Genomic DNA, 72089 nt, shown 5'->3' with positions numbered 1-72089 from the left:
TTAAGAGGCCGTTGTGCTGTAGTATCTTTTAGATTGCTGTCTAGGTTGCTGACGGATGGCGCATACAGCTGTTAAGGTAGGAATAACCAATGTCTTGTGTATAGCGTCAGTCTTCGACTTACCCATATTATACAAAATTTGGTTTTCAGAAGAACAACAACCATCATGGCGGGTGCATAAGTATGTGCATTATCACCGTCAATTGACTTGTGGAACTGCAGTTGCGGCGAAGGATACACAAGACAAGGCGTTTGTGCATTGCCATGCGTGCACCCGAACGTCACTGCTTGTGGCATGACAGCCGCATCACGTCTTCCGGTGCATGTCTGCTCCATGGGCGCCACCACATAGCCCCTCCCTCTGAAAAGTGATTGGACAAGACGTCCTACAACAAAAGTGACCAAACGAAACAGATGGTTGCGTCACTCGAAGGCAGTGACTGGGAACTTGAAGTGAGGCGTCGTAGGGGTATTCCGGATGTAGGTCAGGCGGAGCAACTATGTGGCCAGGCATAAAGGTCGGGGTCAAAAAGCGCATTTTCAGTGGAACGACCTAAGGTGACCATGCAGCCTAATGAGTTAAAAACCATGCTAAATAGTTCCAGTTAAATGCAGAATGGGAACATTGTGTCATACAGTTGGAGGGAGGCAGAAACTCCCAGTAAATATACACGTCCTGGAGGCGAAGTGATGGGTCATGGCTCCCTCCTTTACTGTAATGGCAATATGCACACAAAGCAAAATACAACTGTACATTAAAGGATTCATAGCTGAGGGACTTACTCAGGTTTCACAGAAGCATTGAGCTGGCTGTGAAATTGCTATCGAGTACACTACACAGTGAGTTTCAGATGTGAAGCACGAATTCCCAGAAAGAGCCAGGGGATATTGTGGAGAGAGCGTCTGTTGATGCAGGCATAGAGGTATGGCAGAGGCCTAAACTTGGGCAAAATCACACACAAAGTCCGTTTTTGAATAGGAAAACTTTATTGTCCCGGGCTACCTCGATATAAAGAAATGCACCACGGGGACAGAAGTACGCAAAGAAACTAAGGAAGCACACGAATAGCCAATGAATGCGATAAAGAATAGCGGCAGTATAAACATACGCGAAAAATATTATGCGAAAACTCTAAAACTCCTGGCAGTCCTGCAGAGAAAGTTCTAGTGCACTATCCGCCGCATCACTACGTGCACGCCATTATGTTCCTATACCACTCTTCGAGTCGCAGTGTAATGTACGGATCGTCAAGGCTGCAGTGGAGCATGGCCACTTGAAGTCGAATCCCGGTGCTCGCATGCAGGAATTGGTGGGGCAAACAGCGCAGAACCGCTAGTGAGTTGTGGAATTTCCAAACATTGAGTTCCTGTGGTGGGTAGCCGCTGGTGCGCTGCCCTCGGTGAGCCACTGCTTCCACATCAACCGATTCTTTCTATTGCCTCGCCAAGTAACCTCGCAATAAACACGTTTACTCTCTCCCCGAGCACTTCCTCGATCCCTATCGGCATCGTCTTCCGCATCACTAAGTGGATGCATTCGCTTCAACACAAGATCACCCACGGAAAATTGTACGTCACGTCGGCGCTTGTCGTAGTGGGATGTCTTGGTGAGTCGGTGATGTCGAGATGCTCGCGTACCTCCCGGACGGAATCTGTCAGCCGCTTGCGGAGGTCAGCCGCGAATGTCGCGGGTGATTTATCAGTGCGATACTGCATGGGTTGGAGCGAACTGTCGAGGGGAAATTGAGGTCTCTCCAAAATTCAGTTGCGCTTCAGTGAAACCGGTAGATCTGTTAATCGTTGTCGGCGTTGCGAACCCCATCTCGGGAAGCTTATTGTCCCAGTCCTTGGGACGGCCAGTGTGAGCAATGCGCATGGATTTAAGGTTTCGGTTGGCCCGTTCCGTACTGTTCGCTTGCGGGTGGTAGGCCGACGTGCGCGTGTGGCGTAATCCCAAGGCGTGGCAAGAATCTCGGAAAACCCTGCTAGTGAAACACGTCGCATTGTCAGTGATTAACTGCGAGGGAAAACCCAACCTCATGAACACTTTTAGGAGGCATTCCCACAACTTTTGAAAGGGTAGCTTTCGCAAAGGAAACAACTCGTCCCACTTTGAAAAGTGGTTTGTAATCACCAACAAGAACTGGTTACACCGTGGACTTCGAGGAAACGGCCCCATCACGTCGCATGCAACGATTTGCCACGGTGAGGTGCTATGGATGGACGTCATTGTGCCAAGCGGCAGGCCTCCGCGTGGTTTGGTTTTCTTGCATATGAGGCACGAGCGAGCGTACTGAAGTACATCTTGTCACATACCTGGCCTCGTTGCTCTGCGGCATAACTTTTCATAGGTTTTTCGCCCAGACGAGTGATCCGCGAGAGCGGAGTCGTGGTAATCGCCGATGAACAACTTAGGTAATTTGCGGGGAACGACAACTCTGAAAGGAGTTTGTGTTGAGTCGTCGTCTGCCTGCAAGGCCAGCAAGGCCGTATTCCCACAGTGCCCCACGTTGGGCGTCACTGTGGGAATTCAGCCTTGTTGACATGCGTCGTACAACAAACACGCAGATAGCCGCAGAAGAAACACAAGAACAAATTTAATGCATCTTACTCGGTAGGGCCGTGAAATACCCCCGGCCCGACAGCTCATACAACTTTTACGCGCGTGGGCGCCAATCATCCCCCCCTAGCTCGCGCCGCTGACATTTATATCCCGCGCACGGGCGAGGGGCTGACGTTGATACCAGTCCCGTCACTGTGCGCGCGCACATTGCTTCTGTGCGCCCACAACTCTTGTCATTGTTTTTGTCGTTTTACTGTCAAACTTTGTTCTCTGCTTTTTGTGTGGTCTTTACAAAAAGCTGAGCCACAAAGGCATCTTCTTTTTTCTTTTTTACCAGTAACCAGTTTCCGCCTGTGCTTTATTTCTGTCATTTTCACTACTTCCATTTGTGTGTGCCCTGTCGCTCGTTTGTTTCTTGCAACATGTTTCTTGTATTTTGTTTTCATGTAACTATCCGTGCGCCAGCACTCATTCCTCTGGCTGTTGCTGGGCACGTAAAGAAAAAAGATGGATTGATTGATTGATTGATTATTAATATTATTATTATTAGGATGGCGCCTAGCACGGACGTGTGTGTACTGTGCTGCTCTGTTTTTTAAGGAAAGCAGAAGTTTTTTCGATGTGCATCATGCCAAAAACGTGCTCACATCAAGTGTATTCAGCTACTGGATGAGGAGCTACAATCTTTGCTGACCGGTGAGCAACCTTTCCAGTGTGGTCTGTGTTCCTTCTCGGCGTTGGATGCCGCGGGTAGGCCTAGCATCGACTCCGGCGAAGAGAGTCAACGATATCCTTCCTCGACACAACCACTCCTTACACAGAAAAGCACCCCCAGTTTGGGTGACCTTGAAGACTCGGCCGCTCTCCAGCGCATGCTTCTCAACGCCCTCGAGGGGATCTCTTTCCTGACGGACGAGGTGGCGAAGCTGTGAAAGGGGAACGAGCGCCTGTGCAGGGACAATGCCCGTGCTTTCGCCCAGCAGGCAGACGTAATTGCTTCGCAGCGAGCGTAGGTTCGCAGCCTGCGCGGAGAGCTGTCGCGACGTGCCGGTTGCTTTCTTCCTGTGCCTTCCCCCCCTTCGACGCCCATGCTCAATGAGACGGCGGCGGCAGCTTCTCTACGGCATGAGCCCTCTTCAACGTTTGCCGGTGCTGTGGCGAATACGAACGGGACGGTGGCGGACACTGTGCCTGACCACCCGATGCCAGGATCGACAAATTCTTCGCCTTCTCCCCTACTAGGTACCCCATCCGGTGCGACTCCTCGTACCGACTCGGTGAAGTCCAACAGAATGAACGGGAGTGCGGCGTGTGTAGGTGCAGCAGACACAACTCTAATCTCCCTTGTGCAGCGACCGAAGCACCCGAGGCGCATCTTCATTTCGAAGCTATCTCCCTGCACCACCTCTGCGCAACTGACCGCGCACTTATCGTGAGTGGACGTCACACCTTTATCGTTCCAGCGGCTGAAGACAAAGTACGACTCCTATTCTTCCTTCTGCGTGACTGTAGACGAGGACTCGTCTCAGCGTCTGGCAGATCCCTCCTTGTGGCCTAAGGATTGTCTTTTTAAACCGTTCCGGGGAAAACTGCTTCCGGAGATGATACTTACTACCGATGTCGCGTAAGGTGACAAAAGGGATAAATAGAATAGATGTGTATTATCAGAATGCTCGCGGTCTTCGCACCAAAGCGTCTGAATTTTTCTCAAACTTAGTTTCTTCAAGTATTCAGGTTATCGTTATTTCCGAAACCTGGCTCTGCGGTGATATTAGCTGTTCGTATTATTTTCCACAAAACTACCAAGATTTCCCAAAGATAGGGATTTTGGTGGGGTTAAGCAAAAAGGAGGGGGGATGTTAGTTGTGGTTGACAGTACTTTTCAATGTGTGCGCCGTCAGGAACTGGAGGGCTACCACGAGTCTGTCTGGCTAGATATGCGACTAAATGGAGGTGAGATGCTTTTACTCGGGGCATTCTATATTCCTTTGGATATTGCTCCTTCATCGTTCAATCAGGTTCCTTCATCTATAGACCAAGTATTCGCATCTCACCAAAATCATCAGCATGTTATTCTGGGTGATTTCAATACACCTGGTGTGCAATGGGATAGCCTTACTCTTCAACACTACAACTATAACGTGCAACAGAAATCCAGAATGCTATTAGACATCGTAGCCTTTACATCCACGATGCAACTTAATAATGTGAAAAAAAAACTGCGACAACATCTAAGACCTCTGCTTTTCAAACATTCAGAATGCACGAGTATCGAGGTCTGGTATTTCTCTTGTTAAACTCGACGAGTTTCATCCTCCGTTTTTAGTTTCTACTCCAATCTCTTTTCAACGCCGTACTGTCCCGTCGATGAATAACAAATGATCTTGCTACTGTTATGCTCGTGGGGACTACATTGGCTTGTATGACTTCTTTTGTACATTTGATTGGTCTGCAATTCAAGATGTTCCTGATTGTGATGCGCAGGTCGAGCGGTTCACTGAGTTTGTCAAAAGCGGTATGGACAAGTTCATCCCCACGTTCAAGCCCATCCGCTCTGATGGTATCAGAGTTGATGGTATTGGTTCTCCGCAGAACTTCGTACCGCGCTTAAATTAAAGGACCGCGCCCACAGAAAGTTAAAGAGCACTGGACTTGCTAAAAAGAAGGAGGAATTTCGCTCTAACCGAAAAATATGTAAAAGTATATATGAGCGTGACAACCGCGCCTATCTAGATTCCGTGGAGAGCAGCATGAATTCCCAGCCTGCAAACTTTTGGAAGTATATCCGGTCTCGTCAAAACAACTCATGTGGTCGCATCAGCTTGGTTAATTCCTCTGGGGAACAGGTGCATGACGTCGCCAACTATTTTGCGCAGCAATTTAGCGCTACATATGGCCTGCGCGATAAGACGGTAATGAACCTTTTGTTAAACCATGTACAAAGCCCAAGCCTTATACTAATTTACGAAAAGCTGGTTCTTGAGAACCTAAAGCGCATGAAACCATTTTTGTCCTCTGGCCCTGACGGAATGCCTCCAGCCAGTGTTAAAAACTATGGCAGTATTTTTGTACCTGTTCTAACTTCTATATTCAATAATTGTCTGAAAACAAACGTCTTCCCCCGCACGTGGAAAATCTCCCCAGTGCGTCCAATTTTAAAGACAGGCCCGACGTCTGACACAACAATTTAAAGGGCTGTTTCTCTCCTTTGTGCCTGCTCCAAGCTGTTTGAGACAGCGCTTTATAGGGTCTTATCAAGTTCTGTACAAAACGTCCTGATACTTAACCAGCGTGGTTTTGTATCGGGAAAGTCGACAACAACAAACCTCGCCGGCTTCATGGAGCAGGCCTCCGCAGCAGTTTCAGAGAGGGGCCAGTTGAACGTTGTATACTGCGACCTGAGCAAGGCATTCGATGTTGTCTGCCACTCGTTCTTACTTAATAAGCTTTTACTGTCTGGCATTGATGCACCACTCGTGGCATTGTTGTGGAGTTATCTACACAATCGGTTTTGTTATGTGAGTGTTCACGGCAGGAAGTCCGCTATGTACAGGACAACAAGTGGTGTGCCGCAAGGCTCTGTGTTGGGCCCTCTGTTGTTTTTATTTTTATAAACGATGTGTCAGCTGCAATGAAGAAGTCTTCGTTCCTAATCTATGCTGACAACATCAAAATATTCAAACGTATTAAGTCTCCTGAGGACTGTGTTTCCTTAAACAAAGATGTGCCCTCGTTCTCTAAATGGTGTTCAGAGAATAGATTAAATCTTAATCCAAAAAAACAAAGGTCCTCTCTTATAGCCGAAAAACAAACATCCTTTACTTTCCCTACACCCTTGACGGCGGCCCCCTGTCTAGAGTGATGGTATCAGAGACCTTGGAGTGCTCTTTGACAGCGCCTTAACTTTCTCGCCCCATTCGTTCAACTTACTCGGCGGGCTCTTCGCTCTCTGGGTGCTGTATGCAGATTTTCACGGGACTTTCGGTTTCCTAATTCATTCCTGAAACTACTCAAAACACTTTGTATTCCTCAACTAAAATATGCCTCTGTCGTGTGGAATGGAACCTGTCATTCTAACAGCAAACGTATAGAGCGTGTTCAGACCAAATTTCTATCAATATACAGGCATCGTTCTTCCTCTGGGCCTCCCGAGACTGCCTTAGCAGTATCTAAATTTCCATTGCCTGTCTCTCTGAGTTGTCGGCGAACCCGCCTAGATCTTCTTTTTCTATATAAAGTGCTTCGTGGTATTATCACATGCCAGGAACTACTTGCACAAGTCAGCCTTCGTGTTTCGCAAAAAACAACAAGGTTTACCCCCCTTTCCATAATGCTGCAGCACTCAACACCCATTCCCCCCTCCAAAGAGTGCAGCGTCTCTATAACTGTCACTCTGGGAAACTTGATATATTTCAACGTCCCCTTCGGGAGTTTTTGACTCGGTTGTTAGCTGTGATACAATAATTGCTCTTCTTTTTGGCACGTTTTTTTTTATGTGTGCAATGTCTTCATAGTTCTTGTTTCTTGTTTGTAAGTCCTATATATTCGTGACTTTGTGGCTGTAACTGCTTCATCGACTTGTCGTATATTACGGTATTCTACTTGCCTTCCATTGCACCCGATTTATTGTGCCGCGAGGAGCCACAGTGATGTGTCTGTTACTTTCCATCTTCTGTTGCTGTAACTTCATAAATCAGTTCCTGTATTTTGTTTCATACATTCATGTTTAATTGAAGCTTTGTGTTTTCGCCTATATCTGCGAATATGTTTTTATTTCTGCTTGTTTCACCCAACTGCTGTGACCATTGTTCCACATACCTTTGCTATTTATTCACCATTAGAGTTTCTTAATCGTCTAATTTTGGTTGGAATACCTTTTTATTATCCTTAGGGTTTTACTGCTCTTTTTTTCTTCGCTCGTTCTTCTCGTTGACTGTTTACATTGTGAGTTTCTGCTGTATATTAGTGCCGCATTTTGTCTTCCTCAGTGCGCAAGAACCAAGGCCTCGGCTGTTCCTGGGCGCTCTAATAAACATTGATTAATTGATTGAATGATTCTTTTTATTATTATTATATTATTATTAATATTATTAATATTATTAGTCAACCTGCTACGGCCTTGAGCACTTTGGTTTCCCCTTCGGTCCACCCTCTGCCCCCGCCTCCTAGATCCGACACTGCGTTTAATGGCCCGCCGACGAACTTGCTGAAGAAAAGGAGCCCTCCCTGCGTGGGTGCGTCGGAAGCTTCTCAGTTGGTTGTGGTACACCGACCACCCAGCTCCAGGGCCATCTTTGTTTCAAAACTGTCGGCTAACACCACATCTGCGCAACTGTTGGCCCACTTGTCAACTGTGCAAGTTACGCCATTGTCGTGCAAACGCCTTAGGACTAAGTACGACTCCTATTCTTCTTTTTGTGTAACTGTTAACGAGGAGTGTTTTAGGCGCCTGAGCGACCCGTCTATGTGGCCAAAAGGCTGCCTTTTCAAGCCGTTCCAAGGCAAGCTCTACCTGGTATGCTGCACAGCTGTAAAAATACCTGAAAATGATCAGTAAGTACGAGAGTCTCGACATATACCATCAAAACACTAGAGGTCTATGAACTAAGTCTTCTAAATTTATTAGAAATATTGTATGCTCTAATATTTCTGGTATTGTCATTAGTGAAACCTGGCTTTCCGATGATATCTCGTCTTCCGACTATTTCCCTTACAACTATCAAATCTTTAGCAGCGACAGAAAATTAACTGTATCTAAACAAAAAGATGGCGGGGTTCTCATTGCCGTTGATCATTCAGCGCAGTGCATCCGGCGTGCTGATCTCGAGACCCTAGACGAATCAGTCTGGCTTGAGGTAGGCCTCACGAGGGGCGAGAACCTACTCATCGGTGCATTCCATATATCGCTGGATGTATTACCTTCTGAATTTAATCGAACACTAACATCTATAGAAATTTTCTCAAATGCACACTCCAACCATAAGCTCATTATACTTGGGGACTTCAACACCCCAGGTATTCGCTGGAACAGTCTTTCCTTTGAGCACAAAAACCATTATGCAGCGCAGAAATGTAGCATGCTATGAGATTTTTAATCGTTCACCTCCATGCAGCAGTTTTGCCGCATAGAAGACTCTTGTGGTAATGTTCTTGATGTGTGCTTCTCAAACATAAAAAAAGTACAAGTGTGTGCCTCTGAAATATCCCTTGTGGACCCCGACAAGTTTCACCCCCTCTTATTGTCTCTGTCTCGGTGGCGATCCAGCATCGCTCGAGCGGTGTTAACAATTGTGCAGTCCCGCGATATGCTTTCAAACGTGGACATTATGCTGGGCTGTATCACGTTTATTCATTTGCTGAATGGTCTAGTGTTTTTGATATTTATGATGTTGATGAACAGGTTCGAAGTTTTACCGAAATCGTCAGACGTGGCATGAAAAAGTATATTTTCTGTTATAAGCCTGTTCCTTCCAAATTTCCCCACTGGTTTTCTAAAAAACTTCGAAGTTCGCTTAAACTTAAAGATAGCGCCCACAAAAAGGCCAAGCGTTCTGGGCTTGACAAGTGGAAAGCGGAGTTTAGTCGGTATCACTCACTTAATAAAATCCTCTACCGGCGTGACCACCAGCTCTATATAGAATCGTTAGAGGCTGCTGCATCTCAGAAACCGGCTGAATTCTGGAGGTGTGTACGCGGCCGTTCTAAGGCGTCTAAAGAACACGTTAGCCTGCTTAATTCTGATGGTGAAGAGGTTGAGGATGTTGCCACCAGTTTTGCTCAGTACTTTCATTCTGTCTTTCAACTGCCAGATGGCAACGACGAACGCCTATCGTTTAAAAACTCTAATTCTAACACACTTAGGTTCGATGAAAAAATTGTCAATGATAGCCTTCAACGGATGAAACCATCATTTTCCTGTGGTGCAGATGGAATTCTAGCAGCCCTCATGAAGGCTTACGGGAACATTTTTGTGCCTGTCTTAACTTCCATTTATAATAACTGCTTACTTTTAGGTAAATTTCCTCGTGCATGAAAGATCGCTCGAATTTTTCCAATATTTAGGTCTGGTGATAACTCAGCCGTTTCTAACTATCGCCCGATCTCACTCCTTTGTGTCGCCTCAAAACTCTTTGAGTCAGCTCTGCACAAAGTTCTTGCTGCCTGCGCCAAGAACGTTGTGATACCAAATCAGCACGACTTTTTCTCGGGTCGATCGACGGTCACAAATCTTGCAAGCTTTATGACACAGGCTTCGGCTGCAGTTTGTGAAAACGGCCAGTTGGACGTTATTTATTTTGACCTCAGTAAGGCGTTTGATGTAGTGAACCATCAGTTATTAATTAACAAGCTTGCTAAGTCCGGTGTAGACGCAAGCCTTGTTGCCTTGTTGGCCAACGATCTTCTTGACCGGTCCTTTTATGTAGATGTTAACTACAAAAAGTCTAGTGTTTACCCTGCAACAAGTGGTGTACCCCAGGGTTCCGTGCTGGGTCCATTATTGTTTTCTGTCTTTATCAATGATGTTTCAACAGTGTTAACAAACTCTTCTTTTCTTCTCTATGCTGATGATGTCAAACTATTTAGGCACATTAGCGGTGTTCAGGACTGCTGTGCCTTGCAGAGGGATGTGTCGGAATTATCGGTCTGGTGCAGGAAAAACTGCCTAATTTTGAACCCAACTAAAACAAAGGTTGTCACCTACAGCCGGAAAACCCACCGTCTGCTGTTTTCCTACAGTATTGAGGGAGCTCCTCTGCAAAGGGTGGAGGAGATTAGGGACCTAGGGGTATTTTCGACAGTACCCTCTCTTTTTCTCCTCATATTAGGCTCATCACCCGGCGAGCACTCCGAAGCCTTGGAAATGTGTGTCGGATTACAAAGGAATTCTCTTCTCCAGATCCATTTCTAATGTATACAATGCAATATGTATACCACAGTTAGAATATGTTTCTGTTGCCTGAAACGGCATCTCCAAATCTAGTAGTGAATCAATAGAACGTGTGCAGAAGAAGTTTTTATCCATATGTAAGCACCGTCATCACAATCACAGTTTTCATCCTGATTCTGACTTATCCATAGTCCCTTCCATCCCTTCCTTGAACTGCAGACGTATGCGTGCAGACCTTACATTTCTTCACAAAATTGTTCATGGTGACCTTTCTTGCGCAGACCTGCTTAACTGTTTAGAGTTTAGTGTACCACAAAGGCCCACCAGGTCGCATCGCCCGTTCTTGACCGCTGCGCGCAACTCCAATCATTCTCCTGTGCGCAGAATACAGAATTGTTACAACCGCTTCTTTGAACGCCTTGACATCTTTCAGAAATCCTTTACAGTTTACTGTACAACGCTGTTGAATACAGTATGTAAACACCTGTGATATGTCTGTCGTTCTTTTTTTTCTGGAATTTGATTTCTCTGCGGTTGTGTCTATCCAACTGATAGTTGCCTATTTTTGAAACTGTTTGCTATCATTTGTTCGTTTTTTTCATTTGTCTCTACACTCTTGTCGTTGTTATTGTTTTATTACTGTCAAACTTTGTTGCTCTGCCTGTCGTGTGGCCTTTACGACGGGCAGAGCAACATAGGCATCTTCTTTTTTTATTTTTTACCTGTACCCAGGCTCCGCTTGTGCTTTATTTCTGTCATTTTCACTACTTCAATTTGTGTGTGTCTTGTCGCTTGTTTGTTTCTTGCTATATGTTTCTTGTATTTTGTTTTCATGTAACTACCCGTGCGCCAGCACTCAGGCCTCTGGCTGTTCCTGGGCACGTAAAAAAACATGATTGATTGATTGATTATTATTTTTTTTATTATTATCAAAATGCCCGGGGTCTACGTACTAAGTCCTCCGAATTTCTTAGAAATGTTGTGTGCTCCAAATTTTCTACTATTGTTATTACTGAAACTTGGCTTTGCGATGATATCTCATCCTCCGACTACTTTCCTCCGACCTATGAAATTTTTAGAAGTGACAGAAAGTTAACTGATCCTAAGCAAAATGGTGACGGTGTTCTCATTGCCATCGATCGCTCAGTGCAATGGGTGCGGCGTGCAGACCTTGAGATAGAGGAATCAGTCTGGCTTGAGGTAGGCCCTAAGAGGGGCCAGAAGCTGCTCTTCGGTGCATTTTACATATCCCCGGATATTTTACCTGCTGAATGCAATCTAAAGCTCACATCTATTGAAAATGTTTCCAATTCACACTACAACCATAAGCTAATTATATTTGGCGACTTCAACACCCCAGGTATTCACTGAAACGGTCTTTCATTTCAGCATAAAAACCATTATGCAGCGCAGATATTGCACCATGTTATTAGATTTTCAATCATTCACCTTCTTGCAGCAGTTTTGCCACATAAAAACTTCTGTGGTAATGTCCTAGTTGTGTGCTTCTCGAAATTCAAAAACGTACTAGTAGTGCCTCCGAAATATCTCTTGTACAGCCCGACAAGTTTCACCCCCCTCTTATTGTCTCTGTTTCTGTCACTGCCCAGGATTGCGATGGTGGTGTTGACAATTGTGCAGTCCCGCGATATGCTTTCAAGCATGGAGATTATGTTGGGTTGTATCACTTTTATTCATGTGCTGAATGGTCTAGTGTTTTTGATGTCAATGATGTCGACGAACAGGTTCGACGTTTTACCGAAATTGTCAGGAGTGCCATGGAAAAGCACATCCCTTGTTATAAGCCTGTTCATTCCAAATTTTTCCACTGGTTCTGTAAAGAACTTAGAAGTTCGCTTAAACTTAAGGACAGCACACACAAAAAGGCCAAGCGTATTTTGCTTGACAAGTGGAAACCGGAGTTTGGTCGGTATTGCTCACTTTGTAAAAGCCTCTACCGGCGTGACCATCAGCTCTATATAGAGTCGTTAGAGGCTTCTGCGTCTCAGAAACCGGCTGACTTCTGCAGGTATGTACGCGGGCGTTCTAAGGCATCTAAAGAACACATTAGCCTGCCTAATTCCGATGGAGAAAAGATTGAGGATGTTGCCACGAGTTTTGCTCAGTACTTTCATTCTGTCTTTCAACTGCCACATGGTAACGACGGAAGCCTATCGTTTAATAGTATGTCTAATTTTAGCACACTTATGTTCGATGAAAAACTTGTAAATAATAGCCTTATTCGGATGAAACCGTCATTTTCCTGTGGTGCAGATGGAATTCCAGCAGCCCTCATGAAGGCTTACGGCAACTTTTTTGTGCCTGTCTTAACTTCCATTTATAATAACTGTTTACTTTTCGGCAAATTGCCTCGTGCTTGGAAGATTGCTCGAATTTTTCCAATATTTAGGTCTGGTGATAAGTCAGCCGTTACTAACTATCACCCAATCTCACTCCTTTGTGTCGCCTCAAAACTCTTTGAGTCAGCTCTGCACAACGTTCTTGCTGCCTGCGTCAAGAACGTTCTGATACCAAATATGCACGGCTTTTTCTCTGGTCGATCAACGGTTACAAATCTTGCAAGCTTTATGACACAGGCTTCGGCTGCAGTTTCCGAGAACGGCCACTTAAATGTTATTTATTTTGACCTCAGGAAAGCGTTTGATGTAGTGAACGATAAATTATTACTTAACAAGCTTACTATATTCGGTGTTCATGCAAGCCTTGTTGCCTTGTTGTCCAACTACCTCCTTGACCGGTCCTTTTACGTAGATGTAAACTTCAAAAGGTCAAGTGTTTACACTGCAACGAGTTGTGTACCTCAGGGTTCTGTGCTGGGTTCACTATTTTTCTCTATCTTTATGAATGATGTGTCAACAGTGTTAACAAAATCTTCATTTCTTCTCTGTGCTGATGATGTCAAACTATTAAGGCACAATAGCAGTTTTCAGGACTGCTGTGCTTGGCAGAGGGATGTGTCAGAATTATCGGTCTGGTGCAGCAAAAACTGTCGAATTTTAAATCCAGCTAAAACAAAGGTTGTCTCGTACAGTCGGAAAACCCATCGTCTACTGTTTTCCTACGTATAGAGGGAGATCCTTTGCAGAGGGTTGAGGCGATTAGGGACCTCGGGGTTCTTTTCGACAGCACCCTCTCTTTTTCTTCTCATATTAGTCTCATCATCCGGCGAGCTCTCCGACGTCTTGGAAATGTGTGTCGGATTACAAAAGATTTCTCTTCTCCAGATCCATTTCTAATCCTATACAATGCAAGATGTATCCCCCAGTTAGAATATGCTTCTGTTGCCTGGAACGGCATCTCCATATCTAGTAGTGAATTATTGGAACGTGTGCAGAAGAAGTTTTCATCCATATTTAAGCACTGTCATAACAATCTCAGTTTTCATCCTGATTCTGACTTACCTCCAGTTCCTTCTATCCCTTCGTTGACCTGCAGACGTATGTTTGCAGACCTTACATTTCTTCACAAAATTTTTCATGGTGACCTTTCTTGCGCGGCTTCCCTAACTGTTTAGAGTTTAGTGTTCCACAAAAGCCCAACAGGTCGGATCGCCCTTTCTTGACCGCTGCGCGCAAATCCAATCATTCTCCAGTCCGCAGAATACAGAATTGCTACAACGCCTTTTATGAACACCTTGACGTCTTTCAAAGCTCCTTTACAAGTTACCGTGCTGCGCTGTTGAACACAGTATGTTAAACATCTATGATATCTCTGTCGTTCGTTTTTGTTTTTCTTTTTTTTATTGCTGAAATTTGGTTTCTCTGCGGTTCTGATTAACCAATATAGTTGCCTATTTTTGATACTGCGCATTTATCATGCTTGTCTTATCATTTGTCTCTATACTCTTGTCATTGTTTTTGTCGTCTTACTGTCAAACTTTGTTCTCTGCTTGTGTATTTATTACAATAAGCTGAGCCACAAAGGCATCTTCTTTTTTCTTTTTTTTCTTGCACCCAGGATCCGCCTGTGCTTTATTTCTGTAATTTTTGCTACTTCAATTTGTGTGTGTCTTGTCGCTTGTTTTTATCTTGCAATATGTGTCTTCTATTTTGTTTTATTGTAACTATCCGCGCGCCAGCACTCAGGCCTCTGGCTGTTCCTGGGCAAGTAAATAAACATGATTGATTGCTTGATTGATTATTATTTTATTACTATTTTTAATATTTTTTTACTGCATGATGGTACAAATTAGGGACAAGTGTCTCCTCTGCTGCCTCGCTTTCTTCAGCAGGCAGAAGTTTTTTTTGATGTTCTGCGTGTAAACGCCGTGCGCACGGAAAGTGCATTGTTCTTTCGGACGAGGAACTCAGTGTCTGATCTCCGGTGAGCAGCCGTTCGTGTGTAATCTCTGTGTGGCTGCGGCGTCACCTGCTAGGCCTAGCAACCGCGGTGAGCAAACCAGCGAAGACGGTCAGCCAGCGAACATCCCGGCCGAACGAGTGGCGTCCCCTTTCGGAGCAAGCTTCGTCCCTTCTGCAGACCTATGCGCAGAGGTCGCTGCCCTGAGAAATCTCCTCTCTGAAGCCAGCGCCAGCCTTTCCTTTCTCGGTGATGTAGTCACCGAGCTGCGCGAGCAGAACCGGCTTCTGCGAAGGGACAATGTGGCTGGCCTTGCCCAGCAGGCTGCAATCGTCGCTTCCCTGAGCGAGGAGGTTCGCTGCCTTCAAGGAAAGCTCGCGCGTCTCCCGGCTTCTCCGCCTGCTTCCCCGAAGCCTGCTAATCCTTTCATGCTGCCGGTGACGTCACCGCGGTCTGGCATCCCTACGAGGTCGTCGTTCGCCGAAGCCGCCGCCGGTGCAGCTGGTGAAGGTGCCCCCTTCCTGTCCTCTACCTCCGCTCCACCGTTCGTTGACCGCCCCAGCAGGGAACCTGCTACGGCCTCGAGCACTTTGGTTTCCCCTTCGGTCTACCCTCTGCCCCCGCCTCCAATGTCCGACACTGCGTTTATTGGCTCGCCGACGAACCTGCAGAAGAAAAGGAGCCCTCCCCACGTGGGTGCGTCGGAAGCTTCTCAGTTGGTTGTGGTACACCGACCACCGAGCTCGAGGGCCATCTTTGTTTCAAAAGAGTCAGCTAACACCACATCTGCTCAACTGTTGGCCCACTTGTCAACTGTGCAAGTAACGCCATTGTCGTGCAAACGCCTTAGGACCAAGTACGACTCCCATTCTTTATTTTGCGTAACTGTTAACCAGGATTGTTTTAGGCGCCTGAGCGACCCGTTTATGTGGCCAAAAGGCTGCCTTTTCAAGCCGTTCCAAGGCAAGCTCCACCTGGTATGCTGCACAGCTGTAAAAATACCTGAAAATGATCAGTAAGTACGAGAGTCTCGACATATACCATCAAAACACTAGAGGTCTACGAACTAAGTCTTCTAAATTTATTAGAAATATTGTATGCTCTAATATTTCTGGTATTGTCATTAGTGAAACCTGGCTTTCCGATGATATCTCGTCTTCCGACTATTTCCCTTACAACTATCAAATCTTTAGCAGCGACAGAAAATTAACTGTATCTAAACAAAAAGATGGCGGGGTTCTCTTTGCCGTTGATCATTCAGCGCAGTGCATCCGGCGTGCTGATCTCGAGACCCTAGACGAATCAGTCTGGCTTGAGGTAGGCCTCACGAGGGGCGAGAACCTACTCATCGGTGCATTCCATATATCGCTGGATGTATTACCTTCTGAATTTAATCGAACACTAACATCTATAGAAATTTTCTCAAATGCACACTCCAACCATAAGCTCATTATACTTGGGGACTTCAACACCCCAGGTATTCGCTGGAACAGTCTTTCCTTTGAGCACAAAAACCATTATGCAGCGCAGAAATGTAGCATGCTATGAGATTTTTAATCGTTCACCTCCATGCAGCAGTTTTGCCGCATAGAAGACTCTTGTGGTAATGTTCTTGATGTGTGCTTCTCAAACATAAAAAAAGTACAAGTGTGTGCCTCTGAAATATCCCTTGTGGACCCCGACAAGTTTCACCCCCTCTTATTGTCTCTGTCTCGGTGGCGATCCAGCATCGCTCGAGCGGTGTTAACAATTGTGCAGTCCCGCGATATGCTTTCAAACGTGGACATTATGCTGGGCTGTATCACGTTTATTCATTTGCTGAATGGTCTAGTGTTTTTGATATTTATGATGTTGATGAACAGGTTCGAAGTTTTACCGAAATCGTCAGACGTGGCATGAAAAAGTACATCCCTTGTTATAAGCCTATTCCCCCCAAATTTCCCCACTGGTTTTCTAAAGAACTTCGAAGTTCGCTTAAACCTAAGGACAGCGCCCACAAAAAGGCCAAGCGTTCTGGGCTTGACAAGTAGAAAGCGGAATTTAGTCGGTATCGCTCACTTTGTAAAATTCTCTACCGGCGTGACCACCAGCATATATATTATCGTTAGAGGCTGCTGCGTCTCAGAAACCGGCTGAATTCTGGAGGTACGTACGCGGCCGTTCTGAGGCGTGGATAGAACACGTTAGCCTGCTTAATTCCGTTAGTGAAGATGTTGAGGATGTGGCCACCAGTTTTGCTCAGTACTTTTATTCTGTCTTTCAACTGCCAGATGGCAACGACGAACGCCGATACTTTATTAACTCTGATTTTAACACACTTATGTCCGATGAAAAAATTGTCAATGATAGCCTTCAACGGATGAAACCATCATATTCCTGTGGTGCCGATGGAATTCCAGCAGCCTTTATGAAGGCTTACGGCAACATTTTTGTGCCTGTCTCAACTTCCATTTAAAATAACTGCTTCCTTTCAGGTAAATTTCCTCGTGCATGGAAGATCGCTCGAATTTTCCCAATATTTAGGTCTGGTGAATTAGTCAGCCGTTTCTAACTATCGCCCGATCTCACTCCTTTGTTGTGCGTGAAAACTCTTTGAGTCAGCTGTGGACAAAGTTCTTGCTGTATGCGTCAAGAACGTTGTGATACCAAATCAGCACGGCTTTGCTCTCGGGTCGATCGACGGTCACAAATCGTGCAAGCTTTATGACACAGGCTTTGGCTGCAGTTTGTAAAAACGGCCAGTTGGAATGTATTAATTTTGACCTCAGTAAGGTGTTTGATGTGGTGAACCATCAGTTAATAATTAACAAGTCTAGCTAAGTCCGATGTAGACGGAAGCCGTGTTGCCTTGTTTGCAAACTATCTCCTTGACCGGTCCTTTTATGTAGATGTTAACTACAAAAAGTCTAGTGTTTACCCTGCAACAAGTGGTGTACCTCATTGTTCCGTGCTGGGTCCATTATTGTTTTCTATCTTTATCAATGATGTGCCAACAGTGTTAACAAACTCTAACTCTTCTTTTCTTCTCTATGCTGATGATGTCAAACTATTTAGGCACATTAGCGGTGTTCAGGACTGCTGTGCCTTGCAGAGGGATGTGTCGGAATTATCTGTCTGGTCCAGGAAAAACTCCCTAATTTTAAACCCCTCTAAAACAAAGGTTGTCACCTGCAGCCGGAAAACCCACCGTCTGCTGTTTTCCTACAGTATTGAGGGAGCTCCTCTGCAAAGGCTTGAGGAGATTAGGGACCTAGGGGTGCTTTTCGACAGTACCCTCTCTTTTTCTCCTCATATTAGGCTCATCACCCAGCGAGCGCTCCGAGGTCTTGGTAATGTGTGTCGAATTACAAAAAAATTCTCTTCTCCCGATCCATTTTTAATGCTATACAATGAAATATGTATACCACAGTTAGAATATGCTTCTGTTGCCTTGAACGGCATCTCAAAATGTAGTAGTGAATGAATAGAACGTGTGCAGAAGTGTTTATCTATATTTAAGCACTGTCACCACAATCACAGTTTTCATCCTGATTCTGACTTACCCATAGTCCCTTCAATCCCTTCCTTGAACTGCAGACGTATGCGCGCAGACCTTACATTTCTTCACAAAATTGTTCATGGTGACGTTTCTTGCGCAGACCTGCTTAACTGTTTAGAGTTCAGTGTACTACAAAGGCCCACCAGGTCGCATCGCCCGTTCTTGACCGCTGCGCGCAACTCCAATCATTCTCCTGTGCGCAGAATACAGAATTGTTACAACCGCTTCTTTGAACGTCTTGATATCTTTCAGAAATCCTTTAAATTTACCGTACAGCGCTGTTGAATACAGTACGCTAAACATCTATAATATGTCTGTCGTTCTCGTTTTTTCTTTTTTTTTCTGGAATTTGGTTTCTCTGTGGTTGTTACTATCCAACTGATAGTTGCCTATTTTAAAAACTGTTTACTGTCATTTGTTCGTCTTATCATTTGTCTCTACACTCTTGCCGTTGTTTTTGTTGTATTACTGTCAAACTCTGTTAGTCTGCCTGTCGTGTGGCCTTTACGACAGGCAGAGCAACATAGGTATCTTCTTTTTTTATTTTTTACCTCTACCCAGGCTCCGCCTGTGCCTTATTTCTGTCATTTGCACTACTTCAATTTGTGTGTGTCTTGTCGCTTGTTTGTTTCTTGCTATGTTTCTTGTATTTTGTTTTCATTTAACTACCCGTGCGCCAGCACTCAGGCCTCTGGCTGTTCCTGGGCACGTAAATAAACATGATTGATTGATTGATTGATTTATTGGTTATTATTATTAATTCTATTAACTGGATGAGAACATCGTGCGAACCAGTATCAAGCGGCTAAAGCCTTCGCTTTCTTGTGGACCAGATGGTATTCCTGCCGCCATTCTAAAAACGTATGCAAACATATTCGTTCCTGTATTAACTTCAATGTTTAATAACTATCTCCGGTCTGGCACGTTCCCTTGCTCATGGAACATCTCTCGCGTATTCCCTGTATTCAAGTCAGGCCCAAAAACTGACGCCATAAACTATAGGCGAGTCTCGCTCCTTTGTTCTGCCTCTAAAATATTCGAGTTATCTCTTCATATGGTCTTGTCTTTCTTACTTAAACACGTCCTCATTCCTACTCAACATGGCTTTATCCGTGGTCGTTCAACTTCCACAAACCTCGCGTGCTTCATGGAGCAGGCCGTCCCAGCAATCATTGGTAGAAGCCAGCTTGATGTGGTCTACTGTGACATGAGCAAGGCCTTTAATGTAGTCAACCACTCGTTATTGCTTGCCAAGCTCATTTTGTTAGATGTCCACGTTTCTTTGGTGGGTCTTATACGTTGCTATCTCCAGCAGCGATATTGCTATGTAAGTGTTCATGGTCAAACTTCATTTAGGTACAAAGCAACCAGTGGTGTACCCCAGGGCTCTGTTCTGGGTCCCCTTCTTTTCTCCATTTTCATTAACGATGTTGCTTCTGTATTTCCAAATTCTTCTTTTTTGTTGTGTGCTGATGATATCAAAATCTTTAGAGAAGTGCGTAATATTCATGACTGCATTTGTCTTCAGTCTGATATTGCGTCATTCCATCGTTGGTGCACCAAAAACGACCTAATTTTGAGCCCCTCAAAAACGAAAGTTGTCTCCTAGAGTAGAAAAACTCAACAGCAGCAATATTCTTATAAACTTGCAAGCACTGCATTGCCGAGGGTGACTGAAACTCGAGACTTGGGAGTCCTATTTGATTCTCATCCGACTTTCTCTTCCCACGTTACACAAATTACCCGTCGCTCTCTTCGATGTCTGTGTGCTGTTTGCAGATATTTGAGAGTTTAAAGGTCCTCTTCCTTTCTTCAAAGTTCCTCTTTATCTTTCAGGACCTCTTCTGTCATGTGGAAGAAGACGCTAACGGCAGTGTGCCTTTTCTGAAAAGCCTTCCCTTCGGTGTCGACGAATATGAGCTGATATTATCTTTCATTAAAAACTTCTTCATGCGGATATTTTGTGTGACGACTTGGTTAAACTTATCAATGTCAACTTGCCGAACAAACTTTTCCAAACATTTGGAACTTTTAAAACTGATGCTTTAAGTAGAAGACGCTCGTCCATCTGCAGAATACAATGCGCTTATAATGAATATTCTGATCGTCTTGATATATTCCAGAGCTCTTTTTTTTGTTCTCAAACGACTTGAAAACTGTTGTAGCTTAAGTGCCTTTATGTCATTGCAAATTTATGTGCCTTATTTATTTTAGGCAAATCATGTTCTTGTTTGTTTGTTTTTCACATTTCCTGGTTTTGCTTTGCTTGAATTTCTGTAGGTTTGAGTGCCAGTGCTTGTAATGCTGAGCTTCTTTCAAAGTTTAAACTTCCAAACATTTTGTTATAAAACCTTCGTTTAATGCGTATAACTTATCTCTGTCATGTTCAGTGAGTATTTCCTGTTTTTCACGTGCCTTGAACATTTCGCTGTCCGAGTGTCATGGCTTGCAACGCTAGGTCTCCTGTTTCTTTTCTTTTCTTATTTTTTTTTTTGCTGTTTTGCTTTCTGAGATTACTGTAACGATCTTTACTTTATTGTTTCTTTCATGCTTATGCTTTTGTGTGTTGTGTTGTCTTGATTTTACTTTGGTTTTTTATGTTTTGTATATGGTGTACCAGTACCAAGACCGTAGGGTTGTTCCTGGGCACCGAAAATAAAGGTTGATTGATTGATTGATAAAGGTTGATTATTATTATTATTATTATGGCGCACATAATGGTGCACAGCACGGACATGTGTGTACTGTGCTGCTCTGTTTTTTCGGAAAGCAGAAGTTTTTTCGATGTGCATCATGCAAAAAACGTGCTCACATCACGTGTATTCAACTACCGGATGAGGAGCTACAATCTTTCTTTACTGGTGAGCAACCTTTCCAGTGTAGTCTCTGTTCGTGTTCGGCATTGGATGCCGCGTGTAGGCCTAGCATTGACTCCGGCGAAGAGAGCCAACGCTTGCCTTCCTTGACAAAACCACTCCTTACACACAGAAAAGCACCCCCGGTTTGGGTCACCTTGAAGACTCGGCTGGTCTCCACCGCATGCTTCTCAACGCCCTCGAGGGGATCTCTTTCCTGACGGACGAGGTGGCGAAGCTGCGAGAGGGGAACGAGCGCCTGTGCAGGCACAACGCCCGTGTTTTCGCCCAGGAGGCAGACGTAATTGCTTCGGTGCGGGCGGAGGTTCGCAGCTTGCGCGGGGAGCTGTCGTGACGCGCCGGTTCCTTTCTTCCCGTGCCTTCCCCCCCTTCGACGCCCATGCTCAATGGGACGGCGGCGGCAGCTTCTCTACGGCGTGAGCCCTCTTCAACGTTTGTCGTTGCTGTGGCGAATACTGCGCCCGACGAGCCGATGCCAGGGTCGACAACTTCTTCGCCTTCTCCCCTACTAGGTCCCCCATCCAGTGCGACTCCTCGCACCGACTCGGTGAAGTCCAACAAAACGAGCGAGAGTGTGGCGTGTGTAGGCGCAGCAGTCACAACTCTAATCTCCGTTGTGCAGCGGCGGAAGCACCCGAGGCGCATCTTCGTTTTGAAGCTACCTCCCTGCACCACCTCTGCGCAACTGACTGCGCGCTTATCGTTCGTGAACGTCACACCTTTATTGTGCCAGCGGCTGAAGACAAAGTACGACTCCTATTCTTCCTTCTGCGTGACTGTAAACGAGGACTCGTTTCAGCGTCTGGCAGATACCTCATTGTGGCCTAAGGATTGTCTTTTTAAACCGTTCCGAGGAAAGCTGCTTCCGGAGAGGGTACTTACTACCGATGTCACGTAAGTTGACAAACGAAATAAAGAGAATAGACGTCTATTATCAGAATACTCGCTTTCTTCGCACCAAGGCATCTGAATTTTTCTGATACTTATTTTCTTCAAGTATTCACGTTATTGTTGTTTCCGAAACCTGGCTCTGCGGTGACATTAGATCTTGGGATTATTTTTCAACAAACTACCAAGTCTTTCGTAAAGATAGGAATTTTGTTGGGGTTAAGCAAAAGGGGTCTAGGCCCACTCGTCACAAGTCCACTCGTCATAGGCCAACTCGTCACAGGTAAACTGGTCAGGAATGCCAACTCGTCACATGGCATTTCGTACGAGGAATTCTCGTATCACTGGAATATTCGTCACACGGAAAACTCGCATTACGAGCTTGTTTCCTAAAGCGATGTTTCCGCCTGCTATATATACGTAACCCATTTAAAAATGATGTAGGCGAGCGAGTATTCTTTCAAAGTTTTTAATGCAGGAAGTTAGGTAAATATGCCGCCATACCGAGGTATATTAAAATGATAATAGCCTGAAAATTTGTATTACATGGCACGCAAAAAAAGTAAACAACTTGTTATAAATGACGCAGTGAACAGGTTGTACATGAAATAAAAAAAATGTTTATTGCACTATCTTTGTACTGCTGTACTATTTGCACTATTGCACTGTTGTCTCGTTGTGCAGGCGTCTGCAACGCTGGGTTGCGACGTTGTTCAGTTCATCAGTACCGGAAGCGGATGTTGCGGGCAATATTCCGAAGCGTATTGACTGTGGCTCAGCCGTCGTGATCAGCCAGGATTCTTGCGATGCGATCGTTGTCATCTTGGTATGTGCGAGCGAGCCGTGGGGGGTGCCGTCCGACGAAGACTACTACCACCACCGTGAAAAAAGACAACGGAACGGGTTAACAAAAGGCCCCACAATATTTTTTGGCTTGGGCTGGCCCGAATATGCATTCAGTGTAGTGAAATAAAGATTATTATTGTTTAAAAACAATTTCCCGCCGCGGTGGCGCAGCTGAATATGACGCTGTGCTGTTGAGCCCAAGGAAGCGCGTTCGGTTCCCGGCCGCGGCGGCCGCTTTTCTGATGGAGGCGAAAAGCAAAAACGTCAGTGTGTACGAGATTTCGACGCGCGCATATTAAACATCCCAGGTGGTCAAAATGATTTCAGAGCCCTCCACTACGGCGCGCCTCGTCACTTGTGTAGCGTCGGCGCGTTTAAACACCACAATCAATCAAATCAACACATAAACAATTTCAAACATAATGCAATGCTGGTGGTGTGTCCTTCAGTGTTTGCATAGAAAGAAATCCTCCAGCTTAGCTATGGTTCGAGCCTTGCGTGAGTTGGTGCAAGCTTCGCCAATTTTTATTTATTTTTTTATTCGAAGACTGAAATGGGGGGGGGGGATGCGGATTGTATGCAAGGGCAGGTTGTACGCGCGAAAATGTGGACGTACACCACCTCAACACCCCTGACGATCAGCACTTCAAGAAGTGCAAATCGCCCTGACCTCTCCCCCCTCCCCAGCAAAAGAAAAAAAAACAGATCTTTATGCACACCTGCTGCTCACACAGACCTCGGCACGCCCTCCTAAACAGCCGTAACGAATTTACCATTGTAGAAACCAGCCTCAGCCCGGCGTTAAACGCCAATTTCCGGTCAGGGCAGGGCTTCTAGGCTTTTGTTCACACCGCCGGGGTGTAACGAAATTCATGTGACGAGAAGGCACTTCGTACGAGAGTTCCTATCTCGAGATGGCACTGTACGAAAAGGCCGGTGTGACGAGTTGGCCTACGACGAGTTTTCCGGTGACGAGTGGGCTTGTGACGAGTGGGCTCGTTCCCAAGCAAAAGGGAGGGGGGTGTTAGTTGCGGTTCACAGTGCTTTTCAATGTGTGCAGCGTCATGAACTCGAGGGCGACCACGAGTCTGTCTGGCTAGATATACGACTAAATGGAGGTGAGATGCTTTTACTGGGGGCATTCTATATTCCTCTGAATATTGCTCCTTTACCATTAATCAGGTTCTTACATCTATAGAACAAGTATTCGCATCTCACCAAAACCATCAGCATTTTATTCTGGGTGATTTCAATACACCTGGTGTGCCTTGGGATCGCCTTACTCTTCAACACTACAAATATTACATGCAACAGAAATCCAGCATGCTATTAGACTTCGGAGCCTTCACATCCATGATGCAACTTAATAATATAAATTAGCTCCGACAACATCTTAGACCTCTGCTTTTCAAACATTCAGAATGCACGAGTATCGAGTTCTGGTATTTCTCTTGTTAAACCCGACAAGTTTCATCCTCCGTTTTTATTTTCTACTCCAATCTCTTTTCAAATCCGTACTGTCTCGTCGAAGAATAACGAATTGTCTTGCTACTGTTATGCTCGTGTGGACTACATTGGCTTGTATGACTTCTTTTGTACTTTTATTGCTCTACAAATCAAGATCTTCCTGATTGTGATGCGCAGGTTGAGCGGTTTACTGATGTTGTCAAAACCGGTATGGACAACTTTATCCCAAAGTTCAAGCCCAGCCGCTCAAACTACACTTATTGATTCTTCACGGAACTTTGTACCGCGATTAAATTAAAGGACCGCGCCCACAGAAAGTCAAAAAGCACTGGACTTGATAAATGGAAGGAGAAATTTTGCTCTACCCGAAAAATATGTAAAAGTCTATATGAGTTGACAGCCACTCCTATCTAGATTCCGTCGAGAGCAGCATGAATTCCCAGCCTGAAAAATTTTGGAAGTATATCCGGTCTCGTCAAAACAACTCGTGTGATCACATCAGCCTGGTTAATTCCTCTGGGGAACAGGTGCATGACGTCGCCAACTTTTTTGCGCACCAATTTAGCGCTACATATGGCCAGCACGATGAGACTGTAATGAACCTTTTGTTAAACCATGTACAAGGCCCAAGCCTTATACTATTAGACGAAAAGCTGGTTCTTTTAAAGGAGTACTGACACCAAATTTTGATACCTAAAAAATGATATAATTGGCTTCAGTAGTTTGTACAGATGCCTCACAAAAATGTTTGCAGCGATCCGAGGCCGGAATCACATCTAAAATTGATTTTGATTGTCCAGGCTGCGAGCTTCCACAAATCGGCAGCACTAGCGCAATCGCTTTCGGCGTGACGAAACATTGGCCTACGTGTCTGGCAGGTTCAGGGTGACGTCATATAGTCGTTTTTAGAACCGGAAACGATATCCTGCGCTGCTGTTGTCGGTGGTATTCGTTTGGGCAGGAGACGTGGGCGTAGCTGTGTGAGCAATGCTTGCAAACGTTGCGTGTTCGACGTCTTTGCTCTTCAGTTCGTAGCCGGCGCATGGTGTTCGACACTGGTGCCGAAAACGGCGTGGTGCGCGATGTCGACGGGCACCGCGGCGACGCGGCGGTGCCCGTCGCCGAGCTCGCCCAAGTTGTGCTATGGCAAGCTCGCGGTATGCGAAGTACTGCTCGTGGAAGCCTGCCCGAGCAAATTGACGACGACGACAAGATGCATTATTTTCCCCGCGACGACATGCAGCGCTAAATGTGGACTTCGTGGAGTTCGTGCACGCCGGCGGCCGCAAGAACTGTCGACCAAGCCCGCGGGCTCGGGGTTGTACGGGTCACCTTGGGTGTTGGGAACTTAGTATCGTGGCGACTATTTGGTCGCTGGTATCTGTACAACTGCGAATGACCATCCCTTACACAACTTTTCACCACACTATCATCCCCTTTTTCGCATATGAAGCTTTATTTTGGCAATAATTTCCGTTTCTGCGATCGGTGACCAAGACATCTGCCGCGGCCTGTTTTGATTCTAGCGCGCAGGTGGCGCCATCTTTCGGCTGCTCGCCGCACCGTGGTGCCGACAGTGCTGGGTCGGAGCGCCGAACCTCCGCTGCTGGTCAGCGTAGGCTTCCCATCGCGACAAATATCTGAACGCCACTTTCAAATTCAGCCCTGATAACAACTCCTAGCACAATTTTCAACACACTAACATCTAGTTTCTCGCATGTAGAGCTTCTTTTTCGTGATCAGATTGATTAGAAGAGTGGCGACAAGCTGTTGCTATCACGGTCTGCGCCGGTTCGAGCCGCAGTGATATTAAAAAACGGACGACGGCAAAGACATCGCCGAATCGCCTGGCCAAATAAAGTTGTTCTGTCTGTCGGGTGGCAGTGACTCATCCGAGTCTGAAGATTCAGACGACATGTCGACTGCGCGGGCGAGTCGCGGACCATGTACAATCGTAGCACACGATGCGGCGAACGCATGGAGGAAAGAAAAACGTCCCTGACGTCACGGGTGAGACCGTGACGTAAGGCTGCCCGCTTGCAGGCTGGCCTTCGAACGGTCATTTTGCCGCGCGGCGACCAAATTTGAAATTGGTTGCAATAAACGTGCTATAATTAATTCTGTGTGTGCGGCTGACGGCTTTCGGTTCGATTTTCGCAATTACTGGGCCAATAGGTGTTCTTTACAGCGTAAAAACTGAAAGCGAGAAATTTCGTGTCAGTACTCCAGTCATTGTTAAAAACTATAGCAGTATTTTTGTACCTGTTCTAACTAATATATCCAATAGTTGTCTAAAAACAAACGTCTTCCTTCGCAGGTGGAAAATCTCACGAGTGCGTCCAATTTTAAAGACAGGCCCGACGTCTGACGCAACAAATTTTAGGGCTGTTTCTCTCCTTTGTGCCTGCTCCAAGATGTTTGAGACAGCGCTTCACAAAGTCTTATCAAGCTCAGTACGAAACGTCCTTATACCTAACCAGCATGGTTTTATATCGAGAAAGTCGACAACAACAAACCTCGCCTTCTTCAAGGAGCAGGCCTCCGCAGCAGTTTCAGAGAGGGGCCAGTTGGACGTTGTATACTGTGACCTGAGCAAGGCATTCAATATTGTCTGTCACTCGTCTTTACTTAATAAGCTTTTACTGTCTGGTATTGATGCACCACTCGTGGCATTGTTGTGGAGTTATCTACACAATCGGTTTTGTTATGTGAGTGTTCACGGCAAGTTCGTTTGGTACAGGACAACAAGTGGTGTGCCCCAAGGCTCTGTGTTTGGCCCTCTGTTGTTTTCTATTTTTATAAACGATGTGTCAGCTGCAATCGAGAAGTCTTCGTTCCTAATCTATGCTAACGACATCCAAATATTCAAACGTATTGAGTCTGCTGAGGACTGTGTTTCCCTAAACAAAGATGTGTCCTCGTTCTCTAAATGGTGTTGAAAGATTAGATTAAATCTTAATGCAAAAAAAAAAAGTTTATCTCTTATAACCGAAAAACAAACATCCTTTACTTTCCTTACGCCATTGACGGCGGCCAACTGTCTGGAGGTGATGCTATCAGAGACCTTAGAGTGCTCTTTGACAGCGCCTTAACTTTTTCGCTCCATGTCAATCAACTTACTCGGCGGGCTCTTCGCTCTCTTAGTGCTGTATGCAGATTTTCACGGGACTTTCGGTCTCCTAAATCATTCCTGAAACTATTCAAAACACTTTGTATTGGTCAACTAGAATATGCCTCTGCCGTGTGGAATGGAACCTGTCATTGTAACAGCAAACGTATAGAGCGTGTTCAGACCAAATTTCTATCAATATACAGCCATCGTTTTTCATCTGGGCCTCCCGAGACTGCCTTAGCAGTATCCAGATTTCCATTACCTGTCTCTCTAAGTTGTCGGCGAACCCGCCTAGATCTTCTTTTTCTATATAAACTGCTTCATGGTATTATCACACACCAGGTACTACTTCCACAAGTCAGCCTTCGTGTTTCGCAAAAAACGAGAAGTTTTATCCCACCTTTCCATAATGCTACAGCACTCAACACCCATTCCCCCTCCAAAGAGTGCAGCGTCTCTAAAACTTTCACTCTGGAAACTTGATGTATTTCAACGTCCCATTCGGGAGTTCTTCACTGGGTTGTTAGCTTTGATACAAGAATTACTGTTCTTATCGGCATAGTTTTTTATGTCGTTTTTATGCGTGCAATGTCTTCATAGTTCTTGTTTCTTGTTTGTAAGTCCTATATATTCGTGATTTTGTGGCCGTAATAGCTTCATTGAATAGTCATATATTACGGTATGGTACTTGCCTTACATCGCACCCTATTTATCGTGCCGCGTGGAGCCACAGTGATGTGTTTGGTACTTTCCATCTTCTGTTGCTGTAATTTCATAAATCAGTTCCTGTATTTTGTTTCGTACATTCATGCCTAAGTGAATCTTTATGTTTTCGCCTATATCTGCGAATATGTTTTTATGTCAGCTTGCTTCACCCAACTGCTGTGACCATTGTTCCGCATACTTTTGCCATTGATCCACCATTAGAGTTTCTTAATCGTCTAATTTTGGTTATAATACCTTTTTATTATCCTTAGGGTTTTATTGCTTTTTTTTCTTCGCTCATTCTTCCCGTTTACTGTTTATATTGTGAGATTCTGCTGTATATTAGTGCCGCATTTTGTCTTCCTCAGTGCGCCAGAACCAAGGCCTCAGCTGTTCCTGGGCACTTTAATAAACATTGATTGATTGATTGATTGATTATTATTATTATTATTATTATTATTATTATTATTATTATTATTATTGGCGCCCAAGATGGCGCCCACCACAGATGTCTGCGTGCTGTGCTCCGCTGTTTTTTACGGCAGACAGGAGAATTTTCGATGCACATCGTGCAAAAAACGTGCGCACTCCAAATGTATTCAGCTGCCCGACATGGAGCTGCAAGCTGTGAAGACTGGTGAGAGGCCCTTCCAGTGTAATCTGTGCCTGTGTTCGGCGTCGGAGGTGGTGAGTAGGCCTAGTGACGATTCCGTACACGAGAGCCTGCCGGCCACGCAGCCACCCGATCCTCAGAACAGCGCTCTTCGACCAGGCGACCTTGGAGGGGACGCGACCGACATCCGCGAAATGCTGCTCCACGCTCTCGAGGGCCTTTCATTCCTGACGGACGAGGTGGCAAAGCTACGAGAGGCCAACGACCGCCTGAGCAGGGAGAACGCGCGTGCTTTCGCCCAGCAGTCAGGCATAATTGCTTCTCTGCGGGCGGAGTTTCGCAGCCTTCGTGGGGAGCGGCTCCCGCGGTTAGCGCGGGCCGGTCCCTCGCCTCCCGAGCTGCTGCCGCCCCCTTCCACACCTGAGCTCAACGTGACGATGGCGACCCCTTCCACGCAGCGAGTGGACCTTTCATCCTTTGCCACTGTTGCGGCGAAGATAAACGCAGCGTCCACGCTTTCACCGAACGAGCAGCTGACCCCAGCCCCTTCCGAGGCTTGCCTTTTGTTAAATGATGCATCCGGCAAGCCACCTTCCAACGACTCGGCCCAGTCAAACAAACGCAGAGGGAGTGCAGTGTGTGTGGGTGCTTCAGATGCGTGTAGCATCTCCGTCGTTCGTCCATCTAAGCGTCCGAGACACATCTTCGTGTCTAAATTGTCACCGTCCACCACATCAGCCCAACTGACGGAGCATCTTTCGACGGTACATGTCATACCTCTGGCTTGTCAGCGGCTCAAGACTAAGTACAGTTCATATTCTTCCTTCTGCGTTACGGTCGATGAGGACTCCTTCGAGCGTTTGAGCGATCCTTTGTTCTGGCCGAAGGGCTGCCTTTTCAAACCTTTCCGCGGAAAGCTGCATGCCGAAATGTTCTGTTCCACTGATGTCCCACACGATGAAAAAAAACTAACAATAGGGTGGACATTTACTATCAAAATGCGCGCGGCCTTCGCACTAAAGCGTCCGAATTTTTTGCTAATGTACTTTCCTCAAATTTTCCAATTGTAATTTCTGAATCCTGGCTCTGTAGCGACATTAGCTCAAATGATTATTTCCCTCCAAATTACCAAGGTTTCCGCAAAGATAGGAATTTTACTGGGGCTAAACAAAAGGGAGGGGGCGTATTAGTTGCGGTCGGTTGTGGTCTTCAGTGTAAGAGGCGACAAGACCTTGAGGGCGACAATGAGTGTGTCTGGCTGGACATCCGACTGACTGGGGGCGAGAGGCTCTTAATAGGGGCGTTTTATATTCCCCCCGATGTTCCTATTTCTTCGTTCAATGAGCTACTTACTTCTGTAGAAGAAGTTTGCGCTTCACACCAAAATCACCAGTTTATCATTCTGGGGGATTTCAATGCACCTGGTGTACAATAGGACAGTCTAACTAACCATCATTACAATTATTACGTACAGCAAAAATCTCGCATTGTTTTAGACTTCCTAGATTTCACATCCATGACACAACTGAATAACATCAAAAACTGCTCCGAAAATATCTTAGACCTCTGCTTCTCAAACATTCAGAACGCGCGAGTAGCAATGGTGGATATCTCTCTTGTCAAACCCGACAAGCTTCATCCTCCATTTTCAGTTTCGGCTCCCGTGTCGATTCGGCATTGTGGTACCTCACTAAAGTATAATGAACTCTCTCCCTTCTGTTATGCACGTGGGGATTACATTGGCCTGTTTAGCTTTTTTTTTCTTCGTTTGATTGGTCGGAAATTCAAGAACTCCCTGATTGCAATGCACAGGCAAAAGCGGTATGGACCAATTTATTCCCAAGTATAAACCAAACCACTCCAAGCACCCACATTGGTTTTCGAAAGAACTTCGTACGACTCTTAAATTAAAAGACCGCTGCCACAGAAAGTATAAGAAAACCGGGAGTGACGAATGGAAACAGAACTTCTGCTCTTACCGTATATTATGTAAAAACCTTTATGAGCGGGACCAGCGCTCCTATCTCGATTATGTAGAGAGTAGTGCGAATTCTCAGCCTGAAACATTTTGGAGATACATCCGGTCCCGTAAGAACAACTCACATGATCTTATCAATCTTGTAGATTCCTCTGGGGAAGAAGTTCATAATGTCGCCAACCACTTTGCTCAGCACTTCAGTGCCACATGCGGCCAGCGTGACGTCTCTGAAATGAACATATTGTTAAATCGCGTGCAGGGCTCTAGCTTATTGCTTTTGGACGAGCAGTTGGTTTTGGAGAGCCTAAAGCGCATTAAACCGTCATTGTCGTGCGGAGCTGACGGAATACCTCCAGCTATTCTCAAAACATACGGCAGCATTTTCGTACCTGTTTTGACGGTGATATTTAACCAGTGTCTAAAAACAAACGTGTTTCCTCTCGCGTGGAAAATTTCTCGAGTGCGTCCTATTTTCAAGTCAGGCTCTAAATCGGATGCAACAAACTACAGAGCAATTTCTCTCCTTTGTGCTTGTTCCAAGCTGTTTGAGACAGCGCTGTACAAATTACTGTCAAGTTCTGTACAGAATCTTCTTGTAAGTAAACAGCACGGCTTTATATCAGGAAGGTCGACAACGACTAATCTCTCATGCTTCATGGAGCAGGCCTCGGCAGCCATTTCTGAGAGGGGCCAGCTCGACGTTGTCTACTGTGATCTGAGCAAAGCATTTGACGTTCTTTGCCACACGCTGTTACTTAAAAAGCTTTTACAGGTAGGAATTGATACACCACTCGTGGCATTGTTGGGTAGTTATCTAGATAACCGGTTCAGTTTCGTTAGCGTTAACGGGCAGACGTCTGCTCTGTACAGATCAACAAGCGGTGGGCCTCAAGGCTCCGTGTTGGGGCCTCTCTTGTTCTCCATTTTTGTTAATGATGTGTCAGCCGCAATTAAGATGTCTTCTTTCCTTCTTTACGCTGACGACATTAAAATATTCAGACGGATTGAGTCCATTAATGACTGCATTGCCCTGGAGCAAGATATATCCTCATTTTCCAAGTGGTGCTCAGACAATAGATTAAATCTTAACTCTACAAAAACAAAGGTCATGTCTTATAGGAGGAAAACGAACCGCACTTTATTTTGCTACAGTATTAACGGCGGTTACTTGTCTAGAGTTGAAGAGATCAGAGACCTCGGCGTGCTTTTCGACAGTGCCTTAACTTTCTGACCTCATGTCACTCAACTTACTAGGCGGGCGCTACGCTCTCTTGGGGCTGTTTGCAAGTTTTCTCGAGAATTCCGGTTTCCTTCTTCATTCCTAAAACTATTCAGAACGCTTTGTATTCCGCAACTAGAATATGCTTCTGTCGTTTGGAATGGAACCTGTAGTTCCAACTGTCAACGTATAGAACGTGTACAAACCAAATTTGCATCAATATTTAGGCATCGTTTTCCTTCGGAGCCTATCCCTATAACGGTTTCTCTAAGTTCCCGGCGGACCCACTCAGACCTTCTTTTCATGTACAAATTGCTTCATGGTATTATTTTATGCCCGGAACTACTTGAATCAATCAGTTTTCGCGTTCCACAAAAAGCTACAAGGCTCACCCACCCTTTTAAAGCAGCTGGAGCTCTCAGCACACGTTCTCCTCTTCAAAGGTTGCAGCATCTGCATAATGTTCACTCCGAGAAGCTCGATATCTTTCAGCGTCCTCTTCGGGAGTTTTTGGCCGGGTTGTCAGCTCTGACACACTAGGTTCATCTTGGCAGTGCTCTTTTTCTTCACTTATCGTCCTGACGTGTGCATTGACTTCACCGAGCTTGTTCTTGTTCCTGTTATTCGTGTATTGTGCTGATACTGCGACTGTAATTATCGTAGAATTTTTCTTTTTCTGCCACTTTTATCATTAAAAGTTGCCATATTCACTTCATGCGTCCATTTGAAACTGAAAATGTACGCTTCCCGAATCTTGTAAAAACTTTCTTCTTTTCACTCACCCTTCCGTATAGTTACGCTTATTGTAAGATGTCTTCTTGCAATTGACCAGACATTACAGTTTCTATTGTTTTTGTAATGTTGCCTAAAATTACACCATGGTATTTTTATTCTTCTTTGAAGTTGTAGCTTCTTCATATTTTTTGCTCGCTCACTGTTCTTTTGCCAGCTGTTGATGCATTTCATTGCTGTCTTATACCTTTTCTGTGCGCCAGCATGACTTGATTGTGTAAAGTCGTTTGGATTGCACTATTTTATTACTAATCTTCTTTGCCGTTTTTTGTAAGTCTTTCTGTCTTTTTTTCTCATTTTTTTTTGCTCACTGAGTGTTTATTAGCAAATTGTTGATGTACTACAGTGCTGCATTTTCCCCTCTGAGTGCTCCAGCACGAAGGCCTCCGCTGTTCCTGGGCACTATAATAAACATTGATTGATTGATTGATTATTATTATTATTATTATTATTATTATTATTATTATTATTATTATTGTCGCCGCATGATGGCGCCCAGTAAGGACAAGTGCCTCCTCTGCTGCCTCGCTTTCTTCGGCACGCAGGCGTTTTTTCGATGTTCTGAGTGTAAACGCCGTGCGCAAGGAAAGTGCATTGTTCTTCCGGACGAGGAACTGCAGCGTTTGATCTGCGGTGAGCAGCCGTTCGTCTGCACTCTGTGTGTAGCCGCGGCGTCACCCGCTAGGCCTAGCGACCCCGGTGAAGACGGTGAGCCAGCGAACATCCCGGCCAAACGAGTGGCGTCCCCTGTCGGAGAAAGCTTCAACCCTTCGGCGGACCTACGCGCAGAGGTAGCGGCTTTGAAGAATCTCCTGTCCGAAGCCTGCGACAGCCTCTCTTTTCTTGGGGATGTTGTCACCGAGCTGCGCGAGAAGAACCGGCTTCTGCGACGGGACCATGTGGCTGGGCTTGCCCATCAGGCTGCAATCGTCGCGTCCCTGCGTGAGGAGGTTCGCTGCCTGCGAGGGGAGCTCGCCCGTCCGCCGTCTTTCCCGCCTGCTTCCCCGAAGCCTGCTAGCCGTTCCACGCTACCGGTGACGTCACCGCACTCCGGTCTCCCCATGAGGTCGTCGTTCGCCGCAGCTGCCGCCGGTGCAGCGGGCGAAGGCGGCCCCCTCCTGTCCTCGACGAACGCTTCGGCATTCTTAGAACGCTCCAGCGGTCAACCAGGTGCGGTGTTGAATGATTTGAGTTCCCCATCGGACTGCCCTTTGCCTCCGCCTCTACGGTCCGACACTGCGAGTAATGGCCCGCCGGTGAACTTAGTGAAGAAAAGAAGCCCTCCTCGCGTTGGTGCATCGGAAGCTTCTGAGTTGGTTGTGGTGCGCCGACCGCCGAGCTCCAGGGCCAGTTTTGTTTCGAAGTAGTCGGCTAACACTACATCTGGGCAACTGTTGGCCCACCTGTCGCATGTGCAAGTCACGCCATTGTCATGCAAACGCCTTAAAACCAAGCATGACTCCTATTCTTCTTTTTGTGTAACTGTTGACGCAGAGTGTTTCAGGCGCCTGTGCGACCCGTCTATGTGGCCAAAGGGCTGCCTCTTCAAGCCGTTCCAAGGCAAGCTCCACCCTGGCATGGTGCACAGCTGTGAAACTTCTGAGAATGACCAGTAAGAACGACACTCTCGACATCTATTATCAAAATGCTCGGTGTCTACGTACTAAGTCCTCCGAATTTCTTCGAAATGTTGTGTGCTCCAAATTTTCTACTATTGTTATTACTGAAACTTGGCTTTGCGATGATATCTCATCTTCCGACTATTTTCCTCCGACCTATGAAATTTTTAGAAGTGACAGAAAGTTAACTGGGCCCAACCAAAAGGGTGGCGGTGTTCTAATTGCCATCGATCGCTCAGTGCAATGCGTGCGGCGTGCAGACCTCGAGACTGAGGAATCAGTCTGGCTTGAGGTAGGCCTCAAGAGGGGCGAAAAGCTGCTCATCGGTGCATTCTATATAACCCCGGATATTTTACCTGCTGAATATAATCTAAAGCTCACATCTATTGAAAATGTTTCCAATTCACACTCCAACCATAAGCTAATTATACTTGGGGACTTCAACACCCAAGGTATTCACTGAAACGGTCTTTCATTTCAGCATAAAAACCATTATGCAGCGCAGAAATGCACCATGTTATTAGATTTTCAATCATTCACCTCCCTGCAGCAGTTCTGCCACATAGAAAACTTCTGTGGTAATGTCCTAGATGTGTGCTTCTCGAACTTGAAAAACGTAGAAGTGTGTGCCTCCGAAATATCTCTTGTACACCCCGACAAGTTTCACCCCCCTCTTATTGTCTCTGTCTCTGTCGCTGCCCAGCATTGCTATGGTGGTGTTGACGATTGTGCAGTCCCGCGATATGCTTTCAAGCGTGGAGATTATGTTGGGCTCTATCACTTTTATTCATCTGCTGAACGGTCTAGTGTTTTTGATGTCAATGATGTTGACGAACAGGTTCGACGTTTTACCGAAATTGTCAGGAGTGGAATGGAAAAGTACATCCCTTGTTATATGCCTGTTCATTCCAAATTTCCCCATTGGTTCTCTAAAGAACTTCGAAGTTCGCTTAAACTTAAGGACAGCGCCCACAAAAAGGCCAAGCGTTCTGGGCTCGACAAGTGGAAAGCGGAGTTTAGTCGGTATCGCTCACTTTGTAAAAGCCTCTACCGGCGTGACCACCAGCTCTATATAGAGTCGTTAGAGGCTTCTGCGTCTCAGAAACCGGCTGACTTCTGGAGGTATGTACGCGGCCGTTCTAAGGAGTCTAAAGAACACATTAGCCTGCTTAATTCCGATGGGGAACAGGTTGAGGATGTCGTCACTAGCTTTGCTCAGTACTTTTATTCTGTCTTTCAACTGCCAGATGGTCACGACGAACGCCTATCGTTTAATAATACGTCTAATTTTAGTACACTTATGTTCGATGAAAAACTTGTCAATGATAGCCTTAAACGTATGAAACCGTCATTTTCCTGTGGTGCAGACGGAATTCCAGCAGCCCTCATGAAGGTTTACGGCAACATTTTTGTGCCTGTCTTAACTTCCATTTATAATAACTGTTTACTTTTCGGCAAATTGCCTCGTGCTTGGAAGATTGCTCGAATTTTTCCAATATTTAGGTCTGGTGATAAGTCAGCCGTTACTAACTATCACCCAATCTCACTCCTTTGTGTCGCCTCAAAACTCTTTGAGTCAGCTCTGCACAACGTTCTTGCTGCCTGCGTCAAGAACGTTCTGATACCAAATATGCACGGCTTTTTCTCGGGTCGATCGACGGTTACAAATCTTGCAAGCTTTATGACTCAGGCTTCGGCTGCAGTTTGTGAAAACGGCCAGTTGGATGTTATCTATTTTGACCTCAGTAAGGCGTTTGATGTAATGAACCATAAATTATTAATTAACAAGCTTACTATGTCCGGTGTTGATACAAGCCTTGTTGCCTTGTTGTCCAACTATCTCCTTGACCGGTCCTTTTATGTAGATGTTAACTACAAAAAGTCTAGTGTTTACCCTGCAACAAGTGGTGTACCCCAGGGTTCCGTGCTGGGTCCATTATTGTTTTCTGTCTTTATCAATGACTTTTCAACAGTGTTAACAAACTCTTCTTTTCTTCTCTATGCTGATGATGTCAAACTATTTAGGCACATTAGCGGTGTTCAGGACTGCTGTGCCTTGCAGAGGGATGTGTCGGAATTATCGGACTGGTGCATAAAAAACTGCCTAATTTTAAACCCCACTAAAACAAAGGTTGTCACCTACAGCCGGAAAACCCACCGTCTGCTGTTTTCCTACAGTATTGAGGGAGCTCCTCTGCAAAGGGTTGATGAGATTAGGGACCTAGGGGTGCTTTTCGACAGTACCCTCTCTTTTTCTCCTCATATTCGGCTCATCACCCGGCGAGAACTCCGATGCCTTGGAAATGTGCGTCGGATTACAAAGGAATTCTCTTCTCCAGATCCATTTCTAATGCTATACAATGCAATATGTATACCACAGATAGAATATGTTTCTGTTGCCTGAAACGGCATCTCCAAATCTAGTAGTGAATCAATAGAACGTGTGCAGAAGAAGTTTTTATCCATATTTAAGCACCGTCATCACACTCACAGTTTTCATCCTGATTCTGACTTACCCATAGTCCCTTCCATCCCTTCTTTGAACTGCAGACGTATGCGTGCAGACCTTACATTTCTTCACAAAATTGTTCATGGCGACCTTTCTTGCGCAGACCTGCTTAACTGCTTAGAGTTTAGTGTACCACAAAAGCCCACCAGGTCGCATCGCCCGTTCTTGACCGCTACGCGCAACTCCAATCATTCTCCTGTGCGCAGAATACAGAATTGTTACAACCGCTTCTTTGAACGCCTTGACATCTTTCAGAAATCCTTTACAATTTACCGTACAGCGCTGTTGAATACAGTATGTTAAACACCTATGATATGTCTGTCGCTCTTTTTTTTCTGGAATTTGGTTTCTCTGCGGTTGTGTCTATCCTATTTTTGAAACTGTTTACTGTCATTTGTTCGTTTTATCATTTGTCTCTACACTCCGTTGTTTTTGTTGTATTACTGTCAAACTTTGTTGCTCGGCCTGTCGTGTGGCCTTTACGACAGGCAGAGCAACATAGGCATCTTCTTTTTTTATTTTTTACCTGCACCCAGGCTCCGCCTCTGGTTTATTTCTCATTTTCACTACTCCAATTTGTGTGTCTTGTCGCTTGTTTGTTTCTTGCTATATGTTTCTTTTGTTTTCATGTGACTACCCGTGCGCCAGCACTCAGGCCTCTGGCTGTTCCTGGGCACGTAAATAAACATGATTGATTGATTGATTGATTGATTGATTGATTATTAGTCGCTGACTGTTTTGCCACGCAGTTCTCTTCCGTTTATAAAGCCTCTGACTCTAGCACTACTATAGAACAACATTTGGAAATCAACAAACCCAATGCTCTGTCGTTAGATGAAAATATCAATAGCGAATGCACTAAGCGCTTGAAACCATCCTTATCATGTGGTCCAGATGCTATCCCCTCAGCCATACTAAAATCCTATAGCAGTATACTGGTCCCAGTACTGACTTCCATATTTAATAACTGTCTGATTACTTCCACATTTCCTAGCATGTGGAAAATTGCTCGTTTTTTCCCAGTATTTAAGTCTGGCTCTAAAACTGATGTCTTGAATTAACGACCGATTTCTCTTCTCTGTGTCATGTCAAAGATTTTTGAGCTGGCCCTTCACCACATACTGTCTAATAATGTGAAAAACTCATTGAATAATAATCAACATGGATTTGTCCCTGGCCGCTCAACCGTTACTAATCTTGCCAGTTTCATGACGCAAATATCTACACCTGTATTCCAGAGAGGACAGTTAGACACCATTTACTGTGACCTCAGCAAAGCGTTCGATGTAGTCAGTCACTCAATGCTTATGGTTAAACTTGCTCATTTTGATGTTGACACCGCTGTTGTGAATCTATTGCATAGATAACTTCGTGACAGATCATGTTATGTTGCCGTCAATGGCCAAACGTCCTCCTTTTACAAAGTGACCAGTGGTGTACCTCAGGGTTCGGTATTAGGCCCACTCCTCTTTTTAATGTATGTTAACGACGTGTCTTCTGCCATTCGCAATTCTTCTTTCCTTTTGTGTGCAGATGATATAAAGATATTTACGGAAAATAATTCATTTAACGACTTTCGCTTGTTGCAGTGTGATTTGTGTTCTTTTTCAGAATGGTGTAAAAACAATAACCTTTCTCTCAATATTTCAAAGACAAAAGGCATGAGTTTAACTCGGAAATCATCTAGCGTATCTTTTTTATACTCTGCCATGTGTGTGTCTTTAAGTAGGGTTTGTGAGATAAATGATCTCGGCCTTCTCTTTGATAGCACTTTGCATTTTTAAGCTCATACTAAGCGTGTTGCTATGCGGGGTCTTCGTTCTCTCGGCTGTGTTTGTAGAATATCGAGAGAATTCAATTCTCCTATGCCACTCCGCAAATTGTACACCGCAATATGTCTTCCTCAACTTGAGTAGGCATCTGTGATCTGGAATGGCATCTCTAAATCCTTAAGTAACGTAGTTGAGCGTGTCCAGAAAAAGTTTCTAAGCGTTTACAACCATCGCTTCGCTACAAATGACTCTGGCTCGTGTTCTAACACCGTTGAACTATTGTCACTGCCTCTTACTTAGCTGCCGGCGAAATCGCGCCGATCTCTTCTTTCTTTTCAAGCTCGTTCACGGTAATATATCCTGTCCTATACTACTCAATAGTATTAATTTTCGGATTCCGCGGAAGCAAACAACAGAGAGCAGGCCGTTTCTTGTAACTACCCGCCTCTCTCAGCACTCAACCCTCAACAGAATACAAAGTCTTTATAATTTTTATTTTCTTGACCTCGATGTTTTTGATGGGTCACAGTTATCGTTTTCTTCCAAGGTTTCTACCGTTATAAGATAACATCACATGTGCAATTTGTTCTATCCTTTTCTTTTAGTTTATCTGGCGCATTGTTGTATGTATGCATGTATGTTTGTAAATTATCTGACTTTTTGTCATTATCATTAGCTATTTCTCATACTGTGTTAATCTACTTTTGTCCTGTCGTCCTAATATTTCTGTGCGCATTGTGTCTCTGATAGTTTTCTTCTGAACAGTCATCTTGTTCTATTGTGTTATTCTTAGTTTTTTTGTTTCTTTTTTTTTTGTGCGCCAGCATCAATACTTCTGGGTTGTTCCTGGTTCACGTTAAATAAATGATTGATGATTGATGATTGATGATTATCATTACTCTATTTCATGTTCCTTCAACATTTCTTGTATGGTTCCTATTTTTCACGTGTCTTGAGCGTTTCGCTAGCCGAGTGTCATGGCTTACAACACTAGGCCTTTCTTTTCTTTTTGACCTTTTGTTTGTTTGTTTTTTCTTTTTTGCTTTCTGACATTTCTGTAACCATTTTTATCCCATTGTTTCTGTCATACATATGGTTTTTTCTGTGTTTCCTCGTCTTAATTATAGCGTTTTATTGTTTTGTATGGTCTACCATCACCAAGACCGTAGGGTTGTTCCTGGGCACCGAAAATAAAGATTGCTTGATTGATTGATTGATTGATTGATTGATTGATTGATTGATATTATTCTATCGGTGCATTCTATATATCCCCGGAATTATTACCATCTGAATTTAATGGAACACTCACATCCGTAGAAAATGTCTCAAATGCACACTCCAACCATAGGCTCCTTATACTTGGGGACTTCAACACCCCAGGTATTCGCTGGAATAGTCTTTCCTTTGAGCACAAAAACTATTATGCAGCGCAGAAATGCAGCATGCTATTAGATTTTTAATCGTTTACCTCCATGCAGCAGTTCTGCTGCATAGAAAACTGTTGTGGTAATGTTCTAGATGTGTGCTTCTCAAACTTAAAAAAACGTACAAGTGTGTGCCTCCAAAATATCCCTTCTGCACACCGACAAGTTTCACCCCCTTCTTATTGTCTCTGTCTCGGTCGCGACTCAGCATCGCTCTAGCGGTGTTGACAATTGTGCAGTCCCGCGATATGCTTTCAAACGTGGATATTATGCTGGGCTGTATCACTTTTATTCTATTGCTGAATGGTCTAGTGTTTTTGATGTTTATGATGTTGACGAACAGGTTCGACGTTTTACCGAAATCGTTAGAAGTGGCATGGAAAATTGCATCCCTTGTTATAAACCTATTCCTTCCAAATTTCCCCACTGGTTTTCGAAAGAACTTCGAAGTTCGCTTAAACCTAAGGACAGCGCCCACAAAAAGGCCAAGCGTTGTGGGCTTGACAAGTAGAAAGCAGAATTTAGTCGGTATAGCTCACTTTGTAGAATCCTCTACCGGCGTGATCACCAGCTCTATATAGAATCGTTAGAGGGTGCTGCGTCTCCGAAACCGGCTGAATTCTGGAGTTATATACGCGGCCGTTTTTAAGGCGGCTAAAGAACACGTTAGCCTGCTCTATTCCGATAGAGAGGAGGTTGAGGATGTTGCCACCCGTTTTGCTAAGTACTTTTATTCTGTCTTTCAACCGCCAGATGGCCACGACGAATGCCTATCGTTTAATAACTTTAATTTTAACACACTTATGTTTGATGAAAAAATTGTCATTAATAGCCTTCAACGGATGAAACCATCGTTTTCCTGTGGTGCAGATGGAATTCCAGCTGCCCTCGTGAAGGCTTACGGCAACATTTTTGTGCATGTCTTAACTTCCATTTATATTAACTGCTTACTTTTAGGTAAATTTCCTCGTGTATGAAAGATCGCTGAAATTTTTCCAATATTTAGGTCTGGTGATAACTCAGCTGTTTCTAACTATCGCCGGACCTCACTCCTTTGTGTCGCCTCAAAACTCTTTTGGTCAGCTCTCCACAAAATTCTTGCTGCCTGCGTCAGGAACGTTGTGATACCAAATCACCACGGCTTTTTCTCGGGTCGATCGACTGTCACAAATCTTGCAAACGTTATGACACAGGCTTCGGCTGGAGTTTGTGAAAACGGCCAGTTGGACGTTATTTATTTTAACCTCAGTAAGGCGTTTGATGTGGTGAACCATCACTTATTAATTAACAAGCTTGCTAAGTCTGGTGTAGACGCAAGCCTTGTTCCCTTGTTGTCCAACCATCTCCTTGACCGCTCCTTTTATATAGATGTTAACAACAAAAGTCTAGTGTTTACCCTGCAACAAGTTGTGTACCCCAGGGTTCCGTGCTTGGTCCGTTATTGTTTTGTGTCTTTATCAATGATGTGTCAACAGTGTTAACAAACTCTTATTTTCTTCTCTATGCTGATGATGTCAAACTATTTAGGCACATTAGCGGTGTTCAGGACTGCTGTGCCTTGCAGAGGGATGTGTCGGAATCATCGGTCTGGTGCAGAAAAAACTGCCTAATTTTAAACCCCGCTAAAACAAAGGTTGTCACCTACAGCCGGAAAACCCACCGTCTGCTGTTTTTTTTACAGTATTGAGGGAGCTTCTCTGCAAAGGCTTGAGGAGATTAGGGACCTAAGGGTGCTTTTCGACAGTACCCTCTCTTTTTCTCTTCATATTAGGGGCTCATCACCCAGCGAGCGCTCCAAAGTCTTGGAAATGTGTGTCGGATTACAGAGAAATTCTCTTCTCCAGATCCATTTCTAATGCTATACAACGCAATATGTATACAACAGTTAGGATATGCTTTTGTTGCCTGGAACTGAATCTCCAAATGTAGTAGTGAATTATTATAACGTGTGCAGAAGAAGTTTTTATCCATATATAAGCACCGTCATCAAAATCACAGTTTTCATCCTGATTCTGACTTACCCATAGTCCCTTCCATCTCTTCCTTGAACTGCAGACGTATGCGGGCAGACCTTACATTTCTTCACAAAATTGTTCATGTTGACCTCTATTGCGCAGATCTGCTTAACTGTTTAGAGTTTAGCGTACCACAAAGGACCACCAGGTCGCATCGCCCGTTCTTGACCGCTGCGCAAAACTTCAATTATTCTCCTTTGCAAAAAATACAGAATTGTTACAACCGCTTCTTTGAACGCCTTGACATCTTTCAGAAATCCTTTACAGTTTACCGTACAACGCTGTTGAATACAGTATGTTAAACACCTATGATATGTCTGTCGTTCTTTTTTTTTTCTGGAATTTGATTTCTCTGCGGTTGTGTCTATCCAACTGATAGTTGCCTATTTTTGAAACTGTTTACTGTCATTTGTTCGTTTTTTCATGTCTCTACACTCTTGCCGTTGTTTTTGTTGTATTACTGTCAAACTTTGTTGCTCTGCCTGTCGTGTGGCCTTTACGACGGGCAGAGCAACAGAGCAGCAGAGCAGAGCAGCAGAGCGCCAGCACTCAGGCCTCTGGCTGTTCCTGGGTACGTAAATACCCATGATTTATTGATTGATTATAATATTATTATTATTATTATTATTATTATTATTATTATTATTATTATTATTATTATTATTATTATTATTGTGCTGCTCTGTTTTTTACGGAAAGCAAAGTTTTTAGATGTGCATCATGCAGAAAACGTGCTCACATCAAGTGTATTCAGCTACCGGATGAGGAGCTACAATCCATGTTTAACGGTGAGCAACCTTTCCAGTGTAGTCTGTGTTCGTGTTCGGCGTTGGATGCCGCGGGTAGGCCTAGCATCGACTCCCGCGAAGACACAACAACTCCTTACACAGAAAAGCACCCCCTGTTTGGGTGACCTTGAAGACTCGGCCGGTCTCCAATGCATGCTTCTCAACGCCCTCGATGGCACCTCTTTCCTGACGGACGAGGTGGCTAAGCTGCGAGAGGGGAACGACCGCCTGTGCAGTTACAATACCCGTGCTTTCGCCCAGTAGGCAGACGTAAAGGCTTCGAAGCGTGCGGAGGTTCGCAGCTTGCGCGGGGAGCTGTCGCGACGGGCCCATTCTTTTCTTCCCGTGCCTTCCCCCCTTCGACGACCATGCTCAATGGGACGGTGGCGGCAGCTTCTCTACGGCGTGAGCCCTCTTCAACGTTTGCCGGTGCTGTGGCTAATACGAACATGATGGTGGCGGACACTGCGCCCGACCAGCCGATGCCAGGGTCGACACCTTCTTTCCTTTCTCTCCTACTAGGTCCCCCATCCAGTGCGACTCCTCGCACCGACTCGGTGAAGTCCAACAAAAAGAACGAGAGTGCGGCCTGTGTAGGCGCAGCAGACACAACTATAATCTCTGTTGTGCAGCAACCGAAGCACCCAAGGCGAGGCGCATCTTCGTTTCGAAGCTATCTCCCTGCACCACCTCTGCTCAACTGACCGCGCACTTATCGTCCGTGGACGTCACACCGTTATCGTTCCAGCGGCTGAAGAGAAAGTACGACTCCTCTTCTTCCTTCTGCGTGACTGTAGACGAGGACTCGTCTCAGCGTCTGGCAGATCCCTCCTTGTGGCCTGCAGATTGTCTTTTTAAACCGTTCCGAGGAAAGCTGCTTCCGGAGATGGTACTTACTACCGATGTCGCGTAAGATGACAAAAGGAATAAAGAGAATAGACGTCAAATATCAGAATGCTCACGGTCTTTTCAACAAAACGTCTGAATGTTTCTCAAATTTAGTTTCTTCGAGTATTCACGTTATTGTTTCCGAAACCTGGCTCTGCGGTGACATTAGCTCTTCGGATTATTTTCCACCAAACAACCAAGTCTTTCGAAAAGATAGGAATTTTGGTGGGGTTAAGCAAAAGGTAGGGGTTGTTAGTTGCGGTTGACAGTGCTTTTCAATGTGTGCGGCGTCACGAACTCGAGGGCGACGACGAGTCTGTCTGGCTAGATATACGACTGAATGGAGGTGAGATGCTTTTCCTGGGGGCATTCTATATTCCTCCGGATATTGCTCCTTCATCGTTCAATAAGGTTCTTACATCTATAGAACAAGTATTCGCATCTCACCAAAACCATCAGCATGTTTTTCTGGGTGATTTTATTACAGCTGGTGTGCAATGGGATAGCCTTACTCTTTACACAACTATTACTTGCAACAGAAATCCTGCATGCTAATAGACTTCGTAGCCTTCTCATCCATGATGCAACCTAATATCAAAAATAGCTCCGACAACCTTTCAGACCTCAGCTTTTTAAACATTCAGAATGCACGAGTATCGAGGTCTGGTATTTCGCTTTTTAAACCCGAAAAATTTCATCCTCCGTTTTTAGTTTCTACTCAATCTCTTTTCAAAGCCGTACTGTCTCGTCGAAGAATAACGAATTATCTTGTTACTGTCATGGTCGTGGGGACAACATTGGCTTGTATGACTTCTTTTGTACATTTGATTGGTCTGCAATTTAATATCTTCCTGATTGTGATGCGCAGGTCGAGCGGTTCACTGAGGTTGTCAAAAGCGGTATGGACAAGTGTATCCCCAAGTTCAAGCCCAACCGCTGAAAGTACCCCTATTGGTTCTCCGCAGAACTTCGTACCGCGCTTAAATTAAGGACCGTGCCCACAGAAAGTCAGACACTGGACTTGATAAATGGAAGGACGAATTTTGCTCTAACCGAAAAATATGTAAAAGTCAGAATGAGCCTGAAAACAGCTCCTATCTAGATTCCGTGGAGAGCAGCAAGAATTCCCAGCCTGCAAAATTTTGGAAGTATATCCGGTCTCGTCAAAACAACTCATGTGATCGCGTCGGCCTGGTTAATTCCCCTGGGGAACAGGTGCATGACGTCGCCAACTATTTTCCTCAGCAATTTAGCGCCACATATGACCAGCGCGATGAGATGGTAAAGAATCCTTTTCTTAAAACATGCACAAGGCCTTATATTATTAGACGAAAAGCTGATTCTTGAAAGCCTAAAGCGCACGAAACTTTCTTTGTCCTGTGGCCCTGACGGAATCCCTCTAGCCATTCCTAAACCCTATGGCAGTATTTTTGTACCTGTTTTAACTTATATATTCAATAATTGTCTAAAAACTAACACCTTCCCTCGCACGTGGAAAATCCCTCGAGTGCGTCCAATTTTAAAGACAGGCCCGACATCTGACGCAACAAATTATAGGGCTGTTTCTCTCCTTTGTGCCTGCTCCAAACTGTTTGAGACAGCACTTCACAAAGATTTATCAAGTTCTGTACAAAACGTCCTTATACCTAACCAGCATGGTTTTATATCCGGAAAGTCGACAACAATAAACCTCGCCTGCTTCATGGAGCTGGTCTCCGCAACAGTTTCCGAGAGAGGCTTGTTGGACGTTGTATACTCCGAACGGAGCAAGGCATTCGATGTTTTCAGCCACTCGTTGTTACTTAATAAGCTTTTACTGTATGGCTTTGATGCACCACTCGTGAAATTGTGGTGAAGTTATCTAGACAATCGGTTTTGTTATGTGAGTGTTCACGGCAAGAAGTTCGTTTTGTACAGGACAACAAGTGGTGTGCCCCAAGGCTCTGTGTTTGGCCCTCTGTTGTTTTCTATTTTTATAAACGATGTGTCAGCTGCAATCAAGAAGTCTTCATTCCTAAGCTATGCTGACGACATCAAAATATGTCGTCAGCATATTGGCCCTAAGCATATTGTCAGCATATTGTCCCTATTGTCCCTAAGCATATTGTCCCTTTGTCCCTAAACAAAGATATGTCCTCGTTCTCTAAATGGTATACACAGAATAGAATAAATCTTAATCCAAAGAAAACAAAGGTCATCTCTTATAGCCGAAAAACAAACTTCCTTTACTTTCCTTACACCATTGACGACGGCCCCCTGTCTAGAGTTGATGGTATCAGTGACCTTGGAGTGCTCTTTGACAGCGCCTTAACTTTCTCGCCCCTTTTCGATCAACTTACTCGGCGGGCTCCTTGCTCTCTTGGTGCTGTATGCAGATTTTCACGGGACTTTCCGTCTCCTAATTCATTTCTGAAACTATTCAAAACACTTTGTATTGGTCAACTAGAATATGCCTCTGTCGTGTGGAATGGAACCTGTCATTGTAACAGCAAACGTATAGAGCGTGTTCAGACCAAATTTCTATCAATATACAGGCAGCGTTTTTCCTGTGGGATCCAAAACTGCCTTAGCAGTTTCCAGATTCCCATTACCTGTCTTTCTGAGTTGTCGGCGAACCCGCCTAGATCTTCTTTTTCTATTAAAACTGCTTCATGGTATTATCACACCCCAAGACCTACTTGCACAAGTCCGCCTTCATGTTTCGCAAAAAATAACAAGGTTTACCCCCCCCCCTTTCCATAATGCTACAGAACTCTACACCCATTCCCCCCTCCAAGGAGTGCAGCGTCTCTATAACTGTCACTCTGGGAAACTTGAAATATTTCAACGGCCCCTTCGGGAGTTTTTGACTCGGTTGGTAGCTGTGATACAAAAATTACTCTTCTTTTCGGCACAGTTTTGTTTAGTTTTTATGTCCTTTTACTATGTGCAATGTCTTCATAGTTCTTGTTTCTTGTAATTGCTTCATTGACTTGTCATATATTACGGTATGCTACTTGCCTTCCACCGCACCCGATGTATTGTGCCGCGAGGAGCCACAGTGATGTGTCTAGTACTTTCAATCTTCTGTTGCTGTAATTTCATAAATCAGTTCCTGTATTTTGCTTCATACATTCATGTTTAATTGAAGCTTTGTGTTTTCGCCTATATCTGCGAATATGTTTTTATGTCTGCTTGCTTTACCCAACTGCTGTGACCATTGTTCCATATACTTTTGCCATTGTTCCACCGTTAGAGTTTCTTATTCGTGTAATTTTTGTTGGAATACCTTTTTATTATCCTTAAGGTTTTATTGCTCTTTTTTTTTCTTCGCTCATTCTTCTCGTTGTCTGTTTATATTGTGAGTTTCTGCTGTTTATTAGTGCCGCATTTCGTCTTCCTCAGTGCGCCAGAACCAAGGCCTCGGCTGTTCCTGGGCTTCCTATAAACATTGATTGATTGATTGAATATTAATATTATTATTTATTATTATTATGGCGCCCAGTACAGACACCTGTGTATTATGCTCCGCGGTTTTCTATGGTAGACAAAAATATCAACGCTGTGTTTCATGCACACGACGTGCTCATGAGAACTGTGGTGCTGCTGGACGAAGAACTGCACCTTCTACAGTCCAGTGCTCAGCAGTTCTTATGCAACCTATGTGCGTCTGTGGATGGCGAAGGTAGGCCTAGCGCCGCACCGGAAGACTTGATGGTCAGCCTCCGCATTCCTGCCTCGGCGCACCTCGCCCCTCCCGCCGTCTCTCCTCTGGTTTTTCCTGGGGACGGAGAAACAGGTTTGCGCGATCTTCTACTCAACGCGCTGCAGGGGATCTCCTTCCTAACCGACTCGATCGCTGAGCTTCGGAAGTTTTCGAATTCGACTGGCTCCGCAGGGAGAAGGCACGCGCGCTATCCCAACAGACGGACACCATCGCCTCTGTCCGATCGGACGTTAGGCGCCTGTGCGACGAGCTGTCGCTGAGCGTCGCATCCATACGGCCTCCCGGTACTACACCTCCCAACTTCAACTTTGCTGCGGCGGCTTCTGTTCAGAATGTCGGTGTATCGAAAACGACACACTCAATCGCTGCAAAAGCTCTCCGACCTCCCACGCACCTGCCGCCAAGCGCGCCAGCGGTGATGACATCTGTGACGCGTCCACTGTCTGCCTCCACGGTCTGTCCCATTAGCGGGCTCCGGACACGAACAGCAAGGAACGATCCTTACGTGGATCATCTGACTCGAAGGGCTTGGTTTTTTGAAACCACCGAAGAGCCCCAAGCTTGTTTTCGTATCGAAACTAAGTCCAAGTACGACGATAGGGCAGCTCCAAGCCCACCTGTCTTCAGTGAACGTTGAACCGCTGTTCTGCCACCGACTTACGACCAAGTATAAAACGATTGCATCGTTCTGTGTTGGTGCCGACATGTGGTTTCAGCGTTTTTGTGACCCCTGTACGTGGCCCCCGGACTGTCGATTCAAGACCTTTCAAGGAATACTTCATTCAGACATGATTTTCCCCCAACACCAACACCGTTCCACTCGGTGACAAAAGTAACACTAGCTTTGAAATATTCTATCAAAATTCCCATGGGGTTCGTACTAAATCTTCTGATTTTTTCGCGAATGTTCTGTCCTCTACATACCCAACCATTGTTACCACAGAATCTTGGCTTTCAAACTACATTTCCTGCGCTCAGTATTATCCTCCTAATTATCAAGTTCATTGTGCTGACAGAAATTCGGCAAGTTCAAGAAAGAAGGCAGACATGGTCTTGTAGCGGTAGATTGATGGCTGCAATGCGTTCGACTTCCGGAGCTTGAAACACAAGGGGAATGCGTCTGGCTTGATGTGCGCCTTCTCGAAGGCAAGCTCCTAATTGTGGCGTTCTATGTTCCTCCTGATACCACCCCTTCGGTGTTCAATAGTGTCCTTGTTTCTATCGAGCAAGCATCTACACTTAACTCCAATCACAAGCTGCTTGTCTTGGGCGACTTCAACACACCAGGCATTGAAAGGCATAACCATAGCTTTTCTCACTATAAATATAACAATGAAAAAAAGTGCAGCATGATTCTTGATTTCTCAGCTTTTACTTCTTTGCACCAGTTAAATCGTACCAAGAACTGCAGTGGTAGCATTTTAGACGTTTGTTTCAAGTAAATTACAAAGGCGCAAGTTTCTCATTAGGACATTGGTGTTGTCTGTCCTGATAAATTTCACCCTACACTTCTCATTTCCCCATCCCTATCCGTACAGCGTGACATAGCTCCATCGTCATACTCTACACCTCACCATTATTGCTTTAGGCGGGGTGACTATGTAGGTTTATACCAATATCTTTCCTCTGCCGATTGGTCCACTGTCTTGATCCGCTCTGATGTTGACGCGCACGTCCACTGCTTCACTGGAATTGTAGAGAATGGTATGGACCGGTTTATTCCAAATATGGAAAACTCGCAGAAATTTTATTTTGTTCTCCAATAAACTCGAAGCTCCCCTTAAGCTGAAGAATCATGCACAAGGAAAGGCACGTGACTCGTGCCTCAATAAGTGGAAGGAAGAGTTTCGAATTCACCGTTTAACGCGTAAAAAGCTCTGTAAAAAAACTATAGTTCCTATCTAGAGTCCATGGAGATTAGTGCAACGCATCACCCTTCAATATTCTGGCAGTTGATTCGTTCCAACTCAAATAACGCAGATGATCGCATTCGTTCAGTTGATTCTTCCAGAGCTGAGGTAACTGAAGCAGCCAATTCCTTCGCGCGTCACTTCGGTAGCACTTTCGCACCTCCCAGAGACAATGAGACATCCCGATTTATCAACAGCGTGCGTGGGGCAAGTTCAGTTCTTCTTGATGAGAAGCTTTTATTTGAATGACTCAAACACAGAAAACCTTCTTTCTGGTCTAGCCCAGATGGCATTCCTGCGGCCTTACGTAAAGCTTTAAATATATTCTAGTTCAAGTTCAAACATCTATATTTAATAACTGCCTAATTACAAACATATTTTTCTAGCTAAATGGAAAATTTCTAGAATATATCCTATCTTTGAGTCAGGCAACCGCAAAAAGCTAAATATCGAGTCCACGTACCGCGAAAGGTGTTCCTTGACGGTGCCTATTCCTGCGACGACTGGGCGGCCGGCATTATCATTTTTGTGGATTCTTGGCAGCAAGTACAATCTGCCGGCAACAGAATCAAGCAGAACATGTGAATGGGCTGTTCTTTCTTCCATTACTCCATCCTTCACCCATTGAGAGGGATGTTCGGCCGTAGGCTGTAGTTATATTTTCGAGCGGTTTGTAGAAAGACGAGTTTGATAGCTGCCTGTGTGCTTCTTTAATGTTGTTGTTTTTGTTGTGTTGTGTTTTATGGCACATAAGCAACTTAGGCTATCATGCGCCAAACAGAAGGTTTTGTGTATTTTGTGGAAAATAACGGTTACAGCACGTTACAGCTTTACAGCTTGCTTAGAAGCCCTCCTTCTTTTATAAAACTACAAACGGAGGAAATTTTAACAAGTGCGTTTTCTCCTAAAAGTAGACTGGGGTGAAATGGAATGTGTTCGTCGTAGAACAGCCTAAAATGCTTTTTTCTCAGGACCTCAAATTTCGTACATGAGAGTAACATGTGTCGTTTGAAAACAGCGCGGAAGACGGGACGGAGCAAGTAATAGACGACGAGCAAATAATAGACGTCTATTACTTGTTCCGTCCCGTCTTCCGCGCTGTTTTCAAACGATATGATGTACCAACAAGCCCTTCAGTTCACCCTTTTGCAGTAACATGTGGTTTACTGTTAGCTCTTGGTCGCATTCTTCACATCTCGGTTTATCTTCTTTCATTAGAAGGAAGTTATGTGTGAGGTGTGTATGTCCGATGCGGAGACGACATAAAATCACTTCTGTGTAGCGTTCCTCATGTTTGCTTGATTCCCACTCTGCTATAGTGGGTTTAACTGTGTGAAGTTGTTGTTTGTTGCGTTATCCCATGAGGACTGCAATGTTTCTCTGAGTTTACTCGGTATAAATTTCATACAGTCGCTATGAGGAATATGTACATGTGTTACTGTTTTACAACCAGCTTGTGCAGCACATGCATCGGCACTCTCATTACCATTGATCCCAACATGGCTAGGAACCCAGCACAACTTAATTTCCTGTCCCTGTGTTTTTGCTGTCACTAAATTGTGTATTATGTCTCCTATTATCGGTTGAGCTGCATGTTTTAATGAAGGGCTGTGATTGCGCTGAGCGAGTCTGTGTAGACAACACTTTTCGGAATGCTTTCCTTCCTTATTCTTTCCACAGCCACAGCAATTGGATAAGACTCCGCTGTGAAAACCAAGGCGCACTGAGGTAGTCTGATCACCTTCTCCCATTTACCTTGTTACCTTGTATTATTGCACTCCAAGTATAGTATGCTGTTTTGGAACCGTCTGTGTAAAATGAGGTGTAGCCTTTGTATTTTTCGTTCAGTGCTAAAAACTCTGGTAATATGTGTTCACGCGGTGTTTCCTTTTTTTGAATGTGTGTCAGTGTAAAATCGCACACAGCAGGGCATGTATACCAAGGTGGTAGTTGCTTTGTTCTTTGGGCAGTCCCAGGTAATGTGTCCAGCATACTAAGTTGTTGGCATTTCTCTTCAAACCGAAGGAGCAATGGTCAAATAGCTTAAGGTCTGTTATTAAACAGTGTCCTACATGGGCATTTCGTGACTATGGGATAGCAGAGATGTTTCGGTAGTGAACGAATCTTTAGGATGTATGAGCACGTGAGTATGAGTCTTCTGTATGTAAGTGGTGGTTCATTGGTTTCAACATAAAGACTGCTAATGGGTGATGTCCTATATGCACCAGACGAGAGTCGTAAACCTACATTATGTACGGGATCCAGTCGTTTTAAGTAGGAGTGCCTTCCGGAGCCATACACAATGCAACCATAGTCTAAGCAAGAGCGCACAACGGAGCGATAAACTTGTAGGAGGCATGACCTGTCGGAACCCCTGTTTTTATGAGACAGAACCTTAATTATATTTAGAGCTCCGGATGCTTTATTTTTCAAGATATTGATGTGAGGCAGGAAGGTGAGTTTTTTGTCAAATGTTATGCCGAAAAATTTGTGTTCATTTTGTATGGGCAAATTTATTTCTTTTAGATGTAGGGTGGGGTCTGTCTGCAGGCCTCGTTTGAGTGAGAAAAGAATAGCGACTGTTTTGTGTGGTAAAAACTGGAAACCATTTCTGTCTGCCCATGCTGTCAGTTTATTTATAGTCAACTGTACTTGTCTCTCGCACGTCGTTACATTGGACGATGTGCAAGCTATTTGAAGGTCGTCAACAAAACAGAATACATAATCGACCTTGGAATTATTTTGGATAGGGAGTTCATTTTGACGACAAACAGTGTTGTGCTAAGAATACAGCCCTGAGGGACCCCGTTCTCCTGTACAAAATTCCTCGACAGGGTTGAGCCCAGGCGCACTTGAAATGAACGATTTGTCAAGAAGTCATTCAGGCAGTTCAGCATTCTTCCACTTATACCTAATTCTACTAAATCCCGCATTATTCCAAACCTCCATGTAGTGTCATAGGCCTTCTCAAAATTAAAAACTACAGCAAGACAGTGTTGTTTGTGTATAAATGCTTCTCGTACGGCATTTTCGATGCGGACAAGATGGTCAGTTGTTGAGCATGCTTTTTTGAAGCCGCACTGGTGAATGTCTATAAGTTCATTTGATTGTAGGACAAAATTGAACCTGGTATTCACAACTAGTTCAAAAGTTTTAGCCAGACAGCTCGGAAGGGCTATTGGTCTATAACTACTAGATGAGCTTGGCGGCTTTCCTGGTTTTAAGAATGCTACCATAAAAGCTTTTTTCGAAGCTCCCGGCATTTTTCCCGACACCCAAATTTTGTTAAAAAACTTCAGAAGTGCTTCTACAGCAGGAACAGATAGATGATCGAGCATTTCGTAATGTATATCATCTGGCCCGGGGGCGGTCTGCTTACCACCCAAAAGAGCTCTTTTTATTTCTTGGAGTGTTTTTAAAGCGTTGTATGTTTCGTGTGTGCCACAACATGTTGGCAGTCGTTGTTTCTCAGCTGTGTTTTTATACTTTAAGAAAGCTTGCGTGTAGTGTGCGCAACTTGATACTTTGGCGAAGTGTTCACCTAGTATATCTGCCTGTTCCACTATGCTTGTTTGCATATCTAGTGCTGTTAAAAGAGGAAGTGTGTAGGGGGAGTACGTCCAGTTTAGCTTATGAATTTGCTCCCATACCTTCTTTGATGTTACGGCACTGTTTATGGACGAGACATACTTTTGCCATGAGGCTTTCTCAGCTTTTCGGCGAATGTACATTGCTTTAGCTCTTACCTTTTAATTATTTATTAAATTTTCCTGGGTTTGGTACCTTCTAAAGACTCCCCATGCTTTATTTTGCTGCTTTTTTGCCTCCTTACATTCTTGGGTCCACCATACTTTGTGGTTCTGCCTCACCACTCCCGTGGACTGTGGGATAGCTATGCGTGCAGCATTAACAATGCGGGATGTAAACACTTCATTCAATTCGTCAATACTAAGAGTGTCTGAAAAAACTTGGTCTAAATTTGCTTCCGAAGCAAAAAGTCCCCAGTCAGCAAACTGAAGTTTGCACCTGCGCGGTTTCGTCGGGATAATGGTTGGTGATGATGTTACGCTAATGAATACAGGTAGATGATCGCTCCCATATTGGTTGTCTATGATATCCCATTTAAAATCGCTAAAAACAGATGGTTAACTAAAGGATAAATCTAAGCAGCTCATCTTGCCCGAGCTTGGGGAGCAGTATGTAGGCTTGCCAGTATTCAGTAAGCTGACATTATTGGTCAAAATCAAATCTTCTAGAATCTGGCCTCTCACATCAGTTTTTCCACTTCCCCAAAAGAATGAGGGCGCATTAAAATCACCTACTATTAAGAACGGTTCTGGTAACTGATTTACTACGTTTTCTAGATCAAGCAGTGTTACCGTGAGTTGTGGTTCCAAGTACACACAGCAGACTGTGATTGTTTTAAATACAAGCAGGGTGGCAGCCACTGCTTCTAGCCTAGTTTTCAGTTTGTGTTCTTGAGCTGCAATACCATTTTTCACAATTATGGCGACACCACCAGAGAGCCTATTCGCCTGCTCTCGGTCACAACGAAAGACCTGGTATCCTTTCAGTATGTTCTCATGTTTAGGACCCAAGTTTGTTTCCTGAATGCATAAGACTGCAGGTGAATGAGTCGCAAATATTTCTTTCACTTCATTTAAATGATTTAAAAGTCCTCTACAATTCCACTGGACTAGGAATGCCATGTTATATTTGTATCAGGTGAAAACTACGTTTTCGGTCCCGTGATACGCTTTTTGCCTTTCTTTCGATTTTCAAGGGAGTTCCACCACACCACCGAATTAGACGGCCGAGAACCTCCCTCAGTTGTGTCCATTGTGTCCTCTGAGACGCTGGAGGTTCGTGCAGAATGCACGGGTGTTGAAGAGTTGGACCTCGCCGTGTGGGGTGAGGCCTTCGGGACTGCCAAACCAGGGGTCAGTGCAGCCCGCTTTGGGGGTGGTGGAGCAGCACTAGCTGCTTTTCACCGGGGGCGCGGGAGGCCTTGCTTCAGCCTCACTCTGTGTGGCTTCAGCAGGCGCCGAAGACAGCTGTGGTGCCGCGCCCTGTTGCACCACAACGGAATAGGATCGGGTATGCGCTGGTGTCAGTCGCCTCCGTGCTTTGCGAAATGTAAGGTTTTCAGTTACTTTCATTGTGATGATCTCTTTTTCTTTTTTTCACGCTGGGCAAACACCAGAGTATGCTGCGTGGTTGCCCGTGCAGTTCACACCGAGTTGTTGTTCGCATTCGCAGTTCTCAGCAAGGTGTTCATTGTAGGCACATTTGGCGCAGGTGTCTTGGCCCCGGCAGCTTAACAAGCCGTGACCGTATCGTTGGTACTTATAGCATCGGCGAGGATTTGAAATATACGGTATCAGTTTCAATTTTGTGTATCCTACCTCTACGGATTCTGCAAGTATGCTGGATGCGAAGGTAAGGACGATGTGTTTAGTCTGGATTTTTTTGTTTTCTCTTTTGATTTTGATTCTATACGCATTTGTGACGTTCGGTTCTTTCAGACCTTCCAGATGTTTGTCCTCAGACACGTACTTTTTGTCGTCATCGGAGATGACTCCCCGGACCGTGTTGAGTGACCTGTGTTCGCTTACAGTTATAGGGATCTCACCAAAAGATGTTAGTCCTGGCAGTTTGTCACACTGGTGTTTGTAGAGCAGTTCGGGTAGGAGGTCTTCATTAGCTAGTTTTTTTACTTTGTAGCCTTCGCCAATGGTGGCAGTTAGGGTTTTTGCGACCAGAAATGGTGAGACAAGTCGGGCGTTGCTGTGAATCACGTGAAAGCATGGGAAGTTGGCAACGTTCTTCGTGAAAAACTTAGCAGTTACGTCGGTGCCCCCTCATTTACGCGAGGGATCAGTTGCGCGAAAATAAGCAGCCATAAAATGAAAAATCTGTTCGGCCATGGTGCCAGCCGCCCACCATGGAGCCCAACAAGGGGACGGGACAGGAACTCGCGAGCAAGTCCTGCCCACGCCAGCTGTACACCACGACTATAACCTAATATGGCTGAACTCAGGGTCGTCCGCCACACAAGGTTAACCTTAGCCGCCAGGAAAAAAGGAAACTGAGAAAGAATGACACGACAGGAGAGTTGTTACAAAGGAGACAGGAAAGCGAAAGGTTAAGGGGAGGACAGGAAAAGGCGACTGCCGATTCCCCCCGGGCGGGTCAGACCGGAGGTGCCGTCTATGATAAGCGGAGGCCAAAGTCGTGTGTTGCCTTCGCCAAGGGGCCTTAAATGTCCAAGCACTCGGCGTCGGCTCAACCACCAGGACTCTCTTTTCCTCGGTCGCGGCGCTGCCACGCACGGCTAAACGTGGGTGCTCGGGGTCCGTGGTGTCGCACAGTACACGCAAACATCTTTAGTGTAGTCACGCTTCTTTAACGTCCCCGCACGGGGCACCTTGAGTAATCTTGGTGACGGTACTGGCGATACCGCGGACCCCGAGCCCCCAAACATAAGCTGGATCCAACCGTGGCGATGTGTTTATAGGTGGAGGGTTAGAAACCACGAACGGTGGCCGTCGGAGCCCAGGTCAAGCTCCGGCGGATGGGCTCCCTCTGTTCACCAGGCAGGGAGCTCCGGGACCTCTTTGACTACCAGGGTAAGGTCAAGGAAGAAAGTACCCCCGTCTCCCTGCTTTTTCCTATGCCATATGGATAAATCAAAACCCCCCCCCAGACGTGATCGGCCCCCGAAAAGGGGCCGCACCGAAGTTTCTTTTCCATCCCTTCAAACAATCCACAGTCCGAAACCTGACAACTATCCTCGATTCTTGGTTATCGAGGCAGTTGACAAAACAAACCCTGTTTCTTCAATGTCCGTATTCCTGATCACTAAGTTCCTGGAAGGCATCCTCGGAAAATCGTTCGATGCTAAGAAACTCCGTACCGGAGAAGTCCTTGTCAATGTCAAGACGCAGCAACAAGCCACTAACCTCCTGTCGCAAACCTGCATGGCAGATCTGGCCATCCGAGTCACTCCCCATCGGAGCCTCAACAGCTCTCAGGGTGTGATCTCGGAGACCGATTTGTTGAATGAGACCGAAGCTGATCTGTTGGAAGGCCTGAAAGATCAGGGTGTAACTGCAGTGAGGCGTATCACCATCAGACGAGACAATAAGGAAATCCCCACAAAGCATATAATCCTGACATTCAACAAATCAAAACTTCCTGAGCACATCAATGCTGGCTTCATTAGGTGTGGTGTACGTCCGTACATACCTAACCCGCGCCGCTGCTACAAGTGCCAGCGATTCGGGCACGCTACAACTTCTTGTCGCGGCAAAACGACCTGCGCGAAATGCGCCGCACATGACCACCCTACTGAAAACTGTGACTCTACTACCTTCACCTGTGCAAACTGTCAGGGGCCGCACGCAGCATGGTCCCGCAGCTGTGAAAAGTTTCAATTAGAAAAGAAAATCATTAACATCAAGGTCACTGAAAACATCACCTTCCCAGAGGCGCGGAAGAGGTTCGCCTCTTTCCCTCTGGGGAGGTACGCCGACGCAGCTCGCCGGGGGGCGGAGCGGCGTCTGGTTTCGGCGGGGACCCAGTACCGCGAGTCGGACTTGGTCCCGCCCCCGCCCCCCCTAGGGTTGCCCCAGGCAGCCCAACCAGCCTCTGCACCGCTCGCTCACCCAGCAGCGGCTGTGGTTGCAACGTCTGTTGGGGATGCCGCTGCATCCACTGCATCCTCCCCACCGGCCCAAAGCACACGCAAGGGCACGGAGATGGAGACGGAGGCAGTCGCAGCGACCCCCTCCTCTGCCTCACTGCCTGTGCCACCTGTCGTGCTTCCCACGCCTTCGGCACTGGCAGCGCAGGCAAAGAATGCCCGAAAGGGTACCACGTCAAGGGGGCCTAGTCCGCTGAGGACCCCCTTGCCTTCAGATGACGACATGGACGTCGAGCCCTTCCGGCTTTCATCGCAGCGGAAGGAACGGGCTGCGACGTCCAGGTCAGTAGAGAAGGCTAAAAAGCCCCTCCCAAGAGTCCAAGCCCCGAAAGACCCTACATAAATAATCACACTCCAGTAGTTCTGAACACATAATAATGGGAAGAGAAAACATAGTTCAATGGAACTGCAGAGGCCTTCTGAATAATCTTGACGACGTGCATGAGATTCTGCATGCCAGCCAGCCAAGTTTAATGTGTGTCCAGGAAACACATCTGAATTCCAAAAACACAAATGTCTTGAATAGTTACCTGGTATACAGGAAAGACAGGGATGGCTGCACCCACTCTTCTGGCGGTGTGGCCATAATCGCCCGCAAATCCTTAGCATGCCACCCTGTCGCCTTGAATACTATCCTTGAGGCTGTAGCCATCCGCACAATAATATTTAATAGGTTGATAACGGTATGCTCCATTTACATCCCTCCTGATCTTGCACTTTCGAGCTCTGACTTTGAGGCGCTGGTCGACCAGCTGCCGGAGCCGTACATTCTAATAGGCGACCTTAATGCTCACAATTCTCTTTGGGGCTCTTCTCGTACGGATGCCCGGGGTCGCCTGATAGAGAGGTTTCTTACATCCTCTGGAGCATGCCTTTTCAATAATAAACAGCCTACATATCATAACATAGGACACAATACATACTCAAATCTTGACTTGGCTATTGGTTCGGCAATTCTCTTTCCATGTCTTGAGTGGGGTGTGGGCACGGACCCATTTGGCAGTGACCACTTCCCCACATCACTAACATATATAGGTAAAGGCCCAAGCAGTTCATCTTCCCATAATAGGTTCAATGAAGCACGAGCTAACTGGAACACATTTACAGAGACATCGAAACTACACCACACATCCATAGGACACCTACACGTTGAAGAAGCTACCCAACTCCTCACGGCACACATCCTCGACGCCGCCGAAAAGTCCATTCCCCACGTCTCTGGTGCCCTGTGCAACCAGAGGAGGCCGTGGTGGAATGAGGACTGTAGGCGGGCGCGAGAGGCCCAGAACAAGGCGTGGAGTATACTTCGTCGGTACCCCACGCCGGGTAACCTTATTTTGTTCAAACGGGCCAAGGCGTTTGGAAAACGTGTGCGCCGTGAGGCAAAACGAGAGAGTTGGCACACCTTCTTGACATCCATTAATTCATACACAGACACGCACAAAGTCTGGACACGTATACGCAAGCTCAAAGGACAACAGACACACAGCCTGCCCCTGGTTAGCACAACAGGGGACACACTGGAAGACCAGGCTAACACTCTTGCACAACACTTCGAACACGTGTCTAGTTCAGCACACTACACAAACACTTTCATGAAACACAAAACATCTGCAGAAAAAAAGCCCTTACACGAGAAAGACAAATCAAAAACTTCTTACAACTCTGAATTCACTCTCTATGAGTTGAGGGCTGCCCTGAGCACGTGCAAACCTTCAGCTCCAGGCGCAGATAAGATTACATACACCATGATACAGCACCTACACCCAGACACTCTTGAAACACTCCTACATCTATACAACAACATATGGCTTTCGGGGCACATTCCACGCTCTTGGAGGGAGGCCATAGTAGTGGCTGTCCTAAAGGAAGGGAAGGACCCTTCCTGTCCTGCCAGTTACCGCCCCATTGCCCTGACAAGCTGCCTGTGTAAGCTCTTCGAGAAGATGATAAACAGGAGACTTGTGTACTTCTTAGAGTACAATGGTCTTCTCGAGAGCTGCCAGGCGGGCTTCAGGGCGGGGCGATCTACCAATGATCAACTCGTTGCATTAGAGGCGTATATAAAAGATGCTTTTCTCCATAAGCAGTACTGTATGACAGTATTCTTTGATCTAGAAAAAGCGTACGATACCGCGTGGCGGTATGGCATCCTAAGCGACCTCAAGTCCTTTGGCATGTCGGGTAACATGATGAACACGCTTGCCAGTTACCTGTCTGAAAGAACGTTTCGCGTGCGAGTTGGAAGTGCACTTTCTAGGGTTCATGTGCAGGAAAACGGCGTGCCGCAAGGTGGAGTTTTGAGTTGCACTTTGTTTATTGTAAAAATGAATTCTCTTCGGAAGGCGCTACCACCATCGATTTCCTGCTCCATTTACGTAGACGACGTTCAATTATCCTTTAAGTCTTGTAACCTGTCTGTCTGCGAGCGCCAAGTCCAGCTTGATGTTAACAAGCTAGCTGGTTGGGCAGACAGCAACGGTTTTAAATTTAATCCAGGGAAGTGCACTTGTGTCTTGTTTTCCAAGAGGCGTGGCATGCGTCCGGATCCAGACATTCGACTCCACGGTGCCTCTATTCCTGTCCAAAAGGAACACAAGTTTTTAGGTATAATCTTTGACGAAAAGCTCACATTCATCCCACACATAAAACAACTAAAACATAAATGCTTAAAAACAATGAATATCCTGAAGGTTCTCTCGCACATCTCTTTTGGTGCTGACAAACAACTTCTTTTGCGTGTTTTTACCAGCTTGATAGGTTCACGATTGGACTATGGCAGCATTGTCTATGGGTCAGCCACTAAAACATCCCTCAGAATGCTGGACCCTGTGCTTCATGTAGGGCTCCGCTTGTCGTGTGGCGCCTTTCGGACTAGTCCAGTCGAAAGCCTGTATGTAGAGTGCAACAAATGGAACCTACAACGTCAGCGAGAATACACAGACCTCCTTTATGCTTTTAAAATTTCATCCATGCCTCACCATCCTTTTAAATCAGTTTTTCATGATACCTCCATGACTGAACTCCTTTTAAATCGACCATCCTTCTCTGCGCCCTTCTCTTACAGAGTTAGAGAGGAAGCGTCAGAGCTTGCTGTCTCCTTTTTAGATACCATCCAAAGTTCTGTAACAGATCTCATAGCACCATGGCATCTCCGCCCTGTCTCATGCGACACATCATTCACACATGTAGATAAAAATTGAGCTCCCACATGTGCAATTCTGCAGCATTTTTTGTATTTGCAGCAGAAGTATGAGTGCTCTGAATTTTATACGGATGCCTCTAAGACTTCCACCTCTGTGTCCTGCGCGGCGCATGGGCCCGGCCTTAGTGTCACCCAAACTCTGAATAGTCATACTAGTATATTTACGGCAGAGGCTTACGGTGTACTTCTTGTTGTCAATCATATACTTCAAAGTCACATCCCACAATCCATTATATATACAGACTCCCTCAGTGTCGTGCGGGCGTTGTCGTCAACAAAGTCTTCGAAAAATCACGTTGTAAATCTAATAGTCAAGGGTATTATGTCGGTGTATGTACGCAAGTTTGAACTGGTTCTTTGCTGGGTCCCTGGCCACAGTGGTATAGCCGGGAACGAAGCAGCGGACCGAATGGCTGCTGCTGCTACACTCTTGAATGCAGTAGACATAACCACATTACCCTACACCGACATGAAACCACACATCAGACAACAACTTCGCAAAACATGGCAAACACACTGGAGTGAACAGACAGACAACAAGTTACACGTAATAAAACCACACTTGGGACCATACACCACCGACACACGCAATAGATACACTGAAGTCGCCTTGGCCAGATTACGGATAGGGCATACTCATGCAACACACTCGCACCTTCTCACTGGGTCTCCAAGACCTCTGTGCAGTAGGTGCGGAGAGGCCCTATCCGTGATGCACATCCTCATACAATGTAAGGCACTCGACACTACACGCCGCAAACACTTCCCTCAACTACACACACGACATATTCCACCACACCCGTCACACTTCTTAGGAGACGAAGCCCTGTTTTCAATCAAACGCGTTTTCGGGTTTCTCACCGACGTAAAATTTTTACATCTCATTTCTTATCATGCATGTTGACAACCTGGCCCTTTACACCAGTCATCTTCATTACGTTGTGTTTTACTTTGTTTATTTTTACTAAAGTGTTCTTTTACTTCCATGTCACTTTCATGTAATCACTTTTGTTTGGCGCTCTTTGCCCTTAGTCGGCCTTGCGCCATTAAACTCTAAACATCATCATCATCATCATCAGCTTCTTTAACGTAGTCAAGTATAACTATTGCACTAACTTTGTCAGCTGGTTTACTTACGATATCAGTGCGGTGAGAGAGGGTTTCTAAATATTTTTTACCTAATGAAGAGGCTATGGCGGAAGGTCGACTGCTTTTTGTAAGCTTCAGTGATGTCTTGTTGCACAGCTACGATATACATATCTAAGCACTCGTCCCGCTGGAGAGGAGGGGAGTGTCCCGTGTGGAGGGCTCGGTAGATATTTAGCAGTGTCACTACATGTTTTGTGTCCGTGAAAGCATTCGTTTAACCTCATGGTACGGGCAAAAATGTCCAAATATTTCAAAACAGGAATTCGGAAAAACCTCTTGATGTTGGGCAGGAACTCAAACCCCTAGAAATTATGCTCAAATCGGCGTTGGAAAAAACCAAATATGACAAGTTGACTAAGTTAGTACTCGGAACATCTTCATACTGTGTGACTGGTAAGATGCGAGACGGGGGCCGGTTTGGTTTAGGGATAACATTATCACGCGAGAATTTTCTGGCCTTGACATGAGACAGCTTATCTCGAACGTTTAATTCGTGCGAGGCCAATGACTCAATCTCATGCTTGCTAAGATGAGGAGAGAGAATTTTTTCGTTCCTTACCAAAAGTTCAAAATTTTTCTGGTATTGATCGATAATTATGCGGATCAAGTCCAATGAACCGCTTCTTTTTATTAGCAGGCGACAAGTCGGACGTATCTGGTTTTATTTCTATTGCAAGAACTTTGAGCACAATAGAGGAATTGAGGTACTGTTTAAGAGTGGAGGCATACATCTCATATCGGACACTTTTGTCAGTTAGTTTTCTGGCATCTACAATTTTCTTAGAAACATTATAGATGGTTGCGTTACCGGCATCACTAGGGCACAGTCAATCCTGGCGGCCGCGGAGCGGGAAGTTTGAGGAGTTCGAGCGGAGGTTGCACTGCCGGGTCGAAGAAGCCTGCAGTAAAAAGCGCCGCAGGGGCAGCGGCCGCGGCGGCGTAGCTGCGCCGCGGTGATGTGGAGGCCTGGAGGAATGGCACTGTAGACGCGCAGTTGCCGGGCCAGGTCGAAGACCAGGTTGTAGACGGGCCCCTCCTATTGAGGCACATGTCATGGAGGTGGCTGACCATAACAGCGACACCTTCGAAGCTGGGGTGAAGGCCGTCTGTTCCAAGAACTCGTGCCGCACGTTAGAACTGCAGTCCGTGGTCGAAGTAGAACACTGTTCTTGATCGTCGGCAGTAGTTCCGGAAAAGCCGATTGAAGAACGACGCGTCTCGGTTGCACCGTCAAATAAACCCGTAATTACGGTTCCTGAAGCGGCGCTTCATCCTTCTTGGCAGCTCCAGGGTCGCGTAAACACGAGACACCTTCGGGCATTCTTTACAAATCAAATCCATAAGAGCCTTGTATCTCTCAAAGGCAGTAGACCCATTGACGGTGGCCAGGTCGTTTGTTCCGATGTGCAGGATGCCATCGTGGCCAGGTCGTTTATTCCGACGACATCCTTGAATTTAACATGCACCACAATTGTCAGCTTGCGCGCAGCGAAGTGACACTTGCGATTTAGCTGCAATCCACCCATTGCAAGGCATGTCAAAAATTTCTCTAGGCGAATAACGTGTGTCTCGTAATAGGTCGTGAAAACCACTACATCGTCCAAGTAAAAAAGGCATGTCTTTCACAAGAAGGCATGCAAAGGACTCCATCATTCTTTTGGACCTGGTGGGGGCGTTGCAGAGCACGGACCGCATAGCGTTAAATTCGTAGATGCCATCTGGGGTGAAAATGCCGATTTTGCGTTATCAGCCTCCTCCATGGGGACCTCCAGAATCCGGATTGTACGTCGAAATATCAGAAAAACTCGGCTTCGTGCAAACAGTCATGCACATCCTCAATTCGATGGAGCGGGGTGACGTCTTCGCATATGACAGTGTAGAAGCGTCGATAATCTACGCAGAGCCTAATAAAACCGTTTGTTTTTTGAATGCGTACTGCAGCGAAGCCCTGTGGATTTTTTGAAAGCAAATGACACCTCGCCGAAGTTTATTTGTTACTAGGTCTTCAATGGTTTGGCGCTCAGTCGGTGGCACTCGACATGCCAGCTTATAAAGTGGGGCATGCGAACCAGTTATAATGGAATGCGTAACAACGAATGTGTCAGCCAGTGATGTTTGGGCGTGGTCAAACGACGAATTGATCTTCATAAGCAATGTAGTAATTTGCGCTCATTGGGCTGCGTCCAGATCTTTGTTCATGCACTGCCGGAACCCATCGGGTGGTAATTATTCTGGTATGCCGCAACTAGTTCTAGTTCGTCAATATCAATGCGGGAGAAGTCTTAAGGTACGTCGATTACCAGATGACCTAGATTACTTGGCATAGGTCATCGACTTCACTGTTCTTCAACCATGATTGCCCCACCAGTTCCAATGACGCCGTGTGCCTCTATAAGTGACCATTCGTCTGACACGGCCCTTGAGGTACGGCAAGCAAATGTGCATCTATTTATTTATTTATTCAAAATACCCCTTAAAGCGCTCACTAGGAGGGTAATACATAGGTGGCGGCATACATTTAGAACGAATAAAAACTGTACTAACCGCATGTTAATCGGCAAACAAGTAAATACAAGCGGGTGCGAGGCAAAAAAAGAACAAAAAAACAAGAAAGAAGGAAAACAAACAAAAATCTGGAAAGTACTCTTAAACCTATAAAAGCACATTTTAGTAAAGTTGACATTCGAAGTAAGTGTGTAAAAGTTCTTGAAATTTGGTAGGATCTGTTACATTTACAATGTGAGATGGTAGGACATTCCAATCCACAATTGTGCGAGGTATGAAGGATTGTGAGTATTTAAAAGTGAGGCATTTCACACGTGTCACTTTTAAGGCATGGTCCCGTAAGGAAAAGATAGTCGGTGTCGAAGAAAAAAATCAGGTTGAAGTGAAGAGGGTTGATACAGCTAATGAAACAACGATAAACGTGATAGTTTACGCCGATATGGTAGGATAGGTAGAATTGCGCAAATTCTTAGAGCCGTTACGCTGGTATGACGTAAATATAAAAAAAGATAGAACGAACGGCACAATTTTGAAGGGATTCAATTTGGTCAACTAAGTGTGCTTTGTCAGGGTCCCGAATGGCAGATGCGTATTCAATTTTAGGTCTGATGACAGGTGTGTATGCAAGTTTGCGGAGATAAGATGGAGCATGCTTTAGTCTGTGCTTTAAAAACCCCAATGAACGTTTGGCGGATGCAAAGATGATGTTGATATGATAATTCATTGTCAGGCACTTTGCGGGTTAAGTCCCTGGTACTTGTAAGTGTCTGCTAGGTCAACAGTTGTGTTATTTAGGCAATAGGAAGGTTGAATGGGACATGCGTGGTTTTAAAGGACATAAGTTTAGTTTTAGAATTATTCAACGACATTAGCCAAGAGGAACACCAAGTGGATATAGAGTCAAGGTCAGTTGGAGGGCCATTTCTTCAGTAAAGCAGGTTATTGTACCGTAAATACAGAGTCATCGGCAAACAGCCTGATCCTTGAAGAAACACAATTTGGTAAGTCATTGATAAAAATTAGAAACTTAAAGGCCCAAGACACTGCTTTTTGGAACACCAGAGTGTACTTGAGCAAAAGAAGAATTAACGTAATTAGGAGATGTGAAATGAACCCTTGATGACAGAAACTATTTAACCCATGCAATACAAGAGGGTGAATATTAGGTTGTGTAAATTTGATTAGCAATCTGTGGTGAGGTACTCGGGCGAAAGCAGTGGAAAAATATAGAAATATTGAGTCGATTTGGAGCCCACTGTCCAGGGATCAGTGAATGTCGTTAATGAAACCAGTAAGCTGAGTGTCCGAGTACCCTTTTTTAAACCCGTGTTGCTTTTGCAAGATGGTATTATGTTTTTCTAAGTAGCTAATCACCTGTGACTGGATGATATGTTCGCGCTCAGAGCGGAACATGCTATGATGCCGGAAACACCACATAAATAACATAACGCAGGCTGTAAGCCACTCTCGCAATTTACTTAGGCCACGTCAGAGACCGAAGAATGCACCATGTACGAGGTGATAGGTTCATAAGGTGACACTGTGGGAGTATAAGCGACTGGAGGGTGGTTGTAGTAGCCCATACAGCAATCTCCAAGTCGGTCGAAGCTGTTGTTGGTTTTCTAACGACAGAAAGATGGACTCCCAACTAGATCGTTGGCGTTGCTTGGAGTGACAATGGCAGAGAGCATATAGTTTGTTGTACAATGTCCAGTGGGCAGCACAGTTTGTGAGCATGGCTTGTCACTGCGCATGTCGACCGGCTGCCAGAAGGTTGAGAAGCTTCTTAGCTTGTAAGGGCCGCGCAAAGTTCACCACGTAAGGGAGCGAAGGGGCGGTAGCACACCCGGCGAATTGTCTTGGAAATGTTCACTGTAACCAGTGTTTTGAGTCAGTTTCCTGAAGACTGGCCACTTGACTACCATAAAAGTGTGCGCATTAGACCGCAAGGCGTCATCTGGAGTCAGCACGTGTCGGATGCCCATGTGTCAGCTGTGGTAGAACATGAATAATTCGAAAGTCTGATACAAGAGAGAGGTCGAGGCATGTTTGGCGATGCATACCACGGCGGAAAAAGATGGGTGCCCTGGTGTTCACAAGTAGAAATCCAGCTTTGTTGATGGCTTCCAACCATTCTTGGCCACGGCGATTAGAGAATAGGCTGCTCGAGGCCCGATTGTCTGCAATAAAGTCTCCCAAGATCACACAGTCACGCCGCAACTTGGATCGCAAGGAAATGACTGATGTAGCATCATATGCCTTTCCTGGTCTCACATAAACACGTGCAACAGAACTGTGCGGATTCGCTAGGCGAACTGTGATTGCAGCACACTCCATGCTAGCACAGGTTACACCGGAAATGTCAACAGCACAGTGGGCCAGAGGAGCCCGTACATACTGCACCACGCGTGACTTTCCAGCCGAGTGAGTTGGGTTATAACAGTGTTCACTGACACACACTGATCGTGCCAGCGGTAGCACTGTGGTACTTTTACACCCCGGAAGACGATAGGTCCCTGGGCGGGTGTACGCCTCCTGCAATGCAACCACACTGAACTGTTTCCGAATGAGACTGTACACAAGGTCGGTGTGGCCGGGGTTAAGGAACATATATTACACTGGAGAATGCGATGACACCATCGTCTTTTGCGGTCCCTGGCCATGATTTACTGACTGTGAAAGACCTTGGAGCACAACTGCTGGAGCACATAGAGCTGAATGTTGAAAAGAGCTTGCTGTGCTTCCAAAGCCGCAATAGCAATACAATAGGCCGGCGCGTCTGGCTGTAGGGTGGACGCAATGGCCTGCACTGCAGTCAGAAGAGCCTGTAGCTCTGCGTCGAGCCTGTCGCGCACATCAGTCGTTCGAGGTTGATCCGTTGAAGTCACGCCTTGGCCTGCATCTGTGGTACCCAATGCCGGCTCCCTGTCCTGCTTTTCGGCATTCCTAGATTGCTGTGTAAGAATCCTGCGTTGCTTGGCGGCATCATCATAGCTCCTTCTTTGTCTGTTACTTGCTTGTGCAATCATGGGCCGTTTTGCACCTTTCTCCGCCCGAATTTTTGCACGCACTTCCAGACTAGACTGCACTTCTGTTGACTGCAGCGGCGGCGTTACCACTTGTCGCTCCTGCTGCTAACGAGGGCACTGCGGTTTCTCCACAGCGAGTTTCCCACCACAGTTAGTTCAGAGGGGGCACTAGCTCCACACAACGCATGCCCGTGGCCGCCATGGCCGCACCGAGTGTACCTCGATGTGGCTCAGCAGCATGAAGTTACGTGGTCCAGGCGTCCACAACGACTTCATTGTACGGGGCGGTGCCGGCATGGTCTCACTTCTAGCCGAAGCCTGAAGAGGTTTATAGTAGGGGGCGAGGCCAGGCCCAGGAAGTGCAGCAGTATCGTGTGCTCTGCCTTGTTTTCTACTGCAGCCACAGGTACGGAGGCCTCCAGTCCTTCTAATATCTAGGACACTTGCAGTTTCGCATTCGGGTCTGCAAGTGGCAATGCTGTCCCCGGTATGACAAAAATATGGGCGGTAGCAAAACGTTTGGCCAAGCAATCGACACTGTCAGCATCGGTAGCGACAACGTTTCGCGGGTGTTAACACGGACCTCTCTACAACAGGTGTGCTTGACAGTTCTCGAGCGATGGGCGTTCTTGAGAATGCTGTGAAGCTCGAACCTCTGTCTATTGCTCGAATGAGTTCAGTCCGATGTATGTTGTGAGCCCTCTGAAATGTTGGAACCGGGGCACGTTGCCGACTGTCGCGTGGGTAGTTCTGTTTTTCTCTGCGATATTTCACTGGTCCAGCCGCTTTAGGTATTTGCAAAGTGGCCACACATGCAGCAGTGGCAGTGTGAACGACGCTAGCCGACGACAAGCCTGTAACGTCTGCAGCGCCACACGAAGCAGGGGCCTTGGGTAGCGCCGTAGCAGACGACTCGAAGGAGGAGCACTGTTCAGCCGCGCCGCGGCTGTCAGTGCTGGCTTGGAGAGGCCCTCTTTTTGTGAGGCGACTCCGCTTGCTCGTACCCGCAACTGTTTTAACCCGCAGGAGAGGAAGAAAAACTTCCTCTGGGGCGAGATTCTCGGGGCGTGGACACCGTAGTTGAACCTGGCGCCGTAGCCTGGCTTGTGTACAGCTTGCGCGTGCGCTTGGGACTTGGTTTCATGCTTGAAGGGAAGGGGGAGGGTGCTGGGCAGTTTGGAAATGTCCACGTTACTGATGTCGTCACCCGTAGCACATGAGTCATCCCCAACGTTGCCGCTGGTATCCCTCCTGCGCATGCGTAGCTTGGTCAAATCCACTTCTTCTGCAGAAACCTCTTCCTGGGTATGAAGAGGGCTCGATATGAACTCGTTCGTAGTTGAGGCATTCAGGGACGCAGTCGCACCTCCAAGGGCATGCTGAAAGTCCAGCGTCTGTTGTGGCGGCGAGGCAAGTGCGAGCCACCAGTAGGAATCCCCCACGGTGATAGGCCAGCAAAAAGCCCGCTGCACGTTCCTGTTCCGTGATAATGCAGTCACAAGAATGGACGCAGGAGTAGCGGCTGAAGCGCCTATGTTTGATTAGAGCTGGTGGCTGCATGCTCGGTAGAGTCCAGTAACAAGGGACCCCAGAAGTGCTGCTGCATTCGCAGCGGGGATGTGGCGAAGGGAAAGATCGGCTAGCGAGCTCGCTTGGCCGCACACGCGCACATCGACGTCTGGTCACCAGAAGTGGAACGTCACATGTCGCAGCGATGCATTTTGTCACGGGCTCGCGTGCCCCGGCTCAGTTTGACGCCGGGTGTACATACAGACACTCATGAGACTATCCTCCCTTTGTTTACTAGAAGATGGGGCCCTGTTTCTACTGCGCAAATAACAACAGAATTCGCCATGTTTTTCGTGTAAGCACGACGTATGCAATGAGTGACATGATACGCCTGTTGCTATGACTATAAGGAGGGTAATTTGACATTTCACTCATAAAGATAACTTGGCTCGTACTAAAAACATTAAGATGGTAGCTGAGGCTGGCAAGAGAAACACATGCCTCTAGGTCCAAATTGGCGTCAACACCATAAAGCGATCGAGTAATGTTGATTCAAAAGCGAGCGAATAGCATATTTTAGGATACAAAACGATAACACAAATAATTTTACCACATCTATTTATTTCTTTCAATACCCTTTAGTAACATAGTTGGGTTCTCTGCTCCAATGCAATCTTTGTTGTGTTATCACCATGGGTTATCACCTTCCCGGCCGCAACAGGTGCCATGCTATTGTCCGGTGCTATGTTCGAAGTTTATGGCGTGATCACACAAGTAGAAGGCCGTGACCATCGGTTGTATGACGTTTAAGTGTAGCCAAGTGAGCGCCTGATAACGGCGGCGTAACGACGGTGCGGATTCACTCATTCGTTAAGTTGGACTTCAATAAGCGCAGTAATCAATAAAACAGGCAGGTTTTTTAAGGTGCAGAGTACCGTAGAACCGTACAATGTCCGTCTGCGTCCGTGTGCATAGAATTTACAATCGCAAAAAATCCCACAGGCACCGGTACGATACGACCCGGTGTCTGGTTGACCAGACAGAGTTAGTGTCACTCGTCTTACCCGTTGCGATAGTCACCAGGCTTACTCTCTCGCCTGTAATGGTGCGTAGTACCTTAGGACCTCTCAATGTCCATCCGCGTCCATCCGCGCGCACACCACCACCAAGCGAAAATCAAGTGAAATTCAATTTGAGCAGTGAGTTGCAGTTTCATTTAGGAAATATTGTTAGGTGTAACTCACTGCTCAAATCGAATGACGGTCGGGGAGGAACACGGATGTCACTCGGGGCGCAACTTGGATGTCGTTTCGAGTGCCCGTACTCCGCACCATCGACATCATCCACGTAGTGGAGATGCTGCCATTTTCGTAATTATTCTCTTGAGTTCGATCATGTGACCAAGTACCTTACTAGTAGGAGTGTAGACAAAGGACATGCATCTGGTTCTCTTTGTGACGGAGAGTCTTGTACTACGACTTGCTGTTATGTTGCTGTCGCGCCAAACAAATATATTTTTTATTTTAGTGGACAACAAAATAGAAATACGGCATGGTATTTGTATATTCCCGGATTCTTTGACTTGACCACAGTCAAAACTGCTATGTGGTTCTGTAGAAAGCAGCTTTAAATTGTGCATCATTGGAAACTGCACCTGCTGCGAATTTACCGGAATTTGAGTGCACCCAATTTCGTTGAAATTTTATGCACTATTTCACGGCTACAGCAGCCGCTATTTTCAAGCTATTACGTAGCATTACGTCGCTTTGACGCAGGCTGAAGTTGCCAACGTTGGACGTGTTGGTTCCCGCCAACTGTTTAAATTACGTCATACCTTCTCAGCCAATCACAGAGAGGGCGTGACATACAAGCTGTATTGTTGTTGCCTAGAAAAGACAGGCCTACGTTGTCATGTCCACTGCCTTTATTCTAGTTTTTTATTGGCGGCCGAAAATTATGCGCTTTCATTAAATAGAAGTAGGGCAAATTATAAGAATGGGGGCCAGTACACGTCATAAAATGTCAAAACGACGAAAGCACACTCAACCGCTTTGTCAACCGAAAACACGCGGTCAAAATTGAAAGCCACTCAGAAAAGCGTGTGCGAAATTCACAGTTCACTGTGAATTTTTGCAGTCGAGAATAGGGCCCTTGGGTGCCCTTTGACGTTGCCCTGTCGCGGCTTCCGTCGTTTGCGAAACACACCTTGCGGTTGGAATGTCGAAAAATTTTTGGAGAATTTATGCATTAGATGCTATAAATTCTGGTATATATTATTTAAGACGCTATATACTAGACGCTATATCTTCGGTTTCACCTCACTTTGTATCTGCGTGTAATGCATGCCTTCCTTGGTTTTCGACCGTTATTTCTTTGCACCCTGTTTTTGTTTGGGGACCCAGCATTAATGCCTGCACCACTTCTGGGGAAAAACAGGCCGCGGGGCTCTGTGGTAAGGCGTTTTGCTACTGCGCCCAAGGACGCGGGTGGGATTCCCGGACGCGACAGCAATTTTTCTGGTGAAAGAAGAAAACAAAAACTCCAGTATTTCGAGATTTCACCACACTTTAAAGATCTCCAGTTTGTCGCCATCCACTACTGTGCGCATCGAAGTCCAACTGTAGCTTCGGCACTTGAATTATCAAAAGTTTGAATTTTTATCTTTCTCTGAAGAGGTGTTTTGGCGGCATGACATCAGTAGCGAGCACGGCTGTCGAACGTGTCTGCCTGCATGCTACCTCCGACTTCGAGAAGAAGGAAATTCCCTGCGCCGGCGCACAACCTGCGGGAATTGCGTGTCTTTCTTTCGTTGCCGCCATAGTATCATTGTCCTCCCTTTCACACTTTAGATGCTGTTGTGCCATAATTCAGACTTACGCGAACAATCGTGTCTCTCTCTCTCATTCCTAGCTTCCGGGTGGTAGTGATGGCATATTTCCGCGTACGCTTGATGCGCACAGCTGATAGCGGACGGATAGCCGAAACGGAGGAATCGAATTGAGCCTACTAACGCTATCGCAATAGAACCCCGCACCCAGAGTTGGGGCCGAACCCACGCAATCCGATATTTGGAGATCACATGGTCGTAGAGATGCATAATAGATTTGTTTTTATTTAGGCTTTTCGTCAGTTGTAATATTCGTTTCGTGGAGTTTCCCTTGTTGGCCTACAGATTAACGCACTCCTTCCAGAGTGAGCTTCCTTGATAGCGACCATTTTGCTGTTCTACTTTCCACTCGAATTCTTGTGCGATTTCTCTTTCTTCAATATTGCAACTAGGTTTTGTGATGCCCATTTATTCCAGGAGAGAGAACGTCTGTAGCCTGTGTTGAAGTTCTGTTTCCACAGCTTCAACTTGTAGAACCAGAACTGATTGGTTCTGCCTTAGTCTCGTTTTTCTTTTCTCCGAAAGACCTTACACTACCCAACCTAGAGTTTTTTCGACTGCCATCAGTCTACTTTCAAGTCGATGCGTTCTACCAGTAAGAAACTCCCAATAATAACCTCAGCCAAGTAGTAGTCCTATGGCATCGGTGGCTGTAGCCTTGGTCC

This window comes from Haemaphysalis longicornis, unplaced genomic scaffold (genome assembly GCF_048455015.1).
Source record: "Haemaphysalis longicornis isolate Haplotype H1 unplaced genomic scaffold, Haemaphysalis longicornis Haplotype H1 scaffold_16, whole genome shotgun sequence".
In the NCBI taxonomy this organism is placed as follows: domain Eukaryota; kingdom Metazoa; phylum Arthropoda; class Arachnida; order Ixodida; family Ixodidae; genus Haemaphysalis; species Haemaphysalis longicornis.
Note: the sequence above shows the minus strand (reverse complement) of the source record.